The 71,564-nt window shown below is 47.7% G+C and overlaps 1 protein-coding gene across 5 annotated transcripts; it reads right to left on the reverse strand.

Annotated features, from left to right (window-relative positions):
• Positions 1-14,576: 14,576 nt before the first annotated feature.
• TBX1 (T-box transcription factor 1) lies at positions 14,577-38,941 on the reverse strand. 5 transcript variants are annotated; one of them, XM_034791397.1, is made up of 9 exons: positions 38,763-38,941; positions 32,818-32,940; positions 30,726-31,149; positions 24,971-25,072; positions 22,019-22,190; positions 20,986-21,141; positions 18,008-18,075; positions 17,658-17,758; positions 14,577-15,065 (listed from the first exon to the last, which is right to left on the reverse strand). In XM_034791397.1, the coding sequence occupies exons 1-9, from the start codon at positions 38,785-38,787 to the stop codon at positions 14,650-14,652; spliced, it is 1,587 nt and encodes a 528-aa protein (XP_034647288.1). In that variant the 5' UTR covers positions 38,788-38,941; the 3' UTR covers positions 14,577-14,649. The 5 variants fall into 5 exon arrangements, with proteins under 5 accessions (XP_034647288.1, XP_034647292.1, XP_034647291.1 ...); XM_034791401.1 differs by lacking the exon at positions 38,763-38,941 and adding an exon at positions 33,087-33,578; XM_034791400.1 differs by lacking the exon at positions 38,763-38,941 and adding an exon at positions 33,072-33,578.
• Positions 38,942-71,564: the final 32,623 nt, after the last annotated feature.

A 71,564-nucleotide genomic window follows, 5' to 3' on the forward strand; every position in this document is an offset into this window, starting at 1 on the left:
AAATGAAATATGGTCATGTTTATCCCACTGAAGATAGCAAATGAATCAACTGAAATCAGGAAGATTTTGAGTAAAGAACCACCACAAACTGATGGAGTTAGCCCCTGAATCTCACCTGTCAGAGAGGAATAGGACTAGCCTGTACTTGGCTTAAAAGAGTGAAGGTGATGACAGCTAAATTGTTGCAAAAAAGCTTCCTCCCAAGAAGTGGTGTATCTGTCACTCTGGGGGAGGGGGTGGGAAGCAACCAACATTCATAAGCTAATTGAAATAAATCCCAAACACTAGCATTTGTACAGCAATTACATGGAATATTTATCACCAATGGGATGAATGCTGACCTCTGACCCTCAGATGTTTCCTGTAAATGAATCCGTTAGTTCCAAGCTCTTCCTCTGTTCTGAATGTGGTGAGCAGGGTGTTCTACTTCGAAGTGGAGATGAGCTAGGGAAGAGGAAGATAGCTAGCCATTGTCAGTGTGAGGGCCTGTGAAAAGAGCAAACTGTAAAACCTTCCCTCCTGCACTCTGAAACTGAAATTAATTATTAGTAATAGTGGCATAAATTACACACTGTGGAGCCCTACTGGGACTGCTGGCACTTTTTTTTAAAGATGGATAGCTTTAAAGTCAGTACTGTGTGATGGTTTCTAGTATGTTTAAAATGCATCTTACAAGACTTGATTTTGTCCAATGCTAGCAGACAAAACTACAGTTTCATACATTTTTTCTTCTCTTCAGCGTCCCCAGTCGAGATAAAGAGGTGAAGTGACTCATTAGCGCAGCAGCCAGGTTAATTATCTGAGCAAAATGCAAGAATTACTGAGCCGAAGATCAATGCATTTCCTTATCTAGCATTGTCACTGTGGTGTGAAAATGTGGATCACTGTGTCCTGCCTGGATGAATAGGACATGATATGTTAAGACAGGGGTCGGCAACCTTTCAGAAGTGGTGTGCCGAGTCTTCATTTATTCACTCTAATTTAAGGTTTCACGTGCCAGTAATACATTTTAACATTTTTAGAAGATCTCTTTCTATAAGTCTATAGTATGTAACTAAACTGTTGTATGTAAAGTAAATAAGGTTTTTAAAATGTTTAAGAAACTTCATTTAAAATTAAATTAAAATGCAGAGCCCCCCAGACCGGTGGCCAGGACCCGGGCAGCGTGAGTGCCACTGAAAATCAGCTCGCGTGCCACCTTCGGCACGCATGCCATAGGTTGCCTACCCCTGTGTTAAGACAACAATATGTGTTTCAGACAAGCGGTGATGTATACAAAGTCTTTAAGCATGACTTTACAGTGTGCTCCCACGTGAATTATGGAGATGAGCTGGTACGAAATGCAGGAACTTTCTGTTATTCACACACTGTTTGGAAATTCTAGTCTGCGTCCCAGTGCTGGAGGCATTTTTCCAGCTGAGCGTGTACCTTTCCTTTGCCACATGGCAGCATCAATTTGGCCTTTGAGAGCAATTAAATAGTTGTATACAGGCACAGAGGATGACACACTCCCCAAACAGCTCACTCCTATTATTCACACTTGTTAGGCCAATTTCATTGCTGGTGTACCTTCACTGAAGCCAGGGCAGTTGCACCAGTGACGTAGTTGGCCTATCACTCCAGCACTCTTTTGTAGCATTATAGGTACTGAAAGCATTTCAGAAACTGCAGCACAGACATTAAGTGTGACTAAGGCCCCTGAAGGAGCGGTTAAGTGCCTAAGTCAACATTGAGGCACCACTGGCATGCACAAAACCACTGCTCAGCTGCACCAAATCTGTGGGCACCCGTTTCTGCCAGAGGGCGTACGCACAGCTGCCTAAGTCCTGACTCTGCTGGGCAGCTTGGCATCAAGCTTATACCTAAGGCTCAGTGGGATTCCCAGACCAGGTGGCTCCTTACCTGCCGGACCTGCGGAGCCCGATTTAGGAGGCATACTCTGAGCACACCGCACCTGCACAAAAGATGGTGGGGGGGAATTAAATATTCATTGGCGCAAGGATATGACTCCCCCAGAGTGCCCTCACCACCAGGCTATAAAGTCATTCTTGATCTCACTTTCTGGGCTGCTGCTGCCTGTTTATGCATTTCATGCAAAGTGGAAGAGATTCAACAGAAGAGATTGTGAGCAACCCATCCCAGAATAGCCCTGGCAGCCTGTCTTTTAGGGTTCAGAGTAGCAGCCGTGTTAGTCTGTATCTGCAAAAAGAACAGGAGTACTTGTGGCACCTTAGAGACTAACACATATATTTGAGCATAAGCTTTTGTGGGCTACAGCCCACTTCATGGGATGCATAGAATGGAGCATATAGTGAGGAGATATATATACACATACAAAGAACATGAAAAGGTGGGAGTTGTCCTACCAACCCTAAGAGGCTAATTAATTAAAAGAAAAAACTTTTGTAGTGATAATCAAGATAGCCCATTACAGACAGTTTGACAAGAGGTGTGAGAATACTTAACATGGTAGAAAAAGTCAATGTGTGTAATGGCTCAGCCATTCCCAGTCTCTATTCAAGCCTAAATTGATCGTGTCTAATTTGCATATTAATTCAAGTTCAGCAGTTTCTCGTTGGCGTCTGTTTTTGAAGCTTTTCTGTTGCAAAATTACCACCTTTAGGTCTGTCTTTTAGGATTGTCAACTGCATCACCGCTATGGTGCTTGTTTTCATTTGGTCCCTAAAAATGTTTGCATAATGTTATCGGATACCAGGATTATTTGGGTTGAAGCAGCTGTTTCCTCCTTTTGTTGGTGTGTGTGCTTCTTAGATTCAGCTGCATTTACTCAGCCTAGTGAAAGGAAAATCTTAGACTGAGCAGAGAAATGACCCCTCTATATTTAATGCACATGCCTGAGGAGGTTCATTCTAACTTTTAGCTATTAGTGGTTTATTCCCTCTCAATCCCATCCATCATGCAGCCTTTGGCACTTTAATGTATTATTAAACCACATAGCTGGGATTGTAGCAACATAATCCCTGAATTGTGAATGTTTTGCCCATGTGATTAATGGTGTGAAATATATCTGTGCATGTTTTACCAGCGTTATGATGTGTGTTGCTTTATTCTGACTTTGCCCCAAGGAATCTGATGCATAGCTCAATACTGTGGCTACAAATGTGTCCCTTAGGTGATATAAAGATCCTGGGAAACCTTAAAGGTTCCCAAAGCAAACTAATTCTACAGTATCCAGAGGTACCAGATTCTGGTCACAAGCCTTACGAGGAGCATTTTGGGGGGGGGGGGGGGGGGAAGAAGCCTAGCTCGAGATTTGTCCTGGAATTTAGCTATCCTTTTGTACCAGTAAACTAACTCCATCTTCATACGCATTGTCTGTCTTTATTATAATGTTTGCAGCGTATTAGGAAATGGTGCAAATTGCAACCTGAAAAGGGTCTTTTAGAAACCATGCGCACACATCTGACAAATTGTTGAGACAAAACTACCTGCCTGAAGGACTGTGGTTGCCACTATACTACAAACAGTGGCAAATCCAAATGTTACAATAATGTCGGTCATAGAATTCATACTTCCTAACCCAGACAGCACAGGTCCAGCCACTTTCACTACAAGAAAATCTCCACTACCTCTTAAGAGTATAGAGCCTATGGCACACTCTTGAGCCGTTCTGACACCTTCCAGTAGAAGAGAGTGGTACACATTTGGTAGCCAGTTTGTTACATCATGTTACAAAGCCCAGTATGGAATAGATGAGAGAGGCAATTTTTGCATGCACATTTATGATTAAGAATGTTTTATTTAGAAGTTCTAATTTAATAACATGTATGAAAGCTAGAGAATATGGGACACATTCTGCTTCCATTAAGTTTCTGCCTGACTGTATGTACATTAGAACTGCAAAAAAGCAGCATTAATCACATGCCAGCATTCTGGACAGCCATGGCCCTATCCCTCCCAGCTCCCCTCAGGAGCAGAAGTAACTTGTGGACATGTGGGATTGAAGCCAGATCAGAGCACATGCAGTTTGTGCCAAAATGCACAGCCAACAAAAATCAGGAAATAAGACTTCTGCCCCTGTTACCAGCCCTAGCCATGGCTTTTCTCATGATGCATACAATCCCCAGTTGTGTAGCAATATCTGCTGGAGAGACATCCAGGCATATGTGTCGGAGGCAAGATTAATGGTTGGTTTTACATGATAATTTTGAACTTGGTAGAAAATCCAGGCATGGCATCCCTCTTGGTTGTAATTAAAAAGCCTATAATTGCTGGCATTAAATCTTAAGTGGATCCTCACCTACACTGCTTTTAACTTAATGCCTATTGTAACCTTTGTATTTTACTTTTTGCCTTGGGTTCTCGATGGCATACAGACTTGGCACCAAACTCACCAGAGAGCATGAATCTTTAAAGGGTTAGCACGTGTGCCCATCTGGTTTGAAGTAGCAAACAGCAAGCAGGAAAGGGAATTGATTCAAAGACTCCCTTCATGTTTGCTGAAATGTGCAAAGTGATTCTGAAAAAACAGAGCTTCCCTACTCCATTTTCCCAGTGCTGCCTTTAAAGGGGGCGAGGACTAGGGAGGAGTGGGCTTGTTCTGCCTCATTTTGATCCCATCAAAACCTGGTTTGAGCACCGTGACTTGACAGCTACTATCATTGAGCTTCGCAGTCTACGCAAGAAGAACTTGGGGAGGCTCTGAAGTACTGGGGCAGACTGGAGAACGAAATTCACTGAAAAGAGCAAGGGACTGGGCAGGGAGCAGCAGAGTGAAACGCAAATAAGTTAGAAGTCTTGCCTATACTAGAAAGGGTTCACCAGTTTAACTAAAGCCATCTAAAAATTGATGTTGCAAAGTCCTGATGAAGATGCACTTCCTGATGCATCTGATGAAGTGGGTTTTAGCCCACGAAAGCTTATGCTCAAATAAATGTGTTAGTCGCTAAGGTGCCACAAGTACTCCTGTTCTTTTTTCTAACAGTTTTAACTCCTTGCTCGTAGGGATTTAGCTTACTTTGGTAACTGACAGACATGCAGTTATAGACCAAGGCACTCAGAGCACTTTACAAAGACAGATAAATATTCATGCCCATTTTACAGAGCGGTATCATGCTGCATGAGGACTTCATGACTCTACCATTAAAATCACCTATTCTAAATTCTAGGGAAACCACCTTCATTTATTATGGCCGCCTTCAGTGTGAATCATTTGCATATAGTTCTCTGCCTTTCAAGGCCCAAATGTAGGATGCACTGTGGGACAAAGACCCCAAATGAGATAGATATGCAGGAAACTTAAAATGTGGTGGGAGCCATTCATAGAAAGGACGTTCCCTGAGCGCAGTTTTATTATTCTTTATTTCTCACTCCTGAAAGGTGTGAAGTGCTGGACTTTGAATTGGGACCAGAGAACTCATGTGCATGCTTTATTTCAAGCCAAGTGGAAGGCCCATCACATTTAATATATTCGAGCATGTGCCAGTGCTTTGCTGCACTGGGACTGAGGTCTTCAGCCTTACAGAGTTGAGCCCTTCTTCATTTTCAACAATGAAAGTGAAAGGACACCATAAACTTAGGTAGAAGACAGGAAGCAATGGAACTTAAATGAGTGATAGCCCCAAAATGAGGTATGGGCAAATGGCATGTTTCCTCAGCCTCACAGGGGTGATGTGTGGCTTAATTCATTATCATGTTGAGATCTTCAAATGACAGTTGCTAAATAAGTTCAAGTGCTATGATAATATAGCATCCAGTCCTGCAAAAGCTTCATAGGCAGAGGTCTCATTGACTTTAATGGAAATTCTGCATACAGAATTAGTCCTTAAGTGTGAGTTTCCTGGCTTTTGGTCTCTGTCACTTTACTATGTGAAATGTATAGATTTACCATGAGTACAAGAGCGTGTTTATTGTAATTATTTTATTAAGCCTGCTCTTCATAAGCTTTTCTTTTTTTGAATCTGGAAACATTTGATTTCCCATATGGAAAGAACATATTTATCATACTTTACACACCTTATATATGCAAAACATAGGTGACATATACAAGGCTATTTGAATTTCATAAAACAGAAAAGCAAGGAAATTAGAAATATTAAGTATATTACACAAATATGTGTGCCAATTTACAAACCTATAGTATCTTTAGTAAATGTGATTTCTGTTTTTTGGCACACAAAAGGTTTTTAAGCTCTTAACCACTGAAATCAAGGACGTTAGGAGCTTAAATACACACTAGCCCCCAGATCCTCAAAGGTCACTTTATTGACAAATGATGGATTTAAATACACACTAAATTCATAGTAATGGTCACTTTTGAAAGGTAAAGGTGTGTTTGCTTTCACCCGATCATTTCAGCCCCTCTGGTAAATTATGTATCTAATTTAGAGATGAACTGGACCAGAGTTAATTAAAAATGGAAAAAAGTTAGTTACTTCTGTATAGCGCAATTTATCAATGGCTGGGTTCTTATTTGAATCATATAGTCAGCCCTCTGATTTTTTTTAATAACATGAAATAATGTATAAACACCGCTGAATATTGCTGTGTAACCAGTTATTCTGGAATCCTACACAAATAGAAAGATATTGCCTTACTTAGGCATCTTTGAAACACCACAGATCTTTTTGTGTGTCACATCATACCTGGTTAAAATGTACGTTTTTTTTTTCTTTTTTTTCAAATCAGTTGTGTACGTCTGCAAATTCATGCGAGATGCAATGCACAACTTGCTCTGTAGACGGCGTTTGCTCTTCAGCCACAGCTCTGCGAGAATAGTTCACTCGCTGGGCTGAATTTCAGAGCCAGCCAACAGCACGAAGAATGGGTGAGTGGGTGGGTGTGTAAAAGGCGCTTTCTTGAACACAGCAGTTTGACTAGGTAGAAAATAACCTGATGTTCAAAACTGATCTAGCTACAGAGGCAGTTACAGATCTAACAGTGATGCCAGCCACAGCAGCCACGCAACCGCTTCTCAAACAAATCAACTTTCAGTTTAATTTCTTCTAAAGCTGAACCAGGAGGAAGTAAAAGTAGCAAGAATGCGGAGGGACCCACCGGTTGACTTTTCTCTGGCTGAAGAGGAGCTAGACGAAAAATAAAACTAAATAACTTGAGATCCTTGGGTGGAAGAGGCTTTACACATATTAATTAATTAGCTTTCCTAATCCCCCCTCCCCGGGCTATTAGCGCCCTTTCACCAGTGGAGCAGGGGCTACAAAGCGGTTGCTTTGCCCATGGTAGGATGTGACTGAGCCTCCTTTTATTGACGCGGACAGGGACCTTTCCCACTGCCCCTGCGGTGTTTGTAAAGCTCCGTGGCTGGTGCGGAGCCTCTGTCTTTGCTGTGCTCCCGGACCAGCAGGGACACGCCCGGTCTGGAGCAGCCTGCCTGGGGGTCGGGCCATCCCCCAGCGCTCGCTGGCCACCGCTTCTCCTGCCGCCCGAGCACTGGGCCTGGGGCCAGGGCGCTGGTCTAGCCATGGGGCTGACTCGATGGGCCTAGCAGCAGCCCGGCCCGACGGGCGCCCACGGGCTCCTGCGCACGGCAGCGGGGCAGGGTGGCGCTTCGCTCCCTCGAGGAAAGGGGGGAGGTCGACGAGTCGCTGCAGCTGGGCTGGTTTCAGTCCCCGGAACCCGCGCGTCGCGCCTCAGCCTTGTGTCCCTTACACAGCCCCGAGACACTGACACGCACACGCGCAGCAGGGCCTGGCCGCCCCGCTGTTGGAGGGGCACAAAGCCGCCCCACGCACACACATAACCACCGTCTCTCTCTCTCTCTCTCTCTCTCACACACCATTTCTCTCTCTCTCTCATATGCACACCCACACTTGTCAGTCGCTCTCTCAGCCCCTCACGCCTGTCAGGCAGCGTGTCTGTCACACACACACTCCCGTCAGCCTGTCGCGCTCTCATACCCCCCACACCTGTCACGTGTCTGTCTGTGACGGTCTCACACCCCCTGTCTGTCTGGTTCTCTCGCAGAACCTCACACCTGTCAGGGCGCGGGTGTGTCCGTCTGGCTCGCTCGCTCCCACACCCACTCAGTGTCTCTCTCTCTCCCACCCCCCGGGTCACCCCGTCTGCCTCACACCCCTTCTCCCCCGCCCAGCCGGGGGTCTCCCGTGGGCGCAGGGAGGGATTGGAAGGGCGGCGAGCAGCGCCCAACCGGGGGCCCCGACAGGCTCCTGCCGGAGGCCCGCTCCGTACAGCAGTGCTGGGAGCAGCCCCCCAGCCAGGCGGGGTGGCGCGGAAGCCCGAGAGGGAGGCTGCGGCATGGCCTGCGCCCCGTAGCCGGGCCCGCAGCTCCCCGAGCCCGTCCAGCCACTCGGGCGCGCGGCAGAGCGAGGGAAGCCCCGGCTGGAGCCGCGAACACCTAGCTCAGGCCCCGGCGGTGCGGGCGATCGAGCCCCGCTTGGGATCGGCTCAGGGCCCCACTCCACCTTTGGCTGTCAGTGCTCACAGGAACCCTCCGCCGCCAGGGTGGAGCCTCCGGGGCTCGCCGGCCGGAAAACAGCAGCATCCCCACCCCACCCCCACCGTAAAAGGCCCTGGGCCAAACTTTTCAGAAGTGGGGGGCTAAAGCTAAGCGCCGAATGCCATGTTCAGTCAGTGAAACAGGGAACCTAGTTGTCAGAGCTGCTGAGCGCCCACCAAAATCAATTAGCACGTCTGACCGTGTCACCACTCCCATGCCCTAGCTGGCACATTGAAGTGGCGGTGCCTTGCGTGCAGACACATATTTCCTCATCAGCATTTAAATACGGATGTACCTTAGGCATCCACTTTTGGGACTGTCCCCAAGTTCTCTTATGTCTTTTGAAATCCGTGAGAGTTTTGCCCTTGACTCCGATGACAGCACCATACAGCTCCATGAGGGATGGTCAGCTTGATATAAATTGGGTGTGTCTCTATATTACAATTTAATAATGGGAAAAAACAGCATGTGCCTTTGTAGTGTACATCCTGGTTAAACCAGATAGTGAACAGCTAGACAGGTCACATGGCTAGCGTGACCTTAAATTATTCCCTGGTTCTCCATACCAAAGCGTTGCTATAACATTTAAAAGGCTTATTAGGGCAATGCATAATAGAAAACCATAGGGCTGGAAAGGACCTTGAGCAGTCATCTAATCTAGCCTCTCCCCCAATGCTGAGGGAGGAACAAGTAGACCTAGACCATCCCTGACACGTGTTTGCCAAACCTGTTCTTAAAAACCTCCAATGCCAGCGATTCCACAACCTCCCATGGAAGACTAGATCAGTACTTAACCATCCCTACAGTTAGAAAGTTTTGCCTAATACCATCTCCCTTGGTGCAGATTAAACTGATTATTTAGTGTCTTACCTTCAGTGGACATGGAGAACAATTGATCTTGGACATCTTTATAACAGTCCTTAACATATTTGAAGTCTGGTATAAGCCCCTCCCCCGTCCTCTTTTCACAAGATTAAATATGCCCAGTTTTTTTAACTTTTCCTCATAGGTCAGATTTTCTAAAACTTTTTATCATTTTTGTTGCTCTCCGCTGGACTCTCTCTAATTTGTTCACATCTTTCCTGAAGTGTGGGGCCTAGACCTAGACACAGTGCTTCAGCTGAGGCCTTACCAGTGCCCAGGAGAGCAGGACTGTTATATCCAGCATCTTATATGACACACCTGTTAACATCCCCCTTAAATGGTATCAGCCTTTTTTGCAATTGCACCACATTGTTAGCTCCTATTCAATTTGTGGTCCACCATAACTCCCAAACCCTTTTTAGCAGTACAACCACAGTTGTTCTCACTTTTGTGTTCATATATTTGATTTCTACTTCCTCACACTAGTACTTTGTACTTATCTTTATTAAACTTGATCTTGACAAATTGGAGAATTGGTCCAAAAACAAGATGATTTTGAATTCTAATTCTGTCCTTCAAAGTGCTTGCAACCCCTCCCAGCGTGGGGTTGGCTGCAAATTGTATACGCACGCGCTCGCTCTCATTACCCATACCATTAGTGAAAAATATTGAATAGTACCAGACCCAGGAAAGACCCCCTGTGGCGACCTGTAAGATAGGGCTTCACAGTCTGACAGTGACAACATTGATAACTATCTCTTTGCATATGTTTTTTTCAAACCAGTTGTGCAGCCACACAATCAGTTTATCAGACCATATTGCCTATGTAGAAAGGCTTCCACGCTCTATGTGTGTAGCACAGAGGGTCTCTATGACAGCTCTAGATAAGCCAGTGTGCTCACTACATGCAGTGTGTACAGGGCCGGTGCAAGGAAGTTTCATGCCCTAGGCGAAACTTCAACCTTGGGCTCCCCCCCCCGGAAGCCATGCAGCAGCTCCCCATCCCAGCTCACCTCTGCTCCGCCTCCTCCCCGAGCACGCCACCCCTGCTCTAATTCTCCTTCCCTCCCAGGCTTGTGGCACCAAACAGCTGATTGGCGCCGCAAGCCTGAGAGGCAGGAGAAATGGAGCGGCGACCGCGCGCTCTGGGAGGAACACTGTAAAAAAATTGGGGGCACTGCTTTTGGTGCCCCCAAATCTTGGCACCCTAGGCAACCACCTAGTTTGCCTTAATGGTAGCACTAGCCCTGACTGTGTAGAAGGATAGCAACTGATATACTAGCCTTTATAAGTACCTGCTGATTTAGGGATGCAATACCCTAAAAATCTCTTGCCCTCTTAACTTATCTGTTCCTTTTATCAGATCTACACAATCTGTGTTATAGGAGGGACAGAGGGATTAGCCATTAATGAGGCACTACAAGTCATAAAGGCCCCAATTCAGCAAGATTTTTTAAATTGACTTTTAAACATGTGAAGTCAAACTGGATTACTCCCATGCTTAAAGCAAAGCATGGCCTTAAAGACCTTGCTGACTCCAGGCCTAAATCCAGGGGTGGGAGAGCTGTGGAAATACCCTTTAAGGTTTATAATTCTAGCCATTTCTAAATCTGCATGGTCTCTCCCACCCTTTCAGATGCAGAATTACCTTAGTGGTCCCTGTTCTAAAAATGCTGAGGGGATAGTAGTTTGGTGATCTAAATTTCAGGCTCAGATACACTTCCTAGAGTCAAAAGTTCAAACCCTAACAAGGGCTTCATCCTTCCAGAGGAGATAAATAGAGTTCCATGCAGTTAAACCAATGGACTGTTTGTTCTGCATGGCCATTATAGAAACCAAGCACATTTTGTAAAAGCAGGGATCAACCCTGGTATCCTTACTCAGTTTCCTCTCACTCCCCTCCCCCATACTGTTAAGTGCATTAGGGACAAGTTTGTTACTAGTCACTACCCCAGAACTGGCTGGATTTCCCTGCTACAGTAAGAACATAAGAAGGGCCATACTGTGTCACACCAATGGTCCATCTAGCCAAGTATCCTGTCTTCCGACAGTGGCCAATGCCAGATGCTTCAGAGGGAGTGAACAGAACAGGGCAATTTATCAAATGATCATCCATTCCCAGCTTCTAGTAGTCAGAGATTTAAGGAGCATAGGGTTGTGCCCCTCACCAGCTTGGCTAATAGCTATTTAGATGGACCAAATCTCCATGAATTTATCCCAGTTATACTTTTGGCCTTCACAACATCCCCTGGCAATGAGTTCCACAGGTTGACTGTAAGTTGTGTGAAGCGGTACTTCTTTATGTTTGTTATAAACCTGCTGCCTATTAATTTCATTGGGTGACCCCAGCTAGTGTATTATGTGAAGGGGTAAACAACACTTCCCTATTCACTTTCTCCACACCATTCAAGATTTTTATAAACCTCTATCATATCCACCTTTAGTCATCTCTTTTCCAAGCCAAACAATCCCAGTCTTTTTAATCTCTCCTCAGATGGAAGCTACTCTATACCCCATATCATTTTTATTGCCCTTCTCTGTACTTTTTCCAATTTTAATGTATCTTATTTTAGATGGGGCAACTAGAACTGCACACAGTAGTCAAAGTATAGGCATACCATGGATTTATATAGTGGGATTAAGATCTTTTCTTATTATTTATCCCTTTCTTAATGGTTCCTAATATTCTGTTATCTTTTTTGACTGCTGCTGCACTATCCCCAATGACTCTAAGACCTCTCTCCTGAATGGTAAGAGCTAATTTAGACCACACCATTTTGGATGTATAGTTGGGATTGTTTTCCAATGGGCATTACGTTACATTTATCAACATTGAAGTTAGTCTGCCATTTTCTTGCCCCTTGAGCTAGTTTTGTGAGATCCTTTTTCTAACTTCGCAGTCTGCTTTGGACTTAACTATCATGAGTAATTTTGTATTATCTATAAACTTTTACCACCTCCCTATTTACCCCTTTTTCCAGATCATGTCTGAATATGTTGAACAGCACTGGTCCCAGTATGTATGTATTTGTGTTCTAGTGTTACTTGCAAATTAAAGTCTAACCCTGCAAATTGTTCCACACAGGTGTATCTCTGCAACCATATGAAGCCTCACACAGCACAAGGATCTGTCTGGTTATATAGAACAACTTATAAGATCAGCGCCAACACTGCCTTTTTTTGTTTTCCCCCAAAGTGACCTCACTTTGTATGGGGAGGGACTTCAGAACACACAAACTGATCAAACACACCCACACCCACACAAAAAAGAAGGAAAACCATTTATAAATGTCACTGTCCAATGTCTTTTCAATTTAACTGTAATAAGATTATCTACACATATCTATAAATATCTACAAGTATCTACACTGTTTGCAGATATGACTCTCTGGTTGTCTTGACTTTTTCCTACACTGCAACTATTATGAAAACAAAACCAAAAACGTTTGTATAATCTCTGAAAGAAAAAAATAAATATAACAACTTCATTAAACAAAAGCTTTGGCACTAATCAATGTCCAGGTAACAAATCATAGTGAAAACTCTGAAATAACAGCGACAAAGCAACAGGGCATGTCAGAGAGCAGTTTCCACCTGTCTAATAATATGCACAAGTCTATTTCACATCAGCCTTTTTGAGAACAGTTATTATTGTGTAGTCGGACACTAAAAATTTCACAATTCACTGCAAATGTCAAATAAAAACACATGGTTCTTGCACAAATCTTCACAATGGATCCAAATTTTTGTAATGGAAAAAGTTACAGAAAATATTCACATCTGCCTGTATCTCTTCTGGATAGAGCCTATTGCTGAAGACTGGATAGACATTACTACGTGATCTTAACATTTGCCACCTTAACAAGGTAAGGAATCCCCTTTCAAAAAGATACCAAGAGAACACTGTGGAATTTGCAATGCAGAGGCACAAATATGGATGAATTAGAGGACATAAAATATAACCTCTCTCTTTCCACAGAATTCTGTGGAGGAGAGGGAGGAGGACGGAGGCACTTATAAACCCGCATGGTCAATTAGCCGTTAAATCCTTCTCTGAAATACAGGACTGACCTGACAATTGGTGGAACACCACGCAAAAACGTAGTCTGGATATTCATAATGTGTAGCTCGAGACATATGTCAGAAGCTAAATTTTGGGATGTGGACCACCTCCACAAGAAAAGCAACCTGAGGGGAGACATAAAATGTACTTTCCAGATGTAAGAAGGGGCATACAGCAAGCAGCCAGTTGCAGCTCTGCCAGATATAAAGGGCCAGCCGCTGAAAAGCATGCTGGGGGGGGGGGGGTAATCCTCTAAAAGGCCAGGCTGCAGTAGAGAGTATTTAGACACCAGGAAATCACCAGGCAAGGTAGTGCTGCTTTGGTGGTGTTCTCATCACCAGCAATCATGAATCCTCTGAGAATATGAAAATATGGCCCAAACTTTGTCTTTTTTTCCTGTATGCTTGTAATGACCTTAATACCGATTGTTGGGAAAAATAAAAGTCTGTAGCACTGTTCTTGGCCTTGGGCTACATTAGAGAAGCACCGGGCCCCAAACAGTTGCTTGTGTATAAAGTTGCCCCCTACAACCTCATCAGTCATGAAGAGATGGGCCCTGGCTGGAGGTCATCTGGCAACATCAAAACATTTCCTAATTTAAGCCCTACTTCCACCGCTAGTCCCCTGGAAAATACAGTGGGGAGGGGGAGAAGGTTTAAAGCCAAGGGAGCCCCCAGTCCTCCCACGTCAGTGAGTCACAACAATACCACTCAGGTGGATCTCACGAGGAGTAGGATCAGGCCAAGGGACTGCAGGTGCCCAGGGCCAGCTGCGGAGCACAGGACATCGTCTCATTCGGTGTTAACGTCCCCCCCCCCCCCCCCCAGGCCAAGTTTCCTTCCAGAGCCCACATGGGCTGGCGCGGGAGGGCCAGGCCTGGGCGTTGGGAAACCGAGAGTCTACGGCTGGCTCTGCCGCAGGCGAGTCACTGCCCCTTCCCAGGGGCTAGTCACCCCGGCCGGCCTCCTTCCCATCATCAGTGCGGTGGGTGGTGCCCGTGGCTCACACGGGGGCGGGAAGCGCCGCCTCTGGCTTTGTCGCTGGAGCAAAGCGAAGTGCCGCGGCCAGTCGCCGGATGCCCCGGGCCCGGCCCGGCCCCTGCCTGCCTCGCTCCGGCCTCCGGCCCGCCCGCTCTCTCCGGCGGGCCAGGGGGCGGGTGGGCAGAGCCGAGCAGCGGCCCCGCCGGGCCGGGCCGGGGGAGGCGCTCGGGGCGGCGGGAGTTCTCCCCTCGGCAGCCGGGGGGGCGCACACCATGCAGGGCAGGGCAGGGCAGGGGGCGGGCGGGTTACCGCGGCCCGTAGTCGTAGCTGGGCGGCGCGCCCGCCGAGGAGTACACGTTGGCCGGCGGCGGGCCCATGTGGTGGTGGTGGTGGTGGTGGTAGCCGTGGCCCCGGATGCTGGGTAAGGGGTAGGGGGCGGGCCGGCTCTTCGCCCCCAGGTAGTGGTCGTAGGCCGCCGCCGGGTACTTGTAGGGGTGGTGGTGCAGGGGCTCCGAGGCGGGGGGCTCCAGCCGCAGTTCGTGGTGCGGGGGGCTGGGCCGGCTCCCGGGCGTGCTGCTGAGCTGGACGAGGCCCCCCGCGCCGGGGACGGGCAGGGCCGGGCTCAGCACCCGCGACATGAGCTGCTGGTGCGCGGGGTCGGCGTGGAGAGGGGTCCCGCCGGCCGCTTCCCGCTCGTACTCCCGTCGGCTCTCCGCAGCGTCTGCAACACAGCCCGGGACAGGGAACGGGCAGGGCAGCCGGTTAGAACCTGGCCAGGGCCCCCAGCGCCCCCCCTCCCAGCCACTGACACCCCAGCACCGAGCCAGCCCCCCCCCACAGCCACTGACACCCCAGCACCGAGCCAGGGCCCCCAGCGCCCTCCCTGAGATGTGTCGCCCCAGCCACTGTCCCACCACCCTCCCTGAGAGCCACTGAGCCGCCAGCCCCCGCCCCAGCGCCCTCCCAGCCACTGACACCTCACCACCGAGCCAGCCCCCCACCCCGCGCCCTCCCTGCGATGCGCCCCCAGCTACTGACACACGCACCGCCTTCCCTGACAGCCACTGACACCCCCTCCAATCATCCTGCCAGTGCCTCCGGAAGATGGAGGAAAGGGAATCCCACAGACACTGATCCCATTATCTAGCTACAGATCCTAGCACCCTCCCTGCGCCTCCGGCAGGCGTCAGTATCACGACACCTAGCCACAGACCCCAGCGCCTTCTCAGCCTTAGGGAGTCCTCTAGACACTAATTTCCCCTCCCCCCCATCCAAAACACAGACCCCAGTGCCCTCCCTGAGCCTCCAGGGGGTTGATTCCCCCAGACACTGACCCCGTCGCCCTCTCTGAGCCTTGGGAAGAGTCCCCTAGACAATCAGCTCTTACTTCTCCTAGAGGTGTTCTCATGCACTGAACCCAACTTTACCCATTTCAAGCACATAGAAAACCAGAAAAGCATCCGAAGAAGTGGGATGTAGTCCACGAAAGCTTATGCTCAAATACATTTGTTAGTCTCCAAGATGCCACAAGTACTCCTGTTCTTTTTACAGAAAACCATGGGTATTTGGGGATTCAGTTACCCTTAAAACAGGAGGATGGAGGGCTGCTCTTAAATTCTCTCACACAAATCCTAGTGAGAATGTACAAGCCGCATGGAAACACCCATTGCAAAAAACTACTCGTTGTAAGCATGAGAAACTTTTAAAACTGCCTTAAAATTAATCCCAGAATGCAAAGAGTCTCCCGTGGAATGAGTGGGAAGCAGAGCAGATCTGAATCCATGAGTGTCACAAACTTTTAGGGAGTTTCGTAGATGCAGATTATGCTGAAGATGGGGGTACAGAATGGGAATTATATTATTTCATGTCGTCAGTAAACATATATAGCTGCAGTATTTTGCAGCAACAGTCCAAACCTCAGCAGTTACAGGAACATTGCTGTAGCACTGTAAGACTTCCATAGCATTTTCTTCCCATAGAGGGGTCAAATGCTGTCACTCTAACTCATCTTTAAAGTATATTTGTCTGTGAGTAGTTGCACTGAAATCAGTGGGGGAGCACAATCTGGTCTGATGGGTATTTTTTGTCCTGGACCTTTTAGTCTGCACCAGCCCCAACAATCACAAACAGGGAAGCTTAGAAAAAACCTTTTCTCCCTCTCTACCCATGTGAACTTTTCCATTTAACGCAACCACTTTAAAAAAGGAAAGCCTTCAATTCGTTTCGCTGCAAAGACTATGCTTAAAAAAAAAACTAAAGGGGGGGGGAAGAGGGGAAAATCCAGGGGAAAAAAAAGCAATGATTTTTAAATGAAGTGTTTAAACATTGTGTTCAACAGAAATCTGTGCTCCTGGGACAATACATTCTGACTGTGATAAATAGAGCTGAATTGACTGACAAGTTTGTACACGCTTGAAATTTTTGCAATTGTGTAACACTAAACAAATACAGACTTTTCTTTATTTTAATAGGCCTGGAGTGTGCTAGGAGAAAGGCCCCTGGTTGTCTTTGCAGTTGTTTACTCTGTGTAATGGAAAAAAAAAATCAATGAAAAGTTCCCAGTGTGTATGCTTAAACCATGCACTAGGTTAAATACAGCTCCTGAATATTATGGGATCTACATTGAAAACCACCAACTTGCTTTTTCAAAAGGACAATGCATGCAAAGCATCTTTAGGATATATGTGATTGCGGGTATGTCTCCATTTGTAAACTAAACATTTTGTCAAAATGCCTTAATGAAGGAAACTCAGAATTAGAAGCATATTAGGAAGGAGGGTGAAATATCTTATTTTAAATTGGAGGGAAAGGCCAGTGTCAAGTAGTTTAGTTAGCACACTCAGATACTACAGTGATGGGTGTTTTAGAAATACTTTAAAAGATTAGATTAGGCCCAAAATGTATGCTTTGTTTAAAAAGAAAAAAGTTAAGATTTTTGGGGGAAAAATATAATCCCAGTTATTAATAGAAATGTTTCAATGTTTTATATGTCAAAATCATTTGGATTTAAGCATTCCTTTTCTGCCTTGTGTTAGTGTATGAAAACCCAAGTTGAAACTGACTGTAAATAAAAAAAAATGAAATTAACCTGTGCAGTTTTACAGCCCTTATTGGTGGAAGTAAAAACAACAACAAACACCCCCAACGCCTCCCCCCACCATAAAGGGTAAAAGGTAAATGAAAATATTCAGCCTCTTGATTTTGATTAATTAATAACACCAGTAAGAAGATATACAGGATATTTATATGTCCTTTATGTAAACTGAAAGTGTGTGCGAGTCTGTGAAGATGGAGGAAGATGCAGGACGCTCACCTTTCTCAGTCCCATTCTGATGTGCAGGGGAAGAGACTGGATTCCTGGACCTGGCAAAAGCACTCATCAGAGGAAGGGCCCCTGGTCTGTGATTCCTGGGCCTAGAACAGAAGAAAAGAGCAGCAGAACACTGTAATTGTTTCAGTCTAAAGGGCACTGCCTACACATTAGGGAATTATATTGCTCTGACTAAGATGGCCCTATTAATAACTCCAGTATGCAACTAGGACCTGGTCCCACCCCACTGAAGAAGTCAATAGGGCTATTCAGGTGCTTGAGGCTAAGCAAATGCTTAAATTCCTTGCAGAATGGGGGGCCTTAATATGGTTAGTAAAGGACAACAGACTTACCAGTCTTCTGGATCACAGTCTCTGAATCCTTTAGCGAAGGGGTTGCTGGCAATCTTGAGTTGTGTGATCTGAAAGGAGGAGGGAAGGGGGGAAAGGACTTTGAGTGGCACTTGCAGATATTTCTGATTAGAGAGTGCCTACTCCTTTAAACTGACTTCTGGGACAAATCAACCGAGTTTCACCCAGTATAATGGAGGGGGCCCAAATAGTATGTGCAGTCCTGGTTCCTCTTGGAAAATTATAGGCACCAGCAGGTTTGAGAGCTCTCTTTGCTTTGGAATACAGACATGTGGTTTCCCTCTGCTCGAAAATGCAGAATTGTATGCTATCTAATACGAGTTCAAGGCAAAGGGAGAGGCAGCCCGAGTCTGCTGCTAAAGCTGTGTAAATGCACTTGTAAGAAAATGCCACATTATATGGGTCACCACCAGAGCAGCTAAGACAAATCACTGGATAAATCATACTTATGTATTTATTTAATTCGCCAGGGAGAAGGCAGGACATTTTCTATATTTAAGCAAATCCACGGATAAAGTATGTGATTGTGAGTTTCCGGAATGGGTTGAAAAACAAACTTTAAGCCCCTCAGTGACAGTTCCAGCCTTAGAGGTCAAACTGATAGAAAGCAGGAGAGAAAGAGCAGCTGTCCTGAGCCATCAGGCAAATGCCAACTTGGGAGGGATGGGGGAGCCCCTTAAAGGCGCAGCACCCAGCTCTCAGCCCAGACGTCTTTGACTATGTGGGTTTTGGATGTTGTCCAAATAATAATTGTGGAATTTTTTTATCCGTGTAAATTTGTTTATTTTAAAAGCTTGAAACAATTACAAAGGGTGGGATCTACACCTTTTGCTTCCTGGGAAGAGGCACAACTAACTGTGCTAATAAAAATAATCAAATAATAGATAATAAAATAAGCGTTTTAATATTCCTACGAGACCCAAGAGTTACAAAGAGAAGAAGGAATCTGGCGTTCAATCAGCTCTCAGAGTTGGATAATAATATTTTACCTTGCGCTATTGGGAAAGATCCTTAATTTGAAACTCTAGTTATAGACACGATTTGCTCCTCGGTTTATACTAAATGAATGTTATTTTAAAAAGCGACTGGATTTAATGCTACCCAAAATATGTTCTATTATTTGTGTGTTCCTGACGAACAGACCCAGGGTGGCAAATGCAGATAAGTAAAATAGCATATTTGTCCAAACAAATTTTGAGTGACATTTCGCAGCGTGAAGGCTGTAGTTTCCCAACTAGCCCGGGTCTCGGGTTTACATAGGTAATGATGTCCCTCTGGGTTTGAGGAAGTTTTCTATGGAGTTAAAATTGCAAATCTGGAGCTCACGCAGCTTCCTCGGAGTGCAACAATGTAGCTTTGGAGCAGGGCTCCCTGAGCTATCAGATTCCATGAAAAGTCAAGGAATGGCTTTAGCAGATGGATAGGAGAACATCTCCCTAGACACCTTCCACAACTCGAATGGAGACTCAGAGACTGACACTTAAAAACCCCAGTTCAGCTCAGCCGTCTCATGCTCCAGACCTAGAGGAATCTTCAGCGAGGCAGAAAAAAGGACAGCAGATTGTTTCAGAGAAAACAGTCAGAACTCAGTAAACGCTGTTAAACTGATAGGCGGTGGCTCTGCTTACCCATAAAAGCTAATAGGCCTGTTCCAAAGTCCAGTGACATTGACTTCAGCGGGCGTTGGATCAAGCCCTAAATGGTTTGCAGTTCAAAGACTTGTTTTATTATTTGGTCTCCTTTCTCTCTTAGGTCATTTCGGATTTTCTCTGAAAGGAGGAGGAGATCTCTAGTTCATAGGCTTTGGGGCGACTATAAAATAATTTAGTACCATAGCTTGTTGTACACATGAGAAAATTAATGCTTAAGATGGAAAGAGTGTTTCTAATACAAACAGCAATTTAGCTTCTCTACAATTATAAATCACTCAGATGACGGTTTAAATAATAAAACTGTATATTTAAAAGGTTATATATTATCATTCCAGACTAACTTGTGTTGTAGTCTGACATTTCAAATCTTAAATTGGTTTTGGATCCAACGATCAACCTAAAGCAATGAAATGATGTCTGTGTTCCGTTTGTTATAATCACATCTTTGTTATTAATGTTTTATTTGGTTTCCCACTGAATGCTTAGTCATTTCTACTGGATCACACATAAATATTTTCCCCTCTTCCCCTTAACTAAAGTCTATATCATAGTAGTGTATTTGCTAAGAAGATTTTCCCTCAAACTCTCCTTATGCTTTATTATACACAGTAATATGAGATATACAACAATTCTCTGGAGAACATAACAAGGGGTATCCGTCTAGCAATCCCTGTTTCAGTCAGTGCCTGTGACCCCGAAGGGCTCTTGCTTCACAGTTGCTATAGACTTAATTAACATATTTTCTTACAGAATCCGAAATGCACATTTGAAATGCTGCTGGGGAGGGGGAAGGGGGAGAGAGTGTGTGTTCCTTTTTAACAAGCTCTAATTATTCGAATCGAGATAGCAAAACAAACAAACAAACTCAATATGACTCTTCAAGTGCGTGTTTTAATCCATGCGATGAAAAAAAGTGCTTAAACCCAGAGCATCTGGCAACTCTCTGATTAGAAATGAGAATCAGAGTTTTTCAGATCTGGCATAATTCATTTTTGTTTAACTATTTTTTTTTTTTTTTTGCGCATTGAGTTGCTTGAAAACCTTCTTTAGAAAATCATACGGGTTTTTTTTTTAATTAAAGAGAGTGTTGAAAGGTGATTGCATTTACCCAGTTCCAAGAAGCTAAAGACCCGTTCTATTTATTTGTATACTAACAAAGTTTCCACTGGCTGGGTATTACCTTTTAAGCATTGACTGCTCTGAATTAATATCCCCCCTCCTTCCCGGATCTCCATCCATCAAGGGGAAGGTTTTGATAAATGAAGTATCGGAGGGTTTGTGTCTCAGTAATGAACTCCAGATCCTCACCCTGTGATTCTGATAGGCGGTCACGGCGGTGAAGCGGGTCTCCTCGAACACAAACGTTTTAAAGTTCTCCTCTGCATACTTCTCGCTGTCTTTCCTGGGGTCCACGTAGACCACATGAAAACGAGGCTGGTATCTGTGCATGGAGTTCAAAATGATCTGAATGATAAAACGAGCAAGGAGATCATAATTGATTCATTCTACACCAGGCCGAGCGCTGAGAGGAGAGCACCGCGCTACGGGTATTGCACCCCTCCCTGCACAATGTCAGGCTGGCAGCCTGGAAATGGGCTCCTGGGGGGGGGGAAAGGGGTCAGAGAAACAGCAGGGTTGCAGCTCCTCTGAGGCTACGTCGGTGCATAGTATTAATTCGGGTAGGAGGCTATGCAGTGAAACGCTCCGCACGTTGCTCTGAGGTCCTATTTGAAACCCTAGGCACAAGCACTGCAGGGGGGGGGGTCCCGTCTGAGCGGGACTCCCCAGCGAGCCTGCCCCCTTTAAAGAGGTGACCTCAGTGGGGGGCCAGACCGTTCTGCAGGGAACAGAGGGGAGAGCTGCTACAAGTCCATAGGCTCCACTATTAAATATAAAGAAGAGGGGGAGGGAGGCATGTACCTGAGCTACTGGGGAACATCGAACTGAATGGAAATAGGCGGGAAATCTTGGGACATACCCAATATATGGAACAGGAATGGGAGGATCAAATGGCTATCAAAAGAGAACAGCGTGTAGTTAACTCTGGGCCAGCCTGTTTTCCTTAAACACTCATTATTCCCCATGCAGTCAGTGCCCATCTCTGAAGCCAGTGGAAGTGGTGGGGATGCAAGGAATGGGGGAATCGGGCCCTTAGGGAAAAGTTCAAAGCTAAACTTAAAGTGTCCTGTGCCTCCTTCTTATGGGCCCGATCCAACTCCTGGACTCAGCACTGGGTTGGCAGCAAATATGACATTTGGGGTGTTTCCAATCAGAATGAGCAGTTACTGAAAGGACCCGATCCACCATTGCCTGATCCTTGGTTCCCCTCCCTAACACTTACGTGCCCATTGTCATCCAATAGATTGTTGGTCAGCTTCAGTTTATCGAAGGATACTATTTGTTTCATCCACTGGGCTCCTTTAGCAGGAGAGTCGGGGTGATAATGAACTCTCCCTGGGGTAGCAGGGTCAGCTTTGCCGGCCACCAGCCAGGAGGAGCTGTGGAAGGCATATCTGCAAAGGAGAGGCAAAGCTCTGTCAATGGCACTCGTACTCCAGTTGGTTAAACATGTGCCTGGTAACAATCGGAGTTCTGCTCTGGACTAGCCACGTGAGCCAAGTCCTTACAAAAACTCTAGGGTTTTCTCAAGGCTTTCCCCATCTACACCATGGCGAGGAGAACACATGAGGGCTGATCCTGCTCTTAGCCAAGTCCTGGTAAAATTCCGCTGATTTCAATGGTGCAGGATCAGGTCTAATTAGCGAAGGCCAGATGCTAACACTCCTACTCAAGTTGGATAATACCCAGTGCGCAGTCCCATTCAAGTCAACGGAACCACTGGTTACTCAGCCTGAGTAGCTGTATCAGTATTTAGACTCTAAGATTTGAGTTAAGTATTATTTTTCTCGGTGGATTCCTTATAAAAACCTCTGGGCTGCTCTGGGAACGGAAAGTGTAGTTTTTACACAATTAAAATCTAGCTGTAAAGCTAGTGTGCGGAGCAGGAGAGCGCTTCCCCACTAATGAACATGGTCTCTGATTTCCAGAAAGCCAGTGGGAAAACGCCAGACTTGTTGACAAACAAAACGTTTTCCTAAGTTCTCCGGTGGAATTCGCAAAAAGGAAAATCTGCGCGACAGGGAAAATGTATAGCTACCTGCACACATTTGGGATGGAAGCCAGAAATGCTACCGAATAAATAAAATTTAAAGAGTGAAAGGAAACCCTTTACACAGTAATGTTCTGGCTTTAAGTTAAAAGTGGACATTTATGTGCAGTTTAATAGCTGATCCAGAGTTTAGCAGTCTTGCTACAGTCTTTCAAAGTCCATATTCAACAGTAACATTAAAAACAGAGACCAAACTTCTATGCACGTGTTTACTTTAAAAGCCAGTGTATGAACAGGGGGGAATTATACACCACTGGAGTTGAGCAGAAACATTACTTTTTTAAAAAAGATATTCTCAATTGGATGTTATATATCCCATTTCCCCTGACAAGCAAACGTTTCTGTAACGCCTTGAGAATTTGGATATCTGTCTAAATATTTATATATTCGACGCTGAGATTCATATGCACACTGGCTTTTAGGCGTCCTGATCTGAAGCGAAATGGATAATGAGCCTTTCACTGTCTTCAAATTAAAGGTGTTACAAATCAAACCGCATCATTGATTTGTGAGCCGCCTATTTCCCAGGTCGCCTTCCTATGCGCTCACTGAAAACAGAGAAAGAATTTGGAGAAATATGCGGTTGGCTTTGTTGGTGATTTTCCAAAGTGGCCTCAGGCTAGGACAATACAAGCTCTTTTCAGTGAAACATAAAGAAAACTAGTCTCGGAGGTTAGCGCACACACAGAGCAATACCCATTCCCTTGCTGTACACAATCACCCCCCAAAGCAAAAGCCTATGGGGATCTTTTATATGAGGTGAAAAATGAAATGTGATTCTTAAAAAGAGGTCTCTCCGACGTGGAATCTCCAAGAACTTTGATAAACAGCGAATTCTACAAACACTTTTCCTCCTAAAATCGCTGGTCTATAGTTATTGTGCTGAGAAAGCCATTTTACAGGCAGCAATTAGCCTGATTTAGAAGATCGACATTTCTCCCTGCAGATGCAGTTTATGAACTTAATTTTAATGTTTTTTTTTAAGATGAGAATTTGGGGTGAGTTGTTTTTTTCCCCAGGGATAAGTAAGAGTCTCAGTGTCATGGAATAAAGGGATTTTAAAAAAAACCCACTAATATCTATGTTTTGACTGTGTGTGTACCTGTAGAATATCCTGTTAGGATGAGGGAATATTTTACTTTAAAATACGTTAGGACAAATTCTGCTCTCAGTTACACCGACGTAAATTCGAAATCACTCCAATGGAATGATATGGAATTTACAGCGAATCACACCGAATCTGGCTGGCTGCTCCAAGAGCTAACTACAAAAAGGGATGGCACCTTTTTATTACAGCCCAGATATTGTATTTTAAAACAGAACCCCCCACCACGTGTGGTATTTGGAGAAATCTTTCCTTTCAGTGAGGAAGCCACAACGGATTCAAAACAACAAATCAAGCGTTTAGATTCCAAATCTAGTCCACTAGATTTTTAACTTCAGCCCAGACTTAAAGCACATCGAGAATCAAACTAAATAATTGTCCCCGTGATAGAGAAGAACGCTTCTATCGCTCGAGTCCTGGGGCTTGTTAGGTGAGGTCATAGAACCTGGAAATTTGAAAGACCGGTCAAAAGGGGAGCTGGCGGGCAGGGGAGTAGTGTGAATCCATTGCTGCATCAGGAGATCTATATTTAATGGCAGAAGCCAACCTAGACCCAATCTATTTTTTTAAATAAATATTTAACCTTTTTTTGTGAGAATTACTCAGGCTGTTGTGCATGAACTCAAAGCACCCGTGTAGCTGTAACCAAGCCTAATTTATGAGCTGTATGACATAGGAGTAATTTTACACCCCCGGTTCAAATACGTTTCAATTAAAAAATTCTCTCACTCAGCATCTTGCGCGGAGTGGACAGGCACCTGGGTGCGTTTCACACCGGAGAGCTGCCGGGTTTAAGAAGGAGGGAAGGGGGAATCGTGTTCGCGGTTCTGTTCTCCCTCCCTTTGCCATTCACAAGCAGGGGTGAGCCTGGTCCAAAGCCCACTGAGGTCAGTGGAAAGGCTCCGACTTGCTGCTTTGGGCACTGACTCGGGGAAATATTTATTTCCATGTGTCTCTTTCCCTCGGTTCCCCATCGCAGTCCCGGCTAGAGGACTCAAGGAAAAGCTTATTCTACTTGCCGATATCTTTTGTCGTCCACGGGCACAAAATCCATTAACAACATGTAATCAGCCATGGGGTCCATTCCAAATATCTTCACCTGGAAGGTGGGGAACATGCGCCTGGGGCAGGAGAGAAAAACCACAAGACGTGGGTCAGAACAGCCACCAGCTCCTCGCCTGCAGTAATCGGGGACTCGCATCTGGTCCCATTTCACTCCATTCTATCTGCACGGGGATCGTTCCCCTCTTGCAGATAAAACCTTTTCCTCCTTTCTGGCTGTAGATCGATGGACCGAGCACAGAATAGGTGATGAACGAGGGTGAGTTAGAAACCATATATTCATCCCTGGACCCGGGAGAGCTGGGGGACTTTACAGATCATAGATTTACCATATTGTGGACTAGACTCAGACCGTGGGGACGCTGAAAATGCAACAGATAATTGGAGTGGGGGTTCCATGGAGGAGACATAGGGCCCAATCCTGAACGCCTTCCCCAAACAGACCCACCAAGATCAGCCCCTAGGGCATGCATGAAGTTAAGTTAGCCGAGTATTTTTATACTGATGTCAAATTGCCTTCTAGGAACCGGTAAAACTTCCCTATTTCAAGTCTTATAAAGAAGTCACCGAAGGACATGAAAGAGCTGGGACCCGCTGAGAAGTTAGATTCAGTTCTAGCGCGGCTAGATGAATCTCACACAAGGCTCCTGTGTTTTAATAACGAGCTGTTATTCCGGGGGGGCGGAGGGAGGCTTAGAGATGCGCCAGGCTGGCGGACAATCCGAGCGCCTCCCTAGAAAGGGTATCGCTGTCTGTGTCTCTCCCCCCGCCCCCATTTCAATAGTGTGTGAGTGAGGGGTTACTTTCCCTGCCATTTGGCAACGTCCCCCCACCCCGCAAGCTGTTTGCACAAGGTTGAAAGCTCGTTAGTTGCAAGAGTCTCTTGCAGGGTTGTGCACAAATGCCTGATAGTTCCCCGGGGCTGGGGGGCTTTATAAGGGAGCTCCCAGGAGAAATCTGTCCGTGAACTCGCACATAAAACGTTGGCTGAACATTCAAGTTTGATTTCTGTGATTATACATACAGCTATAAACCCTGTGAACAATCCCTTAGAAATCAGAAGGTCACTAGAAAGAGAGTGACGATCATTTTAAATTCCCTTTCGGGGTCTTTCAGACATAGCTCCACAGCTCATGCTCGCTTTCCAAAAAAATCAAAAACAAAGAAAGAAAAACAAGCAAACCAAAAAACCAACACCGCCCCCCAAATAAAACAGACGAAAACTGTGCGGGTAAATAGCAAGAGAGGAGACCCCCAGCCTCACACACACAGTCCAACGGATCCTAGCGCAACTCTTCTATTCACTCCCAGCCGAATAGCACCGATCTAAAGAACTGCTGCGTTTGTGGGGTCTAAACGCGCGTCCGAGATGCGAACACGCTCCAGTTTTGCTGCTTCTCTCTGGAACCCTCCAGGAATTTCTACCTGTTCACACCCACTTTGCTCGGCTCCCTGAAGTTAAAGCAGGAGTGAAGTGTGTGTGAGCGCGCTGCGGGCTCTGTATCCCGGTCTCCTCTCCGGGACTAGCTTGACTGGCACTGTCGCCTCACAATGGCAAAGGAAGACACGTGAAATACGCCCGGGAGCCCTTTGAACCCATTTACTTTCTAAACCAGGCTAGTGGGGTAGGTGAGTTACCAAGTGTCATTTCTGACATTCCATCCCCGCTGTACCGAAAACACGCACCAGGCCAATGGGGCAGGGTGTGTGTCTGTCTCTCCTGGGGGGGGGAGGGGTTCAGAGCGTTCCCCCAACTCCCTACATTTCCTGACGCGATAGTCACTTGGTTCCCCTCGGACTCCCCCAGCGCGCACGGATTGGGGGACAGAGGCTCCTTTCCAGCGCCGAAGGGGCTCAAGGCCACCAGCGCTCTGTTCATTTTGCAGCCGACTGACCAAGTTTGGTCTCGTTTTCGAAAACAAATATCCCCAGCTAGGCGTGCGCTCCGCGGCACTGTCCCCAAGCCAGGCAAGCGAGCATGGGACATTTCCCCTCCCAGCCAGGCTACCGAGAAAAGTGGAGAGGGTCTCTCTTCCGCATTTTCCTCTCTTGACTTATACCAGGAAGGGGCTCGTTCTGCTTTGGCACCTTGACCCGCACACACCCAGCAATGCGTTTGGAGGCCAGCATTTTCCAAAGGCTGCGAGTTAAAGGTGAACTCAGATGAGCTCGTGAAATGGAATATCACCCCCCCACACCCTAGTACGTAACAAATGCTCCAATTGCCTTTGTTCCATTTAGAGCCAATGCTGAGGGTTGGGGGGCTGTTTACCCCAAAGCGTTGGTCTGCTTTTCCTTCTGTTTTAGGTTTGCTTGTTTTGCAAGGCGAGCAACCAGCTCGTGGGGTATTGCAGAAAGCGCGTGCAAGGGCATTTTAACCCACCGGCCTTTACATTTATCCACACTGAAGCTCCAGGGAAAAAGTAAAACAATCTACATTTAGCAAGGAGGTTGACTAAGGAACCTAGCCCGCTTCCCTTGACTTCATTGGAACGCGGTGGAAAGGCAAGTTATTTCTATTACACATTTGTTTAGCTCCAGTAAATTTTAGCCCGGCTCCAAACCCATAAGTTCCCGGAGTTTTTGTAACAACAATTACTGTTGCTTATTCAACCTAAAACGACACAAGCCTCCATGAAAACACAGGGCGCTCCAGAAACCAACGGGAGGTGGCAAGCTAGTTAAGAAGCCATGGGTGATGCTTTTTGTTGTTAAAGTTATACCAGCTCCTGAGGAAAGCACAATATTTTCATACGTTACTGATTTGTTTTAGCAAATCAACGCGGACATTTAAACTGTCCTCGATTTAAAAGATTTAAACCCTTATTAACCTTAACTCCAGTGTTTCTTTTTTTTTAAATGAAGCTTTAAACAAACAATTTAGCGTGATAAACCCCAGCTAAAAAAACACTTAAGGCCAACACAGGCAACCGTGAAAATAAATGAGACCATTAATAGAGCGCAGTGGGGCTACCTGGAAGCAGCAATCTGCCTTTCAGATCTGTTTGCATGTTTTATTTTACCACCAGTTTTACATCCCTTGCTCGTTCAATTAACCCTTTCGTCATTTAAACCTACTCTTTGTTTTAATATAATCGCTGCACCTATACAGAGTTATTTCACAAAGTCTCCTGCAGAGTCGTTGCCGAGTTATTTATAACGCAGCCGTTCAGATTTCCCCCTCTGTCTCACCCACCCCACGCTCGTCTGTAAAATCAAAAGGACACTTCAGAGCTAACAAAAAAAAAATCCTGTTTTCCCGAAAGGCTCAGCTGTTAGCTAAAATGGCCTTTTCCGTTAAAGAAAAAATAATAAAGAGAGACTCAGATGCGATTTGTATTCAGTGACGGCGGGTAATGGGGACACTAAAGCATTTAGGGAAATAAAAGGAACAATCCTGAACAACATAGTAGAGGCTGCAACACGGAGCGAAGAAATCTCCAGTCGCAAGGACTAGTCAAATCCAGAGCCCAGTCGCGAAGGAGACTATACTCCGTATAAGGCCTGGCGCTTAAGGCCCAGGGCTGGGCTGAGAAATGCTTTGTCTAAATGAGAAGAAGCACCCGGGGTTCGGATTTTTGGATTCTCCCCACCAACCCCCGCATTGTCACCGTACCAAAGCAGTGACGCGAGCCTGAGCTCTACAAAGCTCCTGCACTGAGGTTTGGAAAACACTGATGTTTTCCCTCTCCTCCATAACCCTTAAAATCAATAGAGCCTGTCTCTGGGATAGAAAGCAACAGCCTGGCTTGTGTGCGTTAGAGATGCTGAAATCTTTTCCTGGTGTATTGTTCACCACAGACAACAGTTCGAAGGACACTGGGAATGATTTGCTGGATTCCGCAGCCTTTTAAAGATGAAGTTACAGGGGGTGCCATTTGCTAACCTGCTCATCAAGGTATTACTAAGTGATAGGACCTACAACATTATTAACGACCGGGGGAGTCAGTCAACATAATCAAAGCCACAAGTACAAACTCCGATGGCGAAAGTCAAGCCACCCGGGTGTTTGTTACCGCTTGAACAGCAGAGAGAGCGTCAAAAGGCCGCACAAAAAGAGTGACACTAAAAGGTGTTTGCAGAGACAGCCCCAGCGGGGAAAAGGTTTTAGGAAGTCTTACAAGAGAACACATCGCAGTGAACGTCAGGTCCGTGAACCCTCTTTATTCACGCTCAAATGCTATAAGAAAACGAGGAGCTCACAGCAGCCCATTACCAATGCAACTCAGGGTCAGTTTAGCTATTTCACTTGAGATCACAGTTAAATGGTGTCTAATTAACAGACAGGGTCATAATCCTGCCCCCCCCCCCATCCTCCAGGTAGCTGTTGAATTAGCTGTAGCATAGAAATTTCCTTTTTAAACACGATAAAACGTTCGCGTCCTTTGTTAATTTCGACGACGAAGCTTTATGCTAACTGGGTGTGCTGCCTTCTAGGGTTTACATTAATGGGTTCGATCCGGCTCTCCTCAAACTGGTAAACTACCCACTGAAATAGCTGGGAGATTTACCGGAGAAAAGGATGCTGTGTGGGGCCCCATAATTAATATTCTCAGTGCTGGTAATTTGTGGATTCCAGAGAAGGAAACGTGGAAAGTACTGGAAGGTGAAATAGAGTTGCTGTGGCTTCTTATCTGTAATCTCTTCACGCGTGCTCTAAAACATCCGAATGGGGATTCATTTCTGCCCCAGAAATGCGTTTGAACAGAGGTGGGTGTTAAACGGATCCTGCTAATCTTGTTCGTAAAGAACAGTGTCCTCTGCAAATACATCTGATTTTAAATCTCGCGTTTGAGAGTCAAAGGCGATGTTAGTGGTACTGACTTTGTCGTAGTACAGTAATCAGTCTTCGACGTGTTACATAACTCCCCCCCCCCCCACACACACACACACAAACAAACAACTTTCCTATTCGAATCTTCCGGGGAGTTGTGTACATTTTAATACACTGCTATTAACTCAGGTATCTGTACGGACTTTCACAGAACATCCAAACCCTTCGCTCCACAAGAAAATGGTCGATTCTGCTCTTAAAGAAGCACGGGGGTCAAATGACTGTATTGGGGGCTAGCAAGGTGATTACCCCGACAGAGGGGATTTTTAAAACCAGTCTGTTTTCTTCCCCAGAGAGGTATTTGCTCGCTAACATTTCACATAAGAACCCATAAGGTGGTGGCTCTAACGGGAGCCCCACATTAAACTCAGCACTGCCGTGTACGAGGCATGAGTCAGAGACCGAACAACTACAGCGGCTCATTTGGTCGGGATCTAACCCCGCAGCCCTGGGCAGAAAGGGCCCGAGCAGGGCACCCGCGCAGCGAGGAGCAGCCCACGGGGCGCTATGGGTTATTTCGTTATCACACCGGGACACTTCCCGCTGGCGGGGCTATAAACCTTACGATGCTTTAAGCGCGCAGTAAAAATGTATTTTCCTGCGCTCGTAAAACCGATCATAAAAAAAAGCCGAGGAAGCCCTAGGGTAGGCGAATTGGGTGGAGGCTGGGTTCGCTGGGCTGACAACTCTGGGTGCAGGGCTGAGCGGGGCACTGGGAGAGGGACCCTTGGGGGCCACCCTCTGGGATTGCGGGCTCGGGGGGGGGGGTGTGCGTGCGGAGTGGGGGTTGAAACGGCTTCCACCCCCAGCACGAACCTGGTTGAAAACTCCCTCCCCGGGCCTGCCCCAGCCGCTGCGAGCGGGGAGGCGCCACTGACCTGCCGGCCTTGGTGACGATCATCTCGGTGCCCAGCTGGTTGAACTCGTCCCACAGCGCCTTCATCTCCAGCTGCACGCTGACATTGGCCACCTTGGGGTTCTTCTTGACGGGCGCTTTGGCCGCCGGCGCGACGGAGCAGCCCGAAGCAGCCGCGCCGCCGCCGCTCTCGGGTGGCTCCGGGCCGGGCGGCGGCGGGTTGGGGCCCGAGCCCGGGCCGCCTCCGAACGGGTAGCCGTGCTGGTGCGGGTGCTGCTGGGCCGAGCAGGGCTCGTAGTGCGGCGGCTCGGGCTGCCCGTAGGGGTCCCCCGGGGAAGGGGAGAGGTGGTAGCCGCCGGAGGCGTTCAGGCTGCTCAGGCTGTTGGCCGTGAAAGCTGCAACATCGCAAAAATGGGACAGCTGGGTGAGCCAGGGGCTGGAGATGGCTGAAATCATTCCAAAAACAGGCGGTCAGGGCTCGGCTCCGGCTCCCGGCTCCCCCTGCTCTGCGCGCCCGCCACCGCCGCGCCCGCGTCTTCACTGCGCGCCCCGGGGTGCCCTCCCTCGCCCCAGCCCCGCCTCCCCCCCTTTGGGAGCTGCTGGGCTCCCCCGGGCAGGCTGAGCTCGCGCGGCGAGGCTGCCAGGAGCCGAGGCGCTGCAGAGCCCGGCTTATCTGTGCAGAGGGCCTCCCCTCGCCGCAAAACCGGTTCTTATTTCTATTTAGATAAGGCGCTGCAGGTAATGGGCCTTTCCTCGCCTAGGGACTGGAGCCCTGACGAGTTGATTGACAGAGGAGTGCGCCTTTTTAATAGCCCGCCTGACACCCATTTTTCACTCCCGAGCCAAAAAAAAAAAAAAAAAAAAAAATAGGCATCGCCCACAGGACCCTCCACTAATAAACAATCTACACGCGCACCGTGCAGGGAGAGCTCTCTCCCCCAGCAAACAGGCATTGGAATAAAGCAGACTGCCTGCACAACAACCGCCTAGTCCCCGGGAACCGCTGGAATTTGTGTTCTACAATTGTGAATACAATCTGATTCGCTTTGCACAAGCTGCAGGACTGAAATATTCCTGGCAACACACTCTTGTCTCTCTGGATGTTTGTCCCTTAGATTATTATCCTCCCCTAGTTCCCCCCCCCATATATTTGAGAAGGATTTTTTTTTTTAAAAAGCCCAATCGACTCTGCATCTACACTTGAAAAAGCAAGAGAATTCCTAGAGGGTGCGTCAGTACCCTGCAAATCGGTGATTTTTAGCCCTTTTTCATTTGCTGATCCCTACACAATTTAGAATGGAGCGGCAGATCCCTTTTTACGTCTTAGATATCGTCTGCGGACCCCCAGGGGTCTGCGGAATACAGGCCGAAAGCCACTACTCTCAAGGGATATGGGTAAAACCAACAGAATTGTCACTGATCGGGATAACAGAATGATAAGATACTGAGGGAGAGTTTTGTGTTTACAATAAAGTGGGGGAGGAAATAGAATCCTTTAAAAAGACGAGGGTGACCAGAGCTTTCTAAAGAGCTTTGACATAAGCACAGTGTTGTTTTAATTGCGGATTTGGGACGTGAACAACCCGCTCTTTAGGTTCCAAGTTGTGCTGTCTGATTAAATCTCTTCGCAGTCAAAACGTCATTAAAAACAACACCGATCTTTGATAAGCCTTCCTAGGCCTCTGCCACTTCCACCTCTTTTTGTCTCGGAAATACTGTCTTTTTCCTCACGTTGTACTATTATTTATTCACTACAGCTCAGGGCTGGTCTCTTAAGTAGCCAGGAGTTGCTATAACCAGTTTTTTATTTCCGTTTACCGGCTGCAATTATTATTTTTTTAATATGTTGACACTTTGACGCAGCCATAGCAGGGAAATCAGCGGCAAAATACACATTTCCCCACTTACATTCAAAACAAAACCCCGGCACAACTGCTCAGAGGTAATTCCCCTAAAATCCTGCATCCCCAAGATTTGCTCCACCCCGCCTTTTGTTTTTAATGCCTTTCCCCTCGCGCGCTAGTGGGGCTTTGACTTCTTAGCTCCCGGGCTCGGATTTGCAACTGCCCCAGCAGCCACGAGGTGAACGAAGCTCAGGTCCGGGCTGCACTTACCTTCCATGTCTCTGGTGACGGTGCTGAAATGCATCCTCTGCGGCTGGGAGCCGGGGCTGAAGTGCTTGCTAAGGCCACCGCTGGGCTCCTCCAGCGCTTCCTTCCCTGCGTGCTCGGCGGCGACTGAAATCAGAGAGGCGATACTGAAAGCATTTGCCTTGGGAGACAGAGGGCTGTTCTCGTCCATAGGGGAGACCGATGCAGCAGCCTCCCCCACCCCCTGGCCTCGCCAAACGCTCCCCCCGCTACCACACCATCCAGCCAGGCACCATGCGCCGCCAAGATCGCTGCACCGCCTCGAAGGGGCCACGGGAGGAAGTTTTCAGGGCGCTCCCTTGAGGTCTGCGCTCAAGATCCCTTCGGCGTCTGCAGAGCAGGCGGATCGGGCCCCAGCAGGCGCGGCTCCCGGGCGAAATCGGCTGGTCCCGCAGCGGCTTCCCCCTCGGTGATTTATTGATTGATTTCTCGCCTCTCTTCCTCCCCCTCCCGCTCGCAGCAGGGAAAGTGGCTCCCTTAAAGGCGCGCGGCCCCGCTCCGGGGGTGGGTGATGTCACATTGGAAGCCTGGTGCGTCTGCCTGCAGCGGCGGCGGCGGGGAAGCGGCTGCTGCTGCCCAGAGTCTGTCAAAAGGCTCGGGCGGTTTCCGCGCCTCCTGGGCACAGGCAGGGAAACACCGCCGCGCGCACGCTGCGGGGGTGGGGTAGGGGCAGGTTGTATTTAAATGGCCCCCTGTCAATCACTGGCGCCCAGGCTGGAGGGAGCCGGGGAAGGGGGAAAGAAGAAAAGCGGGACGTCACTGCGGATGTCCGGTCCGGCTAAATACTCAGTGGTGCCCCCCCCCCCAGCCCCTCCTCCAGTCAGGGGGAGCTTTGACACTCTGCTGCTCGCTGGACGCAGCTCCCACCAGGCTCAGAAGAAGCAGGACAATCACCATTCTGAAGCCCTTCCTTCGGCAAAACTCCAGCCAGGATGGAAAATAAGGCTCATGGGGTATTGATTATTACTACCCGCAGCGCTTCTTCGGGCAAACTCCAGCAAGGACGTTCAGCATTTTGCTCATATCATAATGCATTCGTAAATAATAATCATCATTTTATAATGAATAAAGCAACCGTTCATAATGACCAGCAGCATTGTCATGGGCCGGGCTGCAAAAACCAACCAACCCTGTGTGCCCTATCCAGCTGTATGTGTGGTACAGATTATTATTATTGTAGCAGGGAATCATCGCCTTTGTTGGTGATTTTTTTTTTTCATTTAAAGCCATTTTCCTTCCTGCTGAGTCAGAAAAAAAGTGTGACTGGGGTTTGTTCTTTAACATGCAATCTGTTGATTTAAAGATTTGACAGAGACATATTTAGAAAGTTTGCAAAAATGGCTGTATGAACCTGCTTCGTGTATCATGGTATAATTCAGTTTGATTTAAAAAAATAAAATAAACGCCTTTCAGGGGAAAAAAACCATAGTTAGAACAGGACTTTACAGACAGGTGTTCCATAATATCCTGTTTTTAGATTATATTCATATTATTAATCTAGATAGCCAGATATATAAATCTGCTTAATTGGCAGTCACGTGCAAAGTTATCCTTGAAAGGGTTTCACCTTTATCAAATGCAACGTTGTAAGGCCAAGCAGGGAAACAGTATCGCCTTTCATTGCTATAACAGACCTAGCATATGTGCAATGTGATACTCACTCCAACTATATCAACCCATAGGATAACCCAAGGCAAACACAGCTTGTTTAGCAGTCTCTCCTCCTCTGCATCAGAAAGGCTGAGGCATTGGACCCGAAAGAGTCAAAACTGCACCTCTGGCTGCAAATTGACGAGCACAACCGAAGTCCTGCCAAGTTGCTTCCAGGTGTGTGTCCAACGTGAGACCCATGCGAGCGCCCCTGAAAGTTACAAAGCGTCGGGGAATGTTGAGCCCTTTCTCAAAAACAAACCAGCAGTGTCACTGGAAGAGGCAGTGAACAAGTAGGGAACGCAGTTCTGGTTGCATAACCCCATCAATGCAAAGGTGGTGCACTAGGTTTATATATAATTGCCCTGTACATAGCCTGAGGGGTCGATTCTCATATTGAAATCTTATTATCTTTGGATGTGGAAAATATGTGCAGAGAGAAGTTACAGAATCCTGTTACATCTTTGACCTGCGGTTTTCAGATGAAGGCATTACTTTATATTATGTTAGAAATTATTGTATATTGTTATTTCAGTCAGCAGTTTTTCAGTTTCCCGGTCTATTAACTGAGCCATGGAGGGGGGAACAGATTATTTGATAATCCTCCTATTTTTTGGAAATGAGCCGCACTGATTTTGTGTACACGAAAAGTGGATTCAAAACGGCAACCGTAACATCGTTGGTGTGACAACGAAAAACATCTAAAATCTCTTACTAGACCATTTATTCTAAAAGAATCTCATCTATATGGCGCGGAGCGGGAGACTATTACCTAGAAAACAATTCCGTCTCAGCTCCGAACCTACTTCGGATTTCCCTTAAATGTCCATTTTCATGGAACCGAATTTACAAGCATCCAATTTTATCACCCAGTCGAAAAATCGCTAGGTGAAAAGTAAATATCTCCCAGGTGCAGGGGGAAAAAATCCGCCCAATCCAAAAACCCAAGCTATTTTTAAAGAGGAAACATTTCACTGGGCCTTAGTGTTTCCCTTTATCTTTATCTTTTTCACTTTCATTTGTCTGCACGAGCAGTCTTATAAACCCTTCCCCGATTCCCCTCTAATTTTTTTTTGCTAACTTCACTGAAGGGCTGATTCTTAGGATTTCGCCCTTTTCCATTATACACTTTAAAGAAAGGGTCTTGACACCACCCTATTCCCTGGCGATCTCCTTTCTGACTTTGTGTTAGTAGAAATCGCATTGAGGAGCGCTCTGTTTTAATGGGACTGGGCCCAACCCTGCGTAGTCGAACACTTTTTCAATGGAATCTTTGCCTATAAGGGGGGATCGACCCCCCCCCCCAGCCCCGCTAGTCCATCACGATCGTTAGATTAAGTCTGCAAAGCGGCCGCGTCTTCAAAACCTCGGGCAGCGCTGAGCACCTATGCTTTCAAATAATCAGCCCGTGGCGGGTGTGGGGGTGGGGTGGGGGGTGGAATAGAGATTTCCGATAACACGTCAACGTCTAGGATATTATTGACCTGACACCTCAGAGCTATTTTTCTATTTCACGCCACTGAAAATGTCCCAACACGGATGAGCCAAAAATCTCACCCACGCGTGACATGAGCAGCTACTCAGCCATGTACCCTCGCCCAGAGACAGGCGCAAGCGTCCTCCATTACTTGCCAGTCGTTTGCACTGGATTGCCCTGAAATCCGGGCTGCACTAGGAAGTCATAAAACACCATCAAGAAATGGAAGCGAAAGCCTCTGTGTTTAGCAATGCCCTGGAGGTTGTAAGTCATAAACCTATCTACAAGTGCAATACTTTCACTCGGCCGGCTACTTGCCAGCCGCACGGGGCGCGGGGCTTGTTGCAAGGGTTTACCCGAGTTGACCCTCTCCGGGTCCCCAAATCCTAAATAAACCCGAAAGCCCGGATCCAAGGACAGCGCTCCAGGGACACTTTCCTCGCTGTTGGGCAGAGATTAGTGACACAAAGGGGCAGTGGCACCGTCACGCGACCTTCTCCGAGCAGCCGCCCAAAGCAGCGAGTCTGCGGAGGTAGCTGGTGAGATTGGTGACACACAAGGGACTGTAGGCCGAACACTGTGAAACTGGCGTAAATTCGCAAGAGAGGAGAGTCAGGCCTTGAGACAAAGGGACTCAGTTCCTCCCAGCATAACCTGCAGCAGGACTAGGGTGTGAGCTCTCAGTGGGAAATACTCCTTGCTCATCGTTTAACTCGGCCGGGTGGAGGGAATCCTCTTCCACAAGTACTGGAGAGTCCCCTGGCACTCTTCAGCCTCGGTAAGGCTTACGGGGAGCAGGCCCTCGGACTAGCTGGGAGTGAGCTCGCCCTAACTGAGGTGCAGGCCCAGGGTTTGGAGACCTGAGATAACAACGACATGGGGCTGCCTTCCTGCTTCATGTGTGTCACCTACCTGCTGCTACAAAGCCCCTAAACCGGGAACTATCCAGGTGATAAAAGACAAGAGTCAAGCCTAGGGGATCAGGAGGAGGGGGGCAGGGAAAAAACCCTGCCAATAGGAGTCAAACGGAAGGAAAGATCGATGAGCCAGAGTTGGCTTTTGTGTGTGTGTGTTAGAAATGTCACTTCGGGATAAAACGATCCCCGCCTGATTTATTCCGAAGGATACAATGTGAATTCCTCGGCAGAGACTTTCCTTTCAGGCCCTGCCAGGTGGGTGAGGCAAAAGCTACTGTTAGAGGACCATGTTAAAAGCTCGGCTTGGTGGTTTCCTCCTGGCCCTGTGGGCTTTGGCTTAGTCCCCTGGATTCTTGTTTAGAGGCGCGCAGTTTTCCGCTCTTCGCCGTTTGCCAGTTAAGTGCGGTTTTCCTCGCTGCGCTATTGATTTTTGCGGATCTGCCTTTAGAGCGTTATGAAAATGGGACTGCGCCATTAGAAGAGGGCAGAGAGGATGAGCACGAAGGACAGAAAAATAAAATCACCCTCGTGCCTCGTCTCATGCGATTTCCTAGCTCCGCTGTCCCTCCGAACGGATCGTTTCCCGTTTCCTCTCGAAATTGCTTTCCAGCTCCGAACTATTGGCAACTACGCGCTGCAAAAATACGTGCTGCGGCAGATGCGTACAATGGGCGAGGGGTTTCTGTATCTGGAACCAACGAGACATGTCGTAAACATACGAGGGGAAAGCTTGGCCCGTTCCCGGCTAGAGAGAGCGTTTAAAGCAGGGAGAATCTTCAATGCCAAATACTCGGCCAACCAGAGCTCCCAGTATTGGCGTGGAAACCATTCTGAATGCAGCTGTTTAGTATTTAGCATTAGTGGCTGCTAAATGCGGGGCTCAGAGTTACCCGCTCACCTTTCTCCCTATGTAACTTTGGTTTCTGCTGCGACTGCCGGGCAGCGGAGTTTATCCGGAGGTAATAATAGCTGACGGGTCGGAGCCGTTCCCTGTCCCTATTGCCGTGAGAGGACAGCCGTGCAACCCCCACACCACCCCGTTCGAGTCCGGCTTGGCCAGGACAAGATATTTTCATTTATTTAATTTCAAAAAGGTGACCCCCGGACCGGAAGTGGTGCAGGCTGGCATGTCCAAACGGGGGATCGCGGGGTGCGCTCGGCTTCTGCTTTAGCGCCTTTCGTCAGCAATTCGAGCTAGCTAACAACAACCCGAGTCTCTGGCTTTCCCCTTTGCCAAAGAGCCCTTGGGGATATGGGCCTTCATGCATAAGGCAGAGGACACCTCCGGTTACTTTCTATATCGATCGGTAGTTGGCCCAGGATTGCACTGCTTCTAATGAGCAGCAAAGGGGTTTGTATCGTATCAGCCGGTTTACATGTGATACCCCCCCCCCCCCCAGTTGTTTGCCGCTCTTGAACCAGGTAATTGTACATGAAAGGTCCACTCGCGGTTAACCATTTCCTTCCTCCTGCTGATGACATCAGCTAACAATTGACAGTGTCACAATGAAGCATATTCTCCACTCCGGCCTTTACAGAAAGCGCTAGAAACGTTTATTTCGAACAACCTCAAGATTCCCATGCAGGAAACACATTATTATATTATTAAAATACATTATTAAAAACTCAGCAACAGATATTTCCTCTCGAGGGGTCACGGCTTAAATGCCCGCAAAGGCAGGCGGGAGACCAGTTAAAAGCAATACCAGATTTTTTTTATTTGCAACCCCCCCCCACACACACACTCCTTTGATGTTTCCCCAACTCTCAGCCATTCCAAAGAGCGGCAGCGATCCTCCCCCAGCCTGGAAAGAGTTAATGCCGCCTAAGGAGGGAGACGGCTGTAAAAAGAAAGGGATACTTACGACACCGCTCACAGAGGGTCAGCATTCGCTGCAGCTGCTTCGGGTCTGAGCCCCGGACCCGGGCGGCTGCCTTGTTTATTGGGATGCTTCCCCCTGGGCTAGGGAGTCGCGGGACTTTTGCGTCCCTATTGCCCTACGCCGCAGGGAGCAGCCGGTGCTAAACGCCGCCGGCAGAGGCTGGGGGCTTGCCACACGCCTGCCCCTGCAGTCCCACAAGGGAGGGGGGCTATATACCCCTGCGCCTGCGAGGGGCTCGGACTTGAGAATGGGCCGCCTGCCTCTCCCGGGCGCAGAAGGGACAGTGAAGCCGTAGTGAGTGGCACGGGGCCGGCGCTCCCTGCCCGGAGTGCTGTCAGTGAAGTTCCCCGGCCGGCTGTCCTGAGCACTGTAACCTTGGAGGGGTCCTCCCCCCCCCCAGCCCCTGCACTTCCTGTTGGCTGCGCCTCTGCCGTCTCTCCGCTCTGCAACCAGGTGCTCTCTGCCTGCCCCAGCAGCTGTGTCACTCCAGCCCGGCCCCCGCGCACCCCCCCCCGCACCCGCGATCGCTCGGCCGCCCGCACCTCTGGATGGGAGCTGGGGACCAAGGTGAACGAGACACCTCCCGCACACACACTTCTGCAAAGGGGTGGGTGGATGGAGCGGCGGTGGGAAGCGAGGCCTACAGGAATCACTCCGCTCTGGGGACCAGGCGGGCAGACCAGCGGGGGCTGAGGAAAGGAAGGAGCGTACTCCTGGGGAGTCAATCCCCAAAGTAGCGCTGAGAGGGGCGGGTGCTCCCCAGTTCAGGGGTGCGCCTGGCCAGTGCAGGGGAAAGGATCGAGCCGAATCTGTTCTCTGCCGAGGGGATCAGGTGGTGCTGGTCGATCCGAGAAAAGTGCCTAGTTCTTGCAAATGCCACTGTTGTTTACCACTTCTTTAGCCAGCTCCCGATGGTTGAGATCCAGTTGTGTCTTTCCCTTCCCTCCTTTGACCCATCTTCTCTTTCCGCCCCCTTCGGCCTCTATCCCACTTACCCCCTGTTCCTTCCCTCTCCTGCTTCTCACTCATAAATACATAACCCCGTCCGTGCTACTGTGCTTCTACCGACCCCATTGTCAGGCAAACCTCTTTAGTTTAAAGGGCTACACAACATTGACCCACACTAGGCTTGCCTGGGTGCTCGGCCCTTTAAAACCCTTTCTTGTGTCCCGTTCACGCCGCTCTTAGCTACACATCACCGAGGTTCTTCTGCTCCCTGCGGCATGCAAAGATTCATCCCCGACCAGCGAATGAGGAAGATTTATAACCATTTTGGAGCCGTCCCAGTTGAGCTGAGGTGCTGGGGGACGGGAGACAGCCCAGACAAACTGCGATCGGACATTGCAGGACAAGTTACTGAGCTATTGGCTTGTAACGGGGACTCAGACACACAGAACTGCAGCAGTAATTATATTCTGGCTGCTGTGCAGAACTGGCACAGGAAACCAGCTCGTTCGACAGAGGCAGCTGGATTTTGAAGAATAATAAATAAATACACGGGGGCAGATGTCTGCAGCAAGCACAGAAAACTACGATTTGAGAAACGATTAATAATAACAAGAGGTTGTATGCGTTCTTACAAAAACAGAGCAGGAGAAGGTAAAACAGGCGAGAAGGTCCCATCACATCCATCCGCCGGTAGAGCAGGAGGTGTCCTCTGTGTCTTTAAACAATCAGTCCCCGGGCCCTCACTTTATTTGTACAACATACCGTTGCTGCGTGAACTCAATCCCCTGCCCGCTGAAATGCCACTTTCCCATTTCAGGAAATGTAGACAGGACCATGTGAGAGGCTTTTGCAAGCTCAGGGGTTGTCTCGCTGTTTAGAGTTGTATTGGCTGCTTGGGAAGGGAGGGGGAGAGGTGGGGAGAGCCAGACTCTGTAACCCCCCGGCTCTGGGAGAGCAGGAGAAAAAGGGGCTTAGCTAGATTTGAAAACGTCCAGGGCAAATGGATTCGTTTTAGTCATATTCTCCATACCAGCAGCAGGAGTCAAATCACATTCACTAAATAAAACGAGCATGTTAGTGCCCTCAGCTTTAACATCGGTTTAGAGATAGATAGTTGTTTATGTGTGTATACAGGCGCACTGCACACAAGTGTCTTTTTCTTCTTTCCTGTCACTTCCCTATTCAGGGTCCATGACTTTTCTAGCCTTCTTCCGAAACTCACGGTTGTCCGGCGGCTGTCTGTTGTGCAAACTGGTCTCTCTAAGGTCCGCTGACATCCTGTCCATGTACCTAAGTCTTTGCCCTCCCCCCCTTAGTCCTCTTCCGTCCAGGACCATTGCAAGGGCCAGCCTTGCCTCCCGCAGCTTGTCTTCAATTGGGACAATCCGTATTGATCTCCTTCTCCATACACATGTACAGATCTATGTATATGTATGTGTGTGTTATATGTATATATTATATATACCACATACATATATACTTATCATATCTAACATTCTTATACCGAACACGGGTATATAATATTTAATAATACAATTCACACACAGATGAGTGGTGTTTAAAATCAATAGTAATTCTTGAATGCTCTATTAAATGACAGAGACAGACGATTAAAACCTATAATTTTGCTCCCCATATCTACAAGTATTTTGGGTTCTGTAAAATGCTAAGCAGTCCTGGTCCCGGATTATTACAAAGAGCATCAGCCAGACACGGTGAGACCAGCTATTCAAGACTTGGTTTTCTCTATCAATAAAAGATGCGAGGTCGTTCTGCTAACAGGGAGGGTTGCCTTGGAATTATTTGTCCACCATTTTAAGAGGGGACGAGGAGGGGATTTCCTGTCATGTGAAGATGTGTCTATGTCCTGTGATTCGAGATACTATTAGATTACTGAATGCTCAGCGATCTTTTGTGAGGAGAGTGTGGAAAACAGAAAACACAATTCAAAGCAGTTTTAAATGCACGCATGAGTCATTTAATCAGCGACCTGTTTAATTTTTCTTTATGCCTAATGGATCCTTGTGACACATTAAAATTAAAAGAGGTTTTGTCTACTAAATAATCGTCCCCTACAAAGGTAGATAAACATCTAGCTGCAGCTCTGTCAGGGCTTCTGATCACAAAATCCTTCTGAGTGACAGGTCCTTAGGATATTGACATATTCCGCCTCACGATAAAATACACTTTTGTCACGTCTATTAAAGAGCCTCTGCTCCGGTATAGTTGAGTCCCACTCACTCAAACATCCACTCGTGTTGTTAGGAAGACATGGGGGAAAAAAACCCTCCTTTAGCCTGATTTCATTAAGTAGGTCGCGTAACTCTCCCACTGATTTTCGTGGAAGCAGAATTGTATCTTCCCGGCTAATCTGCTCGTGTAAACCTCAGTTTTTCTGCAGCCTGCGCTCAAACACGGTACTGAAGTGGGCTGTAGTCCACGAAAGCTTATGCTCTAATAAATTTGTTAGTCTCTAAGGTGCCACAAGTACTCCTGTTCTTCTTTTTGCGGATACAGACTAACACGGCTGTAACTCTGAAACCTGTTTGCGTTTAGACATTCGTGGCAAGCGGAATGTATTTTTTAGAAGAGCTCCGTTTGGATCGGAGAGGTTTCAAACTAGACTTGATTCCAATTGACCCTCAGGTAGGAGTCACTTTGCTAAAGATCTGGAGGGAATTTTCAACAAGTGAGTGAAGGAAGAGCTGTGACTTCGGACACTGACCGGTCGCTTTGGCACCGACAGACAGCTCCTGGAGCAAAAGACTGTAAAGATTTTCCTCTAACGCCCGAGCTGTATTTGAAATTGCCTGATTCCAGTAAAGCGCCGCTCCTGTTCAAGAAAGTTATTTTAAAATCGAACTTAATATGTGGGGTCCTTTAAAGACTTTCCCCCAATCACTATTACCTACGTGTTGTCGTTTTTGCCGAGGACTGGAAGAACTTTTTAGAGATTTCATGACTCGCTGCACAATCAACAGCAGAAACAATTCGTGGGAGGCCGAATCTTTCTCACGAACACTCACAAGAATGTCCAGAACATTCATAGACTCTGTAGTTTATAACGTGCTCGTGTCGTTTCTCCGGATTGCTAAACCCAATCTTGCTGTCCTGGAGCAGGCACCGGGAAGCCTACTCTCTAATTAGTCGGGTTTTCGAGCTCGGGAGAGTTTGGAAACATACGATTTCAACAGAGTCCTTTCTAACCATCCCGGGTATTGAAAATCCCGGGCACTTCTTGTTCATCATTTAATTTAAAAAAAAAATCATTTGCCTCCACTCGTTATCTGTCTCACGACCGTTTTTCCTGCTCTAGCTATATTTGCAGAAATGTAGGACAGTCCCTGAGAAATCCCCACTAGCCTGAACTGCTGCATATCCCTTTGAAAGAACCGAGGGAGTGCAAGGAATTAGCACGGGGAGCTCTTTAATGTTGTTTCTCGGGGTGAGACTTTGCAACTGGAATAATCAGCCTTCGTTTATTTTCTTAAATCGCCCCCAATACGTCCCCCGACTTTCACCGTATAGATTCCGCGTGTTTTTGTTTTGTTTCCACTGGGGGGTATTTTAATCTAAATGACCCCCGTTGGGACAGTACACCGCACATTCTGTCTCGCTGTACAGGCAATGTACCTCATTAGTTTGATCCGCTTTGTTAACGGCACCGGGCAAATCAAAAGCCGCATTCAGCTGAGTTCCCTAGTCCAGCAGGTGTGGGGCCACACGCGATTTGCTACAGTTAATGTGCCCTTTTTAGTAAGTGTTTGTTTACCCCTTCTGCTGTTGTAATAGTGTTAATCAACACTACCCAGCCAGCCTTTCACGTGGCTACCTTCAAGAATGATTCATTGATGCTTGGGTTTCCTGCGGAGCCTTGATAGTCTGAGCAGATAACGGGGTACCTGGCACAAAGTGAGCCATTGAGAATAACTTTAGCATGAAAAGGACAAACAAGGAATAGAGGGGAAGGGTCGGGGGGACGTGCGGGGCTGGCACCATGAGCAGAAGCGATCGGTGCTGAGCCTGTCAGAGCAGATGGAAGGTGGGACCAGCCAGGCTTCCCAGCAAGTGGTTACATTCCAAAGTAACCAACGTGAGAAGCAGAAAGTTCAGCTCCGTGGAGTAGCTAAGTGAGCCCTTTATCCCCCCTTCTTCCCGAGTTCGGACAGGATCAGAGAGATCCGTGCGCTTGAGAGCCTAGCGAAGGAAACCCCCCGCCCGCCATGCTCACCTGAGAGCTCCCTGGGCACACCTGAGGGCTTGGCCAGCGAGCGCGCCCCGCAACGGAGCGGGCTCGCAGCTCGCTGCCCCGCAATCCCGTCCTTCCCTCGCTAGGGCTGCGGGCCCGGCGCCTCGCCCTGGGGCCCAGCCCTGCTCCCACCCTCTCTCTGAGTGCGGCACAAACCCTGGAAAGAGCCACGGGCTGCACAAACCCATCTGAGCTCCGCTGGTGGGAGAAGCCATGCGACTGTTATTCCTGCCCAGAGCTCATCATCTCCACCGGCTCTAACTAGACCCGGCTGCCGCTGCGGGAGGTTGGAAAGCCCAGGTCTGGGTGGAGGTACAAACCGGCGCTCAGTCTGGGGCTGGGGGGGACCAATAACCACAACTAATCATTATCCTGGCTGGGAGCACATTAATGACAGTAGCTGCACGCTGCTCCGCGGCAGAGAAGTGTTCTCCCGTATTCCCACGTGGGGAGAAACCGAGGCACACAGCTGAAGGTACTAGCGCCACCTCACACGTTTGATGGCAGACCGAGCCATCGAAGCCCTGTCCCGTGGCTTCCAGCCCTGTGCTTTAAAGCCCATTACACATCCTTCCTCGCCGGTTTAGCGGCTTAGAATTAACCCCGGAGCCTTCTTTCCTCTCTCTAGGCTGGGATGTTCTGCCTCCCAACAGCAAAGATCTGAATGTAATAAAAGCGTTGTCATAAGGAGCCTTTTCGCTTCGTGGTCGGTGCATTTTCCCTATTCCAATATTCGGTGGCAGTTTGTCACTAGCCGTGTAGTGTGTTTATTCCTCGCACGGACACTCGCTTGGTCAATTTCGGCTCTGTTTGATTTGCTATGGGGATTTTGGTTTTATTTTATTGCGCTACGAGGCTTATTTTCTACAGATACAAACCCAGAAAGGTCACACACCGAGGAATTCTGAGCCGTAAAACTATCAGCCTTGATCCCCCTCCTGTCATATGCCCCAGCACATATAATTACACCGATTTCTTCTCTCTCTCTCGTTACACGAAAAGACAAAAGCAAAAACACGCGGAGTAAAAGCTTGACTTTTGCGCCCACACTGTTTTAAGGCGATTGCTCGTCTTTCCACCAGAAGCCTGTCATTTCAATGTTGATTGTTGAAATATACAAGACCGGTTTTAGTGTCAGGTTTGCAGAGAATGCTGGGCTCTTCTCACGGATACAGATTCCCTCCCCCCCAAGAAATCAGGAGTGTATCGACCTCATTTAGTCACCTTCAAAAGCACAGACCAACCGAAAAAGAAACAAGCGAGACGGCTTTGGGACAAGTCCATCTTTCTACACCCCCACCCCTTCAGCGGCCGGATCTCTGTCTCTCCCGTGCAGTCCAGGCTCTTAATCCTTATGGCTACTTTTAAAAAGCAAACTAAGAATGGTTTCAGTATGGGAACGAAACACCCACCCCTGAAGGTTCTTTGTGGCAATTCTGCGTGTCTTTCATCATCTTCCTTGGAAAATAAATGACCATTGTTCGGCGGTCTTGTGGGGGGAAGGGGTGTTTTTAGGGAAATTGCTTTTTCCCTTCCCAATCCCATTCCCCAGGGAGGTTGTATTTATTGACGTGTTTTTATAAGCAGCCCGGATGTTTGTAAAGCCAAACATTTTTGTTTTTAAATTATAGGGGCGCACACCAACCAGGGATGTATTTCTTAGGACACCTGCGCGATCGCTTTGTACAACGGAGGAGGTGTGTGTGTACATATCCGACTTTATTTTTAACAAATCCCTTCCCCCGCCCTTTAAACAAGAAACTTGAACGGTGGGATACAGACACCGCTCCAACCGAACCCAGCGAAGAAATGTAACTGTAATGGCTAAATGGCTTTCCAGGGAGTTTTGCCGGAGAGTGAGGACTGCAAGGTTTAACCCTTTAAGCCCTGATTTAAGAAAAACAACAACAACCCCAAAAGCAAAACCAACAACCAAAACCTCAGCACAGCACCCAGCCGCTCGCAGTTAAGTACGTGGTCCGATTTTCCAAAACGCTCAGCTCCCATTGAGATACCTAAAGACGGTGGCTAGATTGAACCGGTAGGAGTTAGCTCTTCTGGGCTCTAAAGTTTTTGAACCCACAGCAATATATTATTGCACGTGGGGAGACAGCCAAAGCTTTTGCAAGGGCTGGGGTCTAATTTTTTACCTAGTCATTATAAAACTGCGGCGAACCTACGACTTAGAATCAAGGGAGTTGATAAAGTAAACGGCGCTGGATTTGCACAAGCTGTTTGGAAAACGAACCAAAAATGTGGAGGTGGATAGCAAAATCTCTTCTGCAAAGCCCTGGAAAGTTGGGGTTAGAAATGAGGAATAGGACCAGAAAGAAACCCCTACCAAGCGGCTAGGTGAAAAATACGAATTGCACTAGGGAAAAAAGCAGGTGCCCCAAACTGTCCTTTTAAAACACTGGTGTTGGCATTTTTTAAGTTAGGTCGTATCACTTTTGTGTTATTCAGTATTTTTGTTAAGGCTACCCGGTCCCCCTGCAGTCATTGGCAGCGTCTTCTGCCCATTCAGAGAATCAGCAGTATACTCCCAGAATGCTTCTGCATGTACGTTTACATCGCTGGGCAGCACCCTTCCTGTCCCCGTGCGAGACTAGACCAGCTTGTCCGAGCCAAGGTTGGTTTGTGGAAGCCGGAGTAACATTTGCCTGTTTTTTTTACCAGTGGAACACAAGGCAATTCATAGGGAAACACGCAAGGCCTGTCTCAGTGGCCAGAGACGGAACCAAGAGAAACTAGAATACATTGAAAACTGATCCTGCTGGGAGTTGGGAGACGGATCCTTTAGCCCGGCAGAAACATTCCCCACACACCCACATTTACAGGGTCCTATATACATAGGACATCATATAGGACAATATAGAGACATTCATATTAATTGTGTTTTGGAGCGAAGTCGGTTTTTGAGAGGAAAAACTGGTTCTAAATCGTTTGCTTTCCTCGCAGCACACCAGGATATGGAAAGCAACAAGAGCTCATAGCTTCAGCTTTCTTGTTGCTTGCCCTAGCAAGTAGCTCTTCTCTCGTTCTGCATTCAGGGACAATTCCGATCAGAACGTTCAACCATCGTCAGACTTCTGACAAATAGATAGAACGTTGTGTGTGTTTGTGTGTATACAAACACACACAGCTACCTCCACGGAGAGTGAAAATCAGACAGACAGACATCAATATTGCCACTAATTGAAAGCCGAATTCGATATAGTCCTTGATTTTCTAGTTTATAGAAGGCTGGACAGTGTTTCAAACGAACAGGACTTTATTAACACCTCTGCTTTCGCCTCTGTTTTTGGTGAAGTTTGCCTGCAAATATGACCTTTCCGTCCCTAAAATCAGCGGGATGAGGGAAGAATTCCACCATTTGATACAGCGACAATTCTGCTGCCTTGGGACACGTGTCAAAACCCGCAGGGCGTGTTAAAAGCCAACTTGCTCTATAAATAATCACAACAAAATGGGGTCCTGTCGGGCTTGTGGCGGCAGATGAGAGCGCTGGGAGCCCCCACCCCCGTAAGTGCGAACAAATGTAGCATTTAGTTGCTATTAAACCAGAGCAGGTCGGATATTAATCGGGAATTGAGATCAGTTCGCACATCATAAATCATCAGTCTGCTAGGCTCACGGCATTCGGAGTTCCCGCCGCTCGGCTCGCATTGTATTCGGGGCCCGGGCGTGATCCCAGGATTAAACTCGACACTGTGCAAATATTTGTATTTTAGCCCAGAATTAGAGAGGCAGGAAACCCAGTTTGATAAGTGACAGGTGAGAGCGGGACCGAAAAAAGAAGCTTTAGAGTGGACGTGTCACCTGGGCAGCTAATTGGAGCCCAAACTACACGGTCCTACTCTACCGCACTAGTTACTGCGAGCAAAATCCAAACCCCGCATCTCCTTCCACGCGCCACGAGCGATCCCTTCAAAAAACATCTGAAACTATCCTGTCAGGCATGAACCTCCGGTTTATTTTCACTGGCTGGGTTCGGTCCTGGGGTGGTATTTAACGCCGTCCGTTTAAAACCAGTGCCTTTTGATTCCTTTCCGCAGTGACCTATTTTATCACAGTCCCGCATCAGAAACGGCTGGAAATCAGGTTGGGAAGAAACTGGCGAGCCACCTTTTTCCGAATTTAAATGAGACCCACACAGAAGAGTAGAGAGAAGGCAATAATTTCCAACGCGACAGAACAAGAGCTCTGTAGAAAGATAGCAGCAGCAATCCACGTTGGAAAGGACGGGGATTTGCATTAGAAACTATATTAGGAACAGGATCAGAAGGAATCTCAGACCAAGAAAGAGGATTAAATCGAATTGATTGATTCCCAATCAGTCCAGCCACGTCAGGAATGGCAGACAGATTTAATTCGATTTTCAGATTATCTAGCGAGGAGCCGTGGAACAAAGATAACTGCTCCACACGCAGAGCTATATTCATAGAAATGAAAATAGTGTCCGATCATTTCTTACAACGTGTCGTGGTTTCATCCGTCCCATTGTTGTGAATATGTAGCGGAAAATATATTTCCTTTGATGATTGTAGCCATTAAAATATTAACTGAAAAAGAAAAATCCGCTCAGGACAATATTGTACGGTGTTTGGAAATTGAAGTGCAAACCTGATTTTTCATCGAGCAGACAATGAACGCCTTTCTGGCGCTTTCCGTGCGCTGTTTGCACACCTGATAGCCTTATCTTTAGTGGCTTTTCTAAATCAGCCAATGCCCAGGAAATAACGAAAGAATGAGCCATACAACTTTCCAGTGCTTGAAATCGAGTTACTGGAGCTGCGGCACTTCTGTAGTCATCGCTATCCGGAGACAGAGAGATTGGAGTCAACTTTCACTAAAGAGTTTGCTGCTGCTTCCCTAATTAGTACTAATTAGCAACTCAAATTCCTGGATCAAATCAAACCCGAAAATCCCGCTATCTTGATTTAAACGGTCTTTTCCCCGCTCTCCAATACGGGCATAAGACATAACGGCACGATCCGGAATGACTCTTTGTAAAACTGTCTAGTTTATCTGTCTAGTCGATCTTTCTGCACATTAAACCAGACACATTAAGATGTGTGTACGTCAGGCGCGGTCACTAGGCTTGCTATAGGCGACACCCGTAAAATATGAACCTGCCTACCTATCTATTTGTAAATTTCGTGTGTGTGAGAGAAATAGGGCAACACCCTGATAGCTTTTTTTTCAAAGAACAGAGCTTCCTCCACATTTTGTGTACAAATGAATACTACATTTAATGAATGAAACGATACAATATGGAATTGCTCGATCCGGGTTGTGGTCTGGAGTTGAGCTCACTTCTCCTGGCTTATCAATTACACTCCGTTTTCTCCCCTCCACTGAACGGCCGCTGGGGAGTTTGCCACAACGTTGCTGCTCCCCTAAAGATTTCTAGGAATTCTCCCCCTAAATGGTGGGCAAAATCGTGCATAAAGGACCATTTTACCAAATCGCCCAGAGCAGCCGAAGTATTTATTATCTAAACGTCCCTACGTGGTCTGCGCTGACAGATAATTTGGGGCTTTGCGCTTTCATAGCGCCAGTGGGCAGGAGAAGAAACCGAGACGCTGGGCGAGGGGACGTGACCTGGGGCAGTGGCAGAGCATGGGGCAGTGGCCGCCTGGCCCCGCACTCCCCAGCCGCGATCCATCCGCCAATCCTCCCAAGAAAACCACAGATCGTCGAGGAGTTTGTTTCTGGAGCCGGGTTCATTCAAAATAGCCCGCTTGGCCAGCTCCCTTCCCACTGCTCTTCTAAGCGAAAAGGGGCTTTTCAAAGGGCTGCCATCTTTTGCTGCCGCCCTTGTTACCTGGGTTTCCAAACGGGGGGTGGGGGCAGATCTGGATTGAATGTGTTTGGTTTCGCTTCGAATGCAAAATGAAACCTCCGCAGCTCGGACTGCGCGGCTCGAGGACCTGCAGAGCGCATCTCCTGCGCGCGTCCAAACTTTGCTTCCACCTCCACCCCCCCGCCCCGCCGGGCAATGCAGGGTTCTTGGGACAATGACGTGAGGTGTGTGTGTGTGTAGTGGGTTAATTTTCGTCTTCTCTGGATATTACTTCTGTCCTAGACACCGAGGGCAGAGAGGAACTAGGATCCCCGCCCGCAATCCACAGCTGTTCCATCTCCATAGCTGGCTCCTTTCCATGCAGGGCGGAGCAGCGGCAGGACAAACGGGACAGGCCGGGGGTGGGGTGGCGGAATAAGCCCCTCCCGTATCCCCAGTGGATCTGGGCCCAAACCTGCTGCCACGGAGACTTGCAATGGGCGCAGGCCGTGGACTATGGGGCCCTGCTCCTGGGGGACAGAGCTCGGGGTGGCTCTTCACTCCCCCCGCCAGGGAAGGGCAGCGGAGGGGCTGGCGCGGCTGCTTTGGAGGGGTTTGGCTGGCGTTTGCTATTAACCCGGCTCGGCTCCGGGCTTGGGCTGGAAATGGAAGAGTTGGGACCGGGCGCCCTTGTGTGACTGGGGACGCTGTGGGGCAAGGAGGGGAGGTGACCCAGGCTCGCTGCAGCCCGGTGATGGGCGGTGCTAGAATCTCCTGGGAAAGCACCAAAGGGGATCGACCCCAGCCCCTGTCGGAAACGCCCATTCCCTAAGCGCCCCGCTGCCCCTTCCAACCCCCGGCTGCAAGGTGCGAGGCGGCCGGGCTGTCAGCCTTCACACCAGCCGCCCGCCGCGGCTCAGCGCCGGGGCTTGAGTTACTGCTGACGCCTGGTGTGAAAGGCTCGGAAGCCTCGGATGGTTCCAGAGCCGCCTGCGCTCCGCGCTTGTCCTGCTCCAGCCCCGGGCTCCAGCGTGGGGCTGTCAGAGCGCGGAGGCTCCCAAATCCTCCCCGCTGCCCCCCCCCCCCCGGGCTTGATGGGGCGGAGCCCGGACTCCTACGCTCAGCCCCGGTGGACACGCAGTTGTTGTTTTCCGTTTGGCTCACACGGCCCCTGTTCGTGTAAACGCTGCTCAGGGGGTTGTCCGAGATTATCACCCGCGCAGGCCAAGGTGTGTGACATGGTGAGAGCTGCCCGGGGCCGGGACACTTGGCAGGAGATCAGAGGAGAAGGGGGTGGGAATGGGCTGGTCGGCGGAGGAGGTGGAAAGTCACCCTCCTCCCCGGGGAAGATGAATGGCGTCCGGACAAGGCCTCGACCTGCAAGTGAAACTGAGGCCGGAGCAGATGTTACGTTGGCAAAGTTTGTCTGAAACTTTCCTAGCGCAGCCATTAGCTATGGGGGGGAGGGAGGCAATTTGCGGGGGAGGGGAGTCGATTGGCTCAGATCTCAGTTTCTTGATCTCTAGCAAAGAAACCCCCTGAACCGCCCTCCAAAGCTGCGAAGTTTGCTAACACCCACCACTGCCCCTGCGTCTTTGTGGCCCCTTCACACCCGCCCGCCCCCTGGTCAGTCGCAAGGGTTGCTACTGGTGTGACTCAACCGGGAAAAGCAGCCCTGTCACCGCCGTGTCTCCGCCACACGTGCGGTTGGAAGAAGGGCCTGTTCTCTGCCCAGGCTGGCCCGTACATCCTGTCACACTCTGCCCCCATTTTCAGCCCGTGTGTTTAAACCAGCCCCAAGTATTTCGACCTCTCCAGCGCCTGGAGGGGTCCACGTCTGTTCAAATCCCCGGCGACTGGGACGAATCGGGCATCACACACAGAAGAGCTCGTGGTATCTTGGTTAATTAACGTCACCTGAAATGCAGCCAGGAGCTGGGGCAGGAGGGCGCAGGCTCGTAACGAATAGCTTGAAGCTGCCTGGCGCTGGACTGAAGCTGGTGTCTCTGTGCCACTGTATTGACACCTGTTGATTTAACGTGAAAGAAGAGGTATGTCCTGCAGGTCTCCCTGCCTGTCGGACACACAGGTCCGAAGCCTGGCAGGGTCTGGCTCCTTTTCCCAGCGAGCTTGGTAGCAGATCAGCGAGTTCCCAACCCGAAAGGGTGCCAGTGATGGGGACAAGCATTTTAAACAAGCCTGTCTGGACAAGCCCTGTGGGCCGCTGACATCCACTGGGGGCTTTTCTGTGCACCGCGAAGCATGAAATTCAGCGTCTCTCGCTCCCAGACCCATTGGCAAATGTGCAGTACCTTCCACGTGGTCAGGATCGGGCCCAGGGCTGAAGGCCGATTGGCTGAGATGCCGGGTTAGTTCCCGGCACACACAGCTGGCGGGAGAGCGCGGGGTTTCGGTATAAACGGGCCAAGATCAGCACACACGCGCCTAGGCAGGGCAGTCTGTCAAAAGCTTGCCGCGGAGTAAGGCCCTGATCCTTGTTTCCATGGACGTCGATGATAAAACCCCCTTTGATTACAGCTGGAGGAGGGTCGGGTCGGGTCCATGGAGCTCCTGGGAGCAGGAACTGTCCCTAATGGATGGCCCAGGCTGAAACAGAAACAGACTCGCGCGGGCAGATTTCTCTTGAGGTCCCTCTCGGGTCTGCATTCACTGTCTGCCCAGCTCCGGGTACGCGCTAGGTTCCTAGCTCTCAATGGATGAGGCAAAGCTGCAGCCCTACAGACTATGAGTGTCAGATGCGGGGTGAGGGGGGGTTTGATGCGGAGCGGGGGCTGCCCCTGAGATCAGTCAGTAGCCGAGCACTCCCCTGGCCTGTTTCACTTAGGGTGGAGGCCGGACTTTTCGCTACTGCCCTGCAGGGTGGCTAGTGGCTCGTACTTCATCACCATGGTCCAGGAGCGGGCTGACGAGGCGAGCTGTCTCAGCGGTTAAACACCCAGCCCAGCGGTGCGATCCTGCTTCTGCAGCCGGAGCCGGGCGTTTTCCCTCCCTGCTCCAATAACATAAACGCGGGCGGCGTGGGGGGAAGAGAGCCCCCCTGCGTGCAGCTAAGCGGCCATCGGCCTGGGGGATCCAGGCAGCAGGTTACTGTCGGTGCCCACGGCGGGAAATGAGCAGGGACGGAGCGGGGACAGCGCGTTCTCCGGGCGCCCCAGGGCGCAGCATTTGCAGTTCCTGCTGTTCCCAAGCGCTCTGGCCTGGGGTTTCTTCTCCCGCTGTGCTGCCTAGCGGCTTTCGCATCAGAGCCGCCTTATTAAGCAACAACAGCGGGAGAATGAACCGAAGCCCCTTTGCCACAGTCCAGCCAGTTCGCTGGGATCTGTGGCAGGTATTTTAAACAAATCCACATTTACCCTGTTCCCTAGCGCAGTGTACACCCAGAAACCCCTCCCACCCAGACCGCAGACATTAGAGTCTCCTAGCGAGAAATGCCTGGACCCCCCGGCTCTATCTTGTGTCTCTAAAACTCTCCCCCAGGGTGAGCGATTTTGTTTAAATCGGGGCCGCTGGACTTCCCTTTGGTGGTTTGACAAGGGCTGACGATTGGCAGAAGTAATTATTGGACCCCAGGAGCTAAGTCCCCCTCGCAGATGAGAGCAAATTGGGCTGATCTAGGAGTCTGCTGGGGAAGAACAAACAAACAAACACCCCGAGTCTGTTCACACTGTCCAGAGCCAGTCGCTAATTGAGTGCTAGAAGCCAGACTCCAGATCTCGTTCTTTAATTTCAGTGTGACCAGGATCGGGCCCTAGATGTTTTCTATTTAATGCTAAGAGGTGGCTATTGAGAAAGTCCAACCCGCCCGGAAGTCCCCCCAGCCTGCATCTCCTGGCAGGTCTGACTACCTGTTGGTCATCACACGCGGAGTCTTTCCCTTTGTCACCCAGGGAGACTGTCCCACCCCGAAGTACTGTCTGGCTCACAGAGAACTAGGGTGGGGGGAGGCAAAGCCAACGTTTTTAGGGGCCAAGTGACTTGGATAAAGTTCCTTCCCAAGTGCTGCTGCTGCTTTGAGCCAGTTGTCCTTTGTTTCTCCTCTGCTCTCATGTTTTTAAAGGGGTGCGCAGGGTCTCCAGAGCTTTGGAGGAGAGTGGAGCTGAGATAAGACTGAAATCTAAATCAGTGAGTGGGCCAGATCCCAGTCTGACATCAGTGGGCATTGGCTCCCGTAGAGCTACTCAAGAGAGACCAGCCGAGGATTTGGAGAAGAAGGGGAGTCAATTGACTAATGTCCAGTCTGATCCAAGTTCCTCTGAAGACTCTCCTTGGAGCAGGCACTCACTCCAGTACTTCCCAAGCACCTAGCTATGTATATGTCTGATGTTGACAAAAAAGTGAATAAACAATATAAGTATTTTGGGTTCCAACGTGTTGCTCTAGTCTTTAAATGAGAATATTGCCCGGGGTTAAAAAGGGCTAGCTACACACACCTTGGATGCGGGCCACCACGTGCTATGGTAGTAGTGGCATCCCACAACTTCTGTTGTCTCCTCTCACTGCTGCCTTCTCTCCCCACATTATTTATTATGATCCGAGCATTCTAGTCTTTAAAAAAAGCTACTTATACCACTTGCTCCTATTGTTGCCTTATAGCCTAGGTCAGACATTAACTGCTCTGAGGGCAAAGAAATTCCACCCAAATCCCTTTCAGGCCTAACACCGTCTGTAGCTTTGTGCCCTCTAGTTTCTGTACTTGGCCCAAGACCAAACTGTCTTGCACAGCTTCCATCCTTTCCATTCTCTTTACAATTGCATGGAAAAAATGACTTAAGCTAAATGAAACGAGACACCTTGATTTCAAAATAAGTGTCTACCCACTGAAACAACAAAAGGGGCAAATTCAAACCTAGTTATTTCTGTATCAGAAATGGACCAGGCTCCAGACACCACAAAGTTTAGCCTGGGTGTGGGATGTCGGGTTCCTGATAAATCCCACTGTCAGGTTAGGTTACTGAGAACAACAGTAAAATAAAACTGTTGGTTATAGCTAGAGCATGTCATCAGGGCAGATCATTTTCAGGACATCAGCGAGACATTGGCAGATTGAAGTCTAGTCAATAGGGGAAAACGGTCTTTTTTACATGAGAAAAAAAAATTGTGTTTTAACCTAAGGTGTGAATTTAAACACATTCAGTTACAGTGCAAATCCCAGTGTAGACACTCTTATCTTGGTTTATATCAGGCTTAGTTCAATTTAGCTTCAGTTGATTAGGCTGGTTTACACACACTTGACACAGGAGAACCTCAGAGTTACCAACACCTCGGAATGGAGGTTGTTCGTAACTCTGAACAAAATGTTCTGGTTGTTCTTTCTAAAGTTTACAACTGAACATTGACTTAATACAGCTTTCAAACTTTGCTATGCAGAATGAAATTGAAACCACCTTAATTTAAATGAAACAAGCCCAGAAACCATTTCCGTATCTCGTCAAATCTTTTTGTAAACTTTTCCTTTATTTTTTAGTAGTTTACCTTTAACACGTATTTGCTTTTTTTATTTGTCTCTGCTGCTGCTGATTGTGTACTTCCTGTTCCAGATGAAGCGCGTGGTTGACTGGCATTCATAACTCTGGTGTTTGTAACTCTGAGGTTCTACTCTATTGGTATAACTAGTTCATTTCAGTTAAGGGTGTGATTTTTTTAATCAAAACAGTTATACTGGTCCAACCTGTAATTTGGACACAGCTATGTTGGTATAAAAGCACCTTACAGTAGTATAGCTTCTTCTTCCTCCCTAATGGAATAAACTATCCTGGTGTAAGCGCCTTTATACTGGTATAACTGTATCCACACTAGGTAGCTTGTACTAGTTTAACTAAACTGGTATAAAGTGGTATAACAACGAAGAATGTAGGGCTGGTCTACACTGGGGGGGGGGTCGATCCAAGATACGCAACTTTATTAGCGTAGCTGAAGTCGAAGTATCTTGGATTGAATTACCTGGGGTCCACACGGCGCGGGATTGACGGCCGTGGCTCCCCCGTCGACTGCGTTACCGCCGCTCGCTCTGGTGGAGTTCCGGAGTCAACGGTGAGCACATTCGGGGATCAATATATCGCGTCTTAACGAGATGCGATATATCGATCCCGGATAAATCGATTGCTACCCGCCGATACGGCGGGTAGTGAAGACGTACCCTAACAAATTTATTTGGGAATAAGCATTCATGAGCTAAAACCCACTAAGAACCCCCCACTTGGTAAGGCAACTCCCATCTTTTCATGTACTGTGTATATAAATCTGCCTACTGTATTTTCCACTCCACGCATCTGATTGAAGTGGGTTTTAGCCCACGAAAGCTTATGCCCAAATAAATTTGTTAGTCTCTAAAGTGATACAAGCAGGAGCGCCGCCAGCTTTTCTGCCGCCCTAGGTGGTGGAAGGTCCCGCCCCAAAATGCCACCCCCACAGAGGCGGCGGAAGGTCCCGCCGCTGAAATACCACCGTAGTCGCTGCCCCCCAAATTGTAGTGCCCTAGGCGACCGCTGAGGTCACCTAATGGGTTGCGCCGGCCCTGGCTACAAGTACTCCTCCTTGTTTTTGCTGATGCAGACTAATGGCTGGTCCACACTAACCCCCCAGTTCGAACTAAGATATGCAACTTCAGCTACGTGAATAATGTAGCTGAAGTCGAAGTATCTTAGTTCGAACTACAAGGTACTTACCGCGGATCCACACGCGGCAGGCAGGCTCCCCCGTTGACTCCGTATACTCCTCTCGCGGAGCAGGAGTACCGGTGTCGACGGCGAGCACTTCCGGGATTGATTTATCACGTCTAGACAAGACACGATAAATCGATCCCAGAAGATCGATTGCTTACTGCCGAACCCGGAGGTAAGTATAGACGTACCCTTACACGGCTACCACTCTGTAAACTGGTATAGTTAAAGTGATACATCTTATAATTGTTGAGAAGGCCTTAGGACCAGGTTGAAGCTAAACCAAAATAAGCCACTCTTACACTGAAGTAAGTGTCCACATGGGTTTGCACTGGTTTCACTAAATTAGTTTAACATCGGATTTGAGTTAAATTGATGCAACTTCCAGTTACATAAGTCCTAAGTTAGAAGGAGTTGCAGGTTTTACCTTTGTTCCTGAAGCCCCATCCCCCAGCCAGTTTATGTGGCTTTGCAATGACATATGACTAATTTAAGAATGTTTTTCTCTCCCCTGTTGCTGTGTGAAACATCTACCTAAGAAGGGGAAACTGAAGATAGAGAAACAGCACCCAAAGTTCTGTCAAGTGCTCCAAGTGAAACTGAGAACACAAAGACCAAGAGGATTAAAGACAAACACAGAAAATAGAGACAAATTCAGTAATGCCAGGTGTTAATTCAGACTGGTATGTAGGGGTAAGAGTGGGGACACAAGAGTTTTTTTAAGTTGCTGGGTGTCCATAGCATTCCAAATCTTCTGGGAAACTTCCATTGGGATCGGAATAGGAAGTGCTGGCTAGTTGTTAGAGCACTGAATTAGGAGCCAGGATTCCTGGGTTATATTCCTAGCAGTGCCACTGATGTCCTGGGTGATCATGGGCAAGGCAGTTTCTCTCTCTGCACCTCAGTTTGCCTTTATTGAGCAAGAAATGATAATCTGTAGCATACAGTGGCATTAGTGAGACTTGCATGAGAAGCTTTGTACAAGAAACGTATCAGTCATAAATAACCTGAGGTCTGAGCTTTCTCACTAAACTTGTCATTGACGCTGGTGTGACAGACGAAGAACAAACTCAGGATTAGTTTGTGGGTTCCAACATTGTGTCAGAGTAACTGTGCATGTAACTCTACAACCAACCAACAATCAATACAATAAAATAAACATTAATAAGCTATTTTCTTGTTGGCGATTCTTATTGCAAGTAACATTGCAAAATCCTACTCCTTCTATGGACTTGGGTGAGCTATGCCTTTTAAATGGGAGAATGAAATTATCCATAGTCCCCCCCCTCCATTATCCTCAATTGACATGGTCAATTGATCCGGGAAATTTTCAGGAGAATTTTGCGTGGCTGATTGCATCATCTATGGAATTAATACAAAACCTGGCTATTAATGATCAGCAGAGCTCCGCGGGTCCATGTCAATACAAATGACAGCAGCAGCAGCACAGTTTATATGGATCCCACTGATAGAAAATGTCCGCGAGCGGATTCATGGGCATTTCATTTGAAACACCCCAAACTTGACCCCAGTACCAGAAGGAGCTGATTGCTTAGTGAACATCAACTGCTTCTTCTGCCCCAAATCCAGCATAAAAACTACCCAACTATATCCCAGGGAATGTTCTTCTTGCATGAATCAGGCAGCTGATTATCTGGAGCTTAATCGGCTGCAAGGCAATCAGACTCTCCACTCTCACCACAGGCAGGGCATGCATGTTAAAAACGCTGGGGAAAGTCAAAACATCGGTAGTTTAGACCAGAGCTGAACTGCAAGCCTTGTTAGCAAATGGTCCTCTATTGGAATCTACGTTGTTTAATGGCTGCTGCATTTGGTGAAGCAAATCATGTTATTCTGGAAGACTGTTTTAATACTGGATGCCTGTGCTAACCACCATACTGCACTTAGGGCTCATTTCCACTGACACCAACAGAACGCTAGCAGGCATTCGGCTCAGATGACATGCAGATCTGAAGGTAGTAAATAGAAATGCTGGCTTTGCACATGTCCTTGCATGTGTGGATGTGTTAGTGCAGGGAGCAGATTCATGGACACAATACAGTCGGATGTAGATGAGAGCCAAGGCATGGAGAGCCTAGAGTAAAATCCAATGCTATAGAAAGAGGCTGAGATAAATAATCCCATTTATTCTTCCATGTAGAGCTCTTTGTGCAGAGTGCCATTAAACACTCTACAGAGAGACAAAGACCCTGATGTACGTTACCCGGGTGTTGTGAGGCTTAACGGTTATAAAGGGCTTCGGTTGGGAGGTGTTCGGTAAATACTAAGTATTATTATTGTTGTACAGGAGGAAAAGGGGAAGCGATGTATGAAGATGGAGTGGAGGAAAAGGAGAACAAAGAAAACTGCAGCTGGTAAGTGGAGAGGCTGAAGTTGGCTTTTACAGTGAAAGGAGGTTTCCTTGAAGAATATAATAATTGAGGAAGGATTAATCTGCACCTACAGCAAATGGAGAGGATTCAAGGTGAGCTTGGGAGAGATGAAGTAGCTCACCGGCTCCAAGGGATCCTCCAGCCTGTAAGTCAAGGGGATGGGGTGGAGAGGAGGTCAAGCCAATAAAAGCAGAGTGAGCAGGGGGGGGGGAGACGGCAGAGGTGAGGGCAGAAGAATGGTGAGCAAGGCCTCAAAAGAATTTGTAATCCAGGAGGATAGACATGAATTAGATGTAGTCTGTTTTGGTCTTATATGCCTTCATCGCCGTAGTATCCGAGCATCTTCCAGTAGTGCAGGGGTTCTCAAACGTTTTGAAAATATTTCAGGCTGTGATGACCCCCCCACCCCAAAAGTGACAATCCCACCAGACCATGCCACGTTTACTTCTGCACTGCTGCTGATGGCAGCACTGCCTTTAGAGCTGGGCACCTGGCCAGCCGCTGTTGGTCTCCAGCCATCCAGCTCTGAAGGCAGTGCAGAAGTAAGGCTGGCAATACCATGAACCCTCTACAACTGCCTTGCGACCCCCTTTTGGGTCGGGACCCCCTGTTTGAAGAACGCTTCAATAGTGCATTAAGCAACGTGAGTAACTTCTGTCACATGTGGTTGGTTCTTTTTGTTATCCTCTTCCCATGGAGAGAAGTGTGTGCAGTGGAGTGTTGCATTTTGGTAGGTTTGGGGTTTTTTTGGGGGGAAACCAGTGATGATATTGGAACATGGGGGTTGAGAGCCCAGAAAATATGGTGATGAACCCTCTAAATATGTATAGAATAAATAATAAACAAATACAAGCCAATCCTTTCAGAGGCGCAGATCACCTGTGATCGATGGGAGTTGTAGGTACTAAGAATCTCTCAGGATTTGGCCTAAATAAGAACCTGGTGCCACTGTCCGAGACTTGGGAGCAGTCTAGTCACAGCCCTCTGAACCCCATGATGATTAGGGAGTAGAGATCTGGGGAGTCTGGCAAAGAAGAAATTGCAATAGGAAGGCATGAATGAACATTTCAGAAGGAGCAGGGTGTCAGCAAGAGTGAATTACAGTAATGACCCAGAAGTGGCAAGAAACAGCAGATATGGCTGGAAAAAGTCGGTTTGGAAAGTTCTGATGATGTCCTACTTGCCCCTAGGGTATCAAATTCCAAGGAAAATTCTGGCCTTTGGGGCAAAGTAAGTGAGTTAAGGAGAGTGAAACATGGAGTAAAGAGGACTTTTTTACTCAGAGGGAGTCATTGTTGTCTAGTAGCTACAGCAGCAGGCAGGAAATTGACACTGAGAATTCTATTTTTGGCTCTGCCAAGGCTGCGTGACCTTTACCTCCTCTTCTATCTACCTGACTCTCTCTCTCTCTCTCATATGACCCCCATTCTCACAGTGTCTGAGCACCTTCCACTTATTTAAAAATAGAAGTAACAGCCTCTTTCGTCTATTTCTCCTGCAGGCTGGCAAAGCATGATTAGGTGATAGTTTTATGGAGTGGTGGGGGGAGAGAGGGAGAGATTTGCGGGTGTGCTGTGTGTTTATGTGTGTGCGAAGAACCTTGCCTCACTTTGCCCATTTGTAAAATGGGTATATTATTAACTCAATGCATACTATTTATTAGCTGTAGCACCTAAGAGCCCCAGCATGGATAAGGCCCTCATTGTGCTACGTGCTGTACAAACAGGGAACAAAAAGATGATCCGTGCCTCAAATGTCTACACTGCAGCTGGGGAGATGTCTCCCAGCCCTGGCAGACAGACTCAAATGAGCTTAGCTCAGCCTATCACACTACAGATAGCAGTGTGGCTGCTGGGGTGAAGGCACCCAGACTTGGACCTGAGCTTGAGCAGAGCTAGTGTGAGTCTGTCTCCTCAGGGGGAGGCACACTCAGAGCTGCAGTATAGACAAACCCCAAAGAGCTTACAGGGTTTAATAAGACCAGGAGAGATGGCAGAGGTGAGCTCAGAGGGATGCTGAGAGGCCTTGGAGAATTTGAAAACTAGGAGGACAGAAATTAATTGATTTACATTCTATTCTATTCTATTGTAATTAATTAATGCCTGTAAAGTACTTTGAAATCATTGACTGATCAGTGCTACATATGTGCACAGTAATATGTGAATCTTCAGTAATAAAAATGTGGTGTAGCCAGGAAAGAATCAATATACATACACGTGTGTAAAGGTGTATTCCATAACCCGTTGCACATCTATTGATGCAACAGGTTACGGAAGGTACCCAGCTCCACAACAGGCTATGGAGTCCTTTACAATATATTGATTTCTCGCTTTTGGCTGTAAAGGATTAGTGCATACAGTGAAGTGACTGTTCTAAGTTTATGAGGGAAATTGACTAAGTTGGAAGCCATAGGGGTGCCTGTAACAAAGAGCCTGTGAAGGCCAGGAGCACAGTGTTCAGCTTAATAGACTTCAACGTTCACTTTTTCATTTTTAAAAACGCAAGCAGAAAATGTACTAAGGACAATACAAACCCTTGAAACGCCCAGCAAATGACAGCTCAGAGATTGTTTACTTTCGTCAGCCAGCTGGCATCCCCATGGGTTTGAAGGCTCTGAATATTCCGTCTGGGCACTTCCTTTGCGGTGGAACACACACGGAGCTGCACCCCCTGGGGACGAGGAGGGGAAGTGAGACAGAGACAGAGAGAGCGCAAGTAGGAGCATGCTACAATAGCCACAGAGCAGCGGTTAAAGTGCCAGTGTTTCAAAGGGTGCTAAGAACAATAGACTTGCACTTTGATTTGTTGGCATTGCATAGATCTGGTTTTGCTCTGTGTAAAGAGGTTCTAGATTGCATACAACACCCAAAGAATTTGGGAACTACAAACCAGGGCTGCTCAGAATAATTACACGATTTCCTCCACAGGGAAGCAATGTTTATCTTCCGACTGGAACATCCAGGGCTCAGAGGCACTAGGCTAATTTTCAGGGTTAAAAACAAATTCTTTTTTCCCCTTTTATGAACGTAATGGCTGTTTAGGGATTAGATCAAAGCAGGATGTGGATGTGTGACTGTTTAGCTGAAGCAGGCTGTATAACTGCTATACAATGAGTGGGGATGTTAGTGAACACATGGACTATTCTGGGCTCTATTTGTATGGCTGGAACTATAGAACCCAAACCTGTATCTAGTGGACACAAGTGTTTAATCAAAGTATAACTAAAGACTTTGGCCTTCTTGGGGTTTATAATAAAGTCACTGCTGTTTGCGGAGAGCTGAGTGGCTAAGCAGTTAAACATTTGGGGTGACATCCTGGCTCCAGTGAAGTCAATGGGAGTTCTGCCATTGATTTCAGTGGGCCCAAGATTTCAGCCTTGGACTTTCGAATGGTATTTAAAAGTAAAGGGTGTGGTTGCAGCTGCCAGGGTGAAAGGTGGCAGAGAAAAGAAAGCCACGGGGCTGAGGGCACAGGTCACGTTTGCTCATTGATACACTTCAATCATTGCTAAATGAGGCTACTGCAGTTTGCTTCCAGACACATTCACTAGACTTTGCTATAGACCATCTAAGGCTCAAATCCTGCCATGCCGGGGATCTAGCTCCCCCACACTTTGGCACTTGGCATGGTGTAGTTGCCTGGCTGCTTTGCTGCCACTACTACAGTCCAGGGGCCTGAGGCCTCTGCCTGCTCCCCGTGGAGGTGGTGTAGGCCTGTAAATCCATGGAGTGGCAGATTCACTGGCCACACCAGCCAGGCTTCCAAATCTCTCCTTTCTGTTCTGAAAGAGTCCCAGCTGGGGACAGCCAGCCTCTCCCCCCAGCAGCAGAAATGCTGTGTTTTGTTGTTAGGGTACATGCCAGGACTTCTTGCATTCGATACCATCGGGGCAAATACAACAGCAGAAGTGATGGCACTGTCACAGCATCTCTAGCCATCAGAGGAGCTACAAGACAGGGTACTTACATCCACTACATCCTCTTCAGGTTGATTCAGCTGGCGTTTAATGTGTGCTCTAGCCCATCCCATCTAAGCAGTATCAGAATCATACCAGGGCCAAGAACGTATCATGAAAGTCACCCGCCATAGCCCTACTCCAACTGTGTAAGTAGCCCACTGGGAGATACACAGCATGAGATCCTGGTCCCATTGAACATAATGGGAGTTTTGTCAAGGGGGCAGCACTTCACCAAAAGGTGAGGCCCGTTCCAAAGGGGAGGTGTAGGTATGTGAAATAAGATAGGAGCAGGCACCACGCTCCCTACTTGGATGCCTATGGACTAGTGATGGGCATATTAGAAACATCTAATGAAGACTGAGAGATACATGATAGGCCCCCCAGCTCTCATTCTGCCAGTGCTTGTTGCTGGGAGTGGAATCACTGGGGTTTAGCACTTTAGCGCTGGAAAGACATTACAGAACAGATGCTTGGTAATGAGTGACAGAAAAGCTTAACATTTGCACGCTTCCCTCTTGGCTCTGATGGTCTCTGCCCATGGAGTTGCCCAGTCAGCAAGACAGGGGGCTTCTTGAAATATCACAAACCAGACAGAGTCTCTTTAAGTTGCTCGCTTGGCACAGGGGCTGAATGTAACCCCTCCAATGTGTGACAAAGGTGTCAATGTAATTTATTTCCCTCGATCTGTCAGGGAATTAGGGGGCAGACACATGCAGTGTCACAGTGACTCAGGAGGTAGATCGCTAGCCAGAAAGCTGTTTTTGATCATGTGATTTTTTTTAATAAGGATGGGCAAAGATGATCTGAGGTATTTTAAACAAGGGTTTACAATGATAACTAATTCATCTCTATCATTTTAATATAATGAACATTATAACTTCCAACAGTGCAACATGGGCTGGTGGTTGGAGCACTGGGCTGTGCGTTGGGAGACCTTGGTTTGACGCCCTGCTCTGCTGGTCACTCAGTGTGTGATGCTGTGCATGGGGGGCTGGACTAGATGACCTCTCAAGATCCCATCCAGCCCTACATGGCTATGATTCTTTGTCTGAAGCTGGGCGCTCAAAAATGGCAGCACCCAACATTTTCAGGTTTTGACAAAAACTGATTTTTTGGGGAAAACCAATCGATTTCAGCCCAATCCATTTTTTTTCATTGCTGAAAATTGAAAAAAGGGTGGGGTGGGGGATCAGTGAAAACCCCACATATTTAATGGAAAGTGGCTGTTTCCTATGGAAATGTTGGTTTTGATGAAAAAAAGTCTTTTTTGTCAAAAATGTGTTTTTACTGAAATATGTTGACCAGCTCCAGTTCCCCAATTCTAATGTACCTGACTGATGGGCAAGGAACATCTTTCTTCTAGCATCACAATCCCCACAGACAGAGATTTCAGAAATAATTTAAAGAAACACATTAAAACTCACTGAATTCACTAACAACCAGAGAGAAAACAATTGTCCAATTCCCATTAACCCTGAAGTCCTATGGCCAAATTCTGGTCCCAATGAAGTCAATAGCAAAACTCCCATTGGTTCCAATGGCGCCAGTATGTATTCTTGAGTCCATAAATAACATGGTTCAAGTGGCACTGACTCAGACACCCCCCTTCAAAAAGGGTATTTTAATTTCAGAACTGCCTATTTGGTGGCGGTTCTCTTCTTTGCCAGCATAGCTCAGCTCACTTCTTCCTCTATAGAAGTAGCACAAGGACAAGCTAAAAAAATATTTCCTTTCTCATCAAATAAATTCCTTCTGGAGCAAATAAAACCACGAGCTCTGAGCTGATGCCCTATCCCATGATCTGGTGGTTTGCTCTGGCTGGAGGCGGCAGCTTTGGAAAAGCCCAGGCCCATTTCCTGCTGCACACACTGCAGCGTGTATCCTCATTTCAGTCCTGGAAACGCTTTGATGGATATTATTAGGCACGGGAAGCATTTGGAACTCTCCTCTTCCGTACAATCCGACCAAATGATTCCAGGATGAAAGGGGCAAATTGGAAGGGTTTGTGGCAGTAGGTTTTCTCCTTTTAGGATCCCACGTTGTGCCTGCTGCAGGCATTTAGGGAACAGCTAAAACAATCTTTGGAGCCCCTTTGCTAGTGCCGTTAGTCCCTGGGTTTTGGGGATGGTGTGACATTTCTTTCAGTCTTCCCTGTCAAAGGAGAGTGAGCTGTGGTGGGAGCGCCCAGTTCCCAAAGTCCCTTCCTTCTTTTCTTGGTGCTTGTTGCTGTGATTCATTCTGCGGCACATGCCAGATTCCAGCTCCTGGCTGGCCTGTTTCAAGATGTGAAGGCTGGAGGTGTAAAATGAAACTCGTTCTGATAATATTCCTGTTTAGCTGGGTTTCAAATACTCTGATCCTAGGAGGAAAGTTAAAGCATCCTGCAGCGTGGTTTGCATTGGCTACCCTTGCTGAATATTATTCCTTTCTCTTAACTGCGGAGTGGCAAGCCAAAAAGGAGCCTGGAGAGGTTGCTTCCTATAGACTTCTAACCTCTCTAAAAAAATTGTTCAGGTTCCATTTACGTGAATGTTACTCAGCAATTTCATCTCCAAAGCACTGCAAATCACCAGCATTAACTAACGGATCCTTGCAACATCTTTGTTGAGATCTTGAGGTCTGTATCCTCATGCCTGTTTGCCAGATGGGGAAACTGAGACTGACAGGGCTAGTGGCTTGCCGATTTGGTATGGGGAAAATCCTGAATCCCAGGCCTATGCTCAGACCACTAGGCAATGCCCCGCTCTTTTATATCCATATTTACTGACCTCTTCACGAGCCTAGATAGTCATGAATGCAGTTGCACCACTGTCAGACCTATTCAAGTGAGCGGAGAATCAGGTTTAGCATCTATTAAAACTGCAGCATATGGATCTCCAAATCACAATGCATGAGTTATGGCAAGGGAAGTCTGGCAGAGAGTGGAAAAATCTAACTGCTGAAGGTGACATGATGTTTTTTTTTGGGGTGGGGGGCAATTAACTTCCGACTTTACATTTAAATGCTTGGTTGCTTTAAATTGAATTAGTTGACCAGCACTGGGAGCCAACAGGGAAAGAAGGAGCTTGTTTTGTCTATTATCTTGTGGTGTCTTGCTCTAGTATTATGCCTGTATAATAAAAGTCGGGAATTCCTCACATCACGTGTTGCTGGGTTTGAAACATTCTGTCCCATCACCTAGTGCTCAGCTCCTTCTAAACCAGTTCTTCACTGGTCAGTCAGACCCACCCACCTCCTGTAAACGTGAACGAAACAAAACTCATAAGAAGAACAAACATTTCTGTTTTTCCTGTTTTAAAAGAGATTAAAATTCTGGTCATTGCACTGCCCTCAAACTGGTCATTGCCCTCTTTCACCAACAGAAGTTGGTCCAATAAAAGATACTACCTCACCCACCTTGTCTCCCCCAGTTTCTAGGCAGAATATGATCGGAGACAGTAGAAGAGCTGAAGAAGCAGAATCTAGGCTCAGGCAAAGGGAGGCATAAACACAAGCATGGAGAACATTAAATATAACTACATCTTCAGCGATCCTGGGAATGTCTTCCTAATTAGAGGAGTCAAAGATTACCCAGAGTGCAGTATTCCTACTCCCAAGGCTCCCTGACGTTCAAAGCCTGTGTCACTTTGGCTCCCATCTCCACTGAAGTCCACTGTAAACTCTTTCAGTACGGGCTTATGAAGAGCAAGGGATGGTGCCACCAGATCTGTGTGCCAAAAACAGTCCTCACAGGTTGGAGACACTCAATAATGGGGTTCCTTGTGGGTTGTTGTTTTCATTCTGTGTCATCTTCAGGCTTTGGTGCACTTGCTTGATTTGGTTCCAATGAGTGTTCTCTCCTAGAGGGTTATTGTGCTGATTTCAGTTGTGATACTGAACATGAAGGTGGCCCCAGCCAAGAAGGGGAGAAGGTGCTGAATGTTGATGGTGCTACTTGGGTCCCCCTTATTGCGTTACTCTGGCGGTGGGCACAAAAGGCGACAATCATCGGCTCCAGAACAGACTCAACCACTGGAGATTTAATAGTGGAAAATTCAGAAGACAGCTGAGGAAGGAGCTTTGTATCCCTCGGCCACGTTCTGCACGCTAGCGTTAGAGGCGCAGTAACAAAACCTAGGAATCAGTAAACAGAGATGTTGTTATAGTGATGGAAACAAGGCTGCCAGGGGAAAGGAGGGATGAGACTCAGAACAGACCTCATGGGCTTAATGCCTCAAACCCTCTGGGGATTGTGCCCCCGCGCCGTCATTCATTTCATGTCTTTTTCACTCTGGAGATCTTGCTCGGCCACTGTGCTTACAGCGGGTGTATCTGCATTGTTACGATGGGGTGACTGTACTCCCTGAAGCTGTGGTTAGCTCATCCTAGAGGACACTGCCCCTCAGCTGGAAGATAACTGAGCTAGAGTTCGATTGTGGCTATACCATGGTTAATCCAGAGTCACACCACAGTGAATCTGGATTTACCCCAGAGTAGCCATCATCAGAATCTGGCCTAGGTAACTCGAACCTAGATGAACCTATTTACCTATATATGAAAAGGTTGTTCCCAAAGTGAATGCGAAACAGGCCTTACCCATAACATGCAGATCCAGATTGCACCCACCCTAAAGCCTGGGGAAAGTTTGGCTCTGGCTCACTGTAAGGAAGGGTTCTGAGGTCTACAGAGTGGAAATCCATTGACTTCAGCTGAGTTATTTCCATTATCACTGGTGTAGTAAGTGGGCTCGGAATCTGTGCCACAGTCTAGCCCTGACATTCAGATCCAGAGGAGGATGCGGCTCAGATCTGGGGATGCGGCTCAGGCTAATCTAAATCAAGGAAAATGCTTCTGAGTGCAAACAGCAGCTTTACATCAAGCCGAATCCGAAGGTTTGAAAAGGGGATTTTTTTTGTTATTAATTATATTATTATGATTTGATTGTTATTTTTAACTATAACATAGAAAGGGAATTTAACAAGGATTTGAGCTCCTGGAAAGTGAGTTGGCCTTATTTTGAACTTGGAGAGTTTTAAAAGCATTAATTCATTAAGCTTCACACTATCCTTATCCCGTTATTAATTAATTTTACAAATGGGGAAACTGAGGCACAGAGAGACAACATGATATGCCCAAGGCCACATCAGTGGCAGAGTCAGAAACAGAATCCTGAGATTCCTGAAACCCAGTCCCCTGTTCTAACCACTAGAGATTGTTGGTGGTGTGATCCTCAAGGGGTCACAACCACCTTCCCTTTCAGTAGGGCTAGAGGAGACCAGAGGCCTCTCAATCGTTTTCTGCTGCAGCACGACATCGTATTATGGTAATGTCTGAGAATTGCTGCACTGGGTAATAGTCACAGAAGCTTGGTAAGGTACCTGGTGAACCTATGGGGTAGCTTCCAATAGATCTGGCTTGTACTGAGCTAACACCACTTTTTAATGGTTTTGAAGGACACCTGTGTACTCAAAATGCCCCCCCCATGTTTAAACCAAACCATCTTGACCCCTATATGAGCTTTAACCACTAACGCTCACCTTTTGGACCCTCCCTTAGGTCTGATGACGTGCTTCCATATTTAAATGGACATGACTCACTCCAGGGTTTCTGCTCTTCAGTTGAGAAACAAAAAGATTAATCCCAGATGTTAAATACCAGCTAATCCCAAAGTGGCCAGGACTTCGAAGGCTCTAGCCAGCTAAGGTGAGCTTCAGACACAGATTTTGACTCCACCTGTGATTTCAACATACCAAAAAGTTGCTCCTTCTAGAGCTGGGTGAACGAATAGCGTCCTCTCCCCCAGTCACTTTCCTTATTAGCCAATTATCCCTAGAGGACACAACTTTGGAGAGGCTGAGGAAGAAAAAGATGACTGTAATAGCAGGCCAGGCCTTTTACCATGCAGAAGTTTGGGACACTTGAGACACTTGTAATCATCCCCCCAGCATTTTCAGTTACTAGACAGGGCACAACCCAGGGATGTGGTGGCTTTTACAGACGTTTTCAAGAGGTTGTTGGGTTTTTGCAAAGTTTTATTTATTTATTTATTTAGTTATTTATTTATTGTGAGGAAGGTACAGAACTTTTTATTTTTTTTAAATCGCTGTTTTCCATGGGGAAGTTCCCTCTGCCTCATCACTGGCTCCAAGCAGGCTGCCAGATGGTCTGGAAGGGCATGAATTCCAGAACCCACCGAGTCCGAAGACTGAGCGTTATTGCCTTTAGAATCTCTCCTTTTGAATAATGAAACCACAGACTATGGCATAAAGGGTAGGCTAGATCCTCCGCTGAGGTAACCCAGCATAGCTCCAGTGACTTCAGTGGAGTGACACTGATTTACGCAAGCTGAAGATCAGACCCAGTACCTCCATTAAGGAACATTATACCCCACCCTGCCACTGCATGCCTGATGTCCTTATCGGACCTGGAGAATTCATGCTCTTGTTGGAAACGGAGGTCTCTGAGACCACGTTGTTACTTGACTCAGTGAGATGGGGGTTTTCTTTGTATATTTCTTGAGGGCGCATATACTTCTTTCCCTTTTGTACCCCCCCATCCCCTTTCCTATTTGGCCCGTTCAAACACATGGCTCTCTGGCTCTCTTTCTTCACAGCCGGAACGTCAATTTTCTGTCAAGCTTCTTCTCACCAAACCTGGCAGCTGTCAACACGCCACTGTTTATTTGTTCAACAGGAACTGGGGGGAGCAGTGGGAGGGAGCACAGTTTTGGGTGACTCATCTCCTCATCAACAAAACCCCCAGGAGGAAGGCAGAGGAGGACTTCGTGGGATAAAGAGAATGAGCCTCACATCCGATGGAAACGTCTGGGAAAGCTGGGTCTAGCAGCTCCAATTGCTAGGAAAGCAGAACCGCCTTCCACTGGATGCTCACCTCAGCCTGATCAGAAGGGCCTGGTGCTGCCACAGATGGTGCTAAATAAGAAATGCAGATTTGCGGGAAAAGCAAAGGAAAGTCATTGTTTTAAGGCCGGATCCAAAGACCCTGGGGTCTTGCCATTGACTCCCTTGGGCTCAGGAGCGCCGCCAGCTTTTCTGCCGCCCTAGGCTGTGGAAGGTCCCGCCGCCGAAATACCGCTGTGGTCACCGCCCCCCAAATTGTAGCGCCCTAGGCGACCGCCTAGGTCGCCTAATGGATTGCGCCGGCCCTGCTTGGGCTTTGGATCCAGAATGATTTTTAGTCTCCTCATTGAAAACTTGCTGCCACAAACATGTCATTCCATGAAGCCTTTATGTAAATGTACAGAGATTTCTCAATCAAATTTAATTTGACCAAATGTTTAATATTCATTTGTTTACTTAACCAATGTATGTAGCTTGAGAGCGATCTTTTTGTCATGTGTTTGTACAGCTCCTAGCACAATAATGATAACAATGACCCTTAGCTCTTACATGGCACTTTTCATCCATCCATCCATCCATCCATCCATCTCAAAGTGCCTTATAAAGAACGCGAGTGTCATTAAGTGTCCCTGAGCCATGATTGGGGCATTTGGTGGAGCATGGTGGGTTTTATAGTGTCCTGGGCCGGGTCCTCTATCCACCACAGAGGGATGTGTACAAGTAAGGATACATTGAGTGTTTCAGAGGAATTAAATACTGGGTAAACTAGGGAACGATCCATTCCTGGGGCCTTATTCTCATCTGAGGGCTGGTCCACACTTAGTCCGGACTTCGGACTAAGGTACGCAAATTCAGCTACGTTAATAACGTAGCTGAATTCGAAGTACCTTACTCCGGACTTACCGCGGTCCAGACGCGGCCGGAAGTCTCCCCCCGTCGACGCCGCGTACTCCTCTCGGCGAGCTGGAGTACCGGCGCCGACTGTGAGCACTTCCGGGATCGATCCCAGAACATCGATGGCGTGCCTCCGGACCAGCCGGTAAGTGAAGACTAGGCCTCAGTTATGTCTGTGCAAAGCTATAGTAACTCCCTTCAAGTCAATAGCAGGCTCTAGCAAACTTTTAGCACAGTAATAGCCCCACCCTAAGCGGTCTCCTGGCTCTCATGAAAGTCAATGGGAAGGTGCTCCGCCCATCCTAGAATCACACCCTTGCTTACTATTTACCCACAGTCGTGGTGAATTCTCCATCGCTGGCCATTTAAAAATCCCGAGTGGATGGTTTTCTAAAAGCTCTGCTCTAGGAATTATTTTGGGCAAGTTCTCTGGCCTGTGTTATACAGGCGGTCAGATTAGCTGATCACAACAGGTCCTTCTAGCCTCAGAATCTATGAACAAGGACGGCAAAGTCTTTTACGAATGTTACTGAGTCAGATCTTGCAGTACTTAATTAGACAAAACTCCCAGATGGCCTGAGCCTGCCACTGGGTGCAGCGTCAGATCTGCAGATTTGAACGCGAGTTTTACCTGAGCAAGGTTTGAGTAAAGACTGCTAGGTTTGGCCCATTAATTCAATGTAATTTCAGTGAAATCAAACTGACGATCATGCATTAAAGGCTATCTTTTCAACCTTGACCTTCCCGAACAACTAGAAACACATCTTGAAATGAGCCTCATTTGGTTCCTGGGAAGCATAAGACTAGCACAATACCTTTCATCCCGGGATCTCAAAGCACTTTATGAATATAATTTAAGCATCACAAGATAGGTAAACTGAGTCACAGAGCACTGCAGGGACTTGCCCAAGAGCTAGGGAATCAGAGTTAGGAACAAAGCTGAGGTGGTGTGACTTCCATTCCTATTCTTGCAGTACAAGGTGCAAAACAAACCCTCAGGACTGCAAAGTACAAAAAATCCACAAAGCCTGACATTTT

This window comes from Trachemys scripta, chromosome 15 (genome assembly GCF_013100865.1).
Source record: "Trachemys scripta elegans isolate TJP31775 chromosome 15, CAS_Tse_1.0, whole genome shotgun sequence".
Classification (NCBI taxonomy): domain Eukaryota; kingdom Metazoa; phylum Chordata; order Testudines; family Emydidae; genus Trachemys; species Trachemys scripta.

What these genes read in the sequence shown, in the direction of transcription:
- TBX1 (XM_034791396.1), bottom strand. Translation starts at nt 33,004, where the DNA reads ATGGACGAGAACAGCCCTCTGTCTCCCAAGGCAAATGCTTTCAGTATC. An exon ending in CGTCACCAGAGACATGGAAG is followed by an intron (nt 31,150 to 32,817) that starts GTAAGTGCAGCC and finishes GAATGATTTCAG; the next exon opens with CCATCTCCAGCCCCTGGCTC. An exon ending in GTGGACGACAAAAGATATCG is followed by an intron (nt 22,191 to 24,970) that starts GCAAGTAGAATA and finishes TCTCCTTTGCAG; the next exon opens with ATATGCCTTCCACAGCTCCT.